At 41.9% G+C, this 63188-nt stretch overlaps 2 protein-coding genes across 3 annotated transcripts; one reads left to right on the top strand and one right to left on the bottom strand.

Moving 5' to 3' along the window:
- Positions 1-4240: 4240 nt before the first annotated feature.
- On the top strand, positions 4241-43388 carry LIN9 (lin-9 DREAM MuvB core complex component). 2 transcript variants are annotated; one of them, XM_076334677.1, is made up of 15 exons: positions 4241-4319; positions 13804-13836; positions 14868-14962; positions 19328-19432; positions 21369-21502; positions 24503-24628; positions 29541-29698; positions 30778-30911; positions 31930-32049; positions 32223-32324; positions 37545-37625; positions 41065-41190; positions 41568-41750; positions 41858-41955; positions 43283-43388. In XM_076334677.1, the coding sequence occupies exons 1-15, from the start codon at positions 4241-4243 to the stop codon at positions 43386-43388; spliced, it is 1680 nt and encodes a 559-aa protein (XP_076190792.1). The 2 variants fall into 2 exon arrangements, with proteins under 2 accessions (XP_076190792.1, XP_076190793.1); XM_076334678.1 differs by lacking the exon at positions 4241-4319 and adding an exon at positions 11875-11983.
- A 4170-nt stretch (positions 43389-47558) lies between these two features.
- MIXL1 (Mix paired-like homeobox) lies at positions 47559-48408 on the bottom strand. The gene is made up of 2 exons (XM_076334679.1): positions 48079-48408; positions 47559-48005 (listed from the first exon to the last, which is right to left on the bottom strand). Exons 1-2 carry the CDS (start codon positions 48406-48408, stop codon positions 47559-47561), a joined length of 777 nt encoding a protein of 258 aa, XP_076190794.1.
- Positions 48409-63188: the final 14780 nt, after the last annotated feature.

Genomic DNA, 63188 nt, shown 5'->3' with positions numbered 1-63188 from the left:
ACAACCACTGAAGGCATTACTTTTGGAGTATGTGCACGAAGCAGAGCTGGATGAATAGGTAGTCCCATTTCTGTCAAAACTACTTGAAAGGAACGAGTTGTCAAGACATTGGGTCTCATGACATCCTCTGCTTTTTTCAGAGGAGGGATGTTGAGGAACAACTTCTGATCTAAATGTTGAACTATAAAAAGCAGCAATGTATAAATATTTAACCATTTTATCCTTGTTCAGCGTGGCTGGAGGCTCTTGTTGTACAATGGCTCGCAAATGTTAAGCTAGTCCATGCAGTTTATATGAATTGGGTAAACTGAAGGAAGCCAGCCTAGGCTTACTGATTGGCAATCAGTGTAACTTGTTTGTGACTTGCCCAAGTTCATGCAGGAATGAAGTGGCTGAGAAAAAAGTACAGCACAGGTCACCCAACCCCATACTTTAGCCATAAAACAATCTGAAATCAGTTGGTACAGCCTTTCGTGCAACCCCCCCCTTCTGTTTCTAATCAGAGGAAAGGAAAAAAAGCCCAAAAAAGCCCAGACCTCTGGGCACATCAAACTTTCTCAATACCATAGAGTTGTACTCGGGTTCTAAAATGAGTCATGCAGTGTTTGTAACTACTGAGGTCCTTGCTTCAGCCTTCTTTCTGGAAGACTGTTCCAGACCTCCCTCTCTGAGTTCCGGGGACATAGTTTTCTGCTGAAGTGTTTTTGTGGCCAATTTATATCCCACTTAGTATTTTGCTTAGATTGCTTTTATATATGTGGGGAGGCCCCTAACTTAGTCCATTATACTCTCATTCCTTCTGTTAGGCCAAAAAAAAATAAGTTTCCACTGTTACAGAGTACATGCATCTGACCAGGAGCTTGTGTGTCCTTTTACTTTCAAATAAATGCCAGGCTACTTCTCCAGAAATGATCGTTTTGGAGATGCAGTGGCACCTATGAGAAGAAATGCAGTTGTAGATCCCTGTCAAGATGACTTGCTGGTTTTCATTTGTTCCAGTGTGAAGGTAGCATGCGAGCCAGCGGGCATTGCGGGTCGCTTCACAGAAAGCGAGGTATGCAAGTACAGTCTGAAGGCGAGAAGAAGGAATGGCTTCCCAACAACTGAAAAGGGAAGCTACTGCTTCCCCCGCCCCTTTGTTACAAATTCTAATTTCATAACATGATTAATGCAGCAGGACTCAGACTTTACAAGAACATGCTTCAGTGACTGCAGAGCACACTCTTCTGCCAGCTGTCTGTGCTTTTCTTCCTACTACCAGTGCCTGCCTAGGGGAGGTGAGAAAATGACATTCCTAGCTGTCTCCTGTCCCCGGGACGTAGCACTACCTGCACTGTGCTGACAAGACTGAATGCATCAATTAGTAGGTGGTGTAACCCATGTCTTAATATAATCTGCAGTAATTAAGGAGAAATGGGAGCACGGAAGTGCTTTCTGTAGCGTTTCAGCACACACCATTAAGAGCAGTTGCCTAACGTGACCCTCTGGAAAGTGAATGGCATGAGTGAAGCCAGTTTAAAGATCTCCCTCCACCTATGCAAGGCAGGTGAGTCAGCAGTACCTAATGGCAGGTTGTTAGCCATGAGCACAGCTGTTCTCGGTCACTGTCCCTGTCAGTCAGACTAGTTGTGTCATTTCCACGTCACCCAAGTGCAAACGCAAATTTGCCAGAATGGTAAAAGGACGCACTGAAAACTGTGTATTTGTCTGCATACTGCCAAATGGCACTGGCTACGGCTTTGTTAAACAGGGTTGCGTTTGTGTGACTTGGAAACAGCATGCACAGGAGAAATGAAAAACCGGCGCATAGAGACAGGCAGCATTCATAAAAGGGCAAGATGTAAAAGGTCTTTTATAGCAGGAATCCTCATAATACAGTGTTGATTCTTGCCCTTTCAGCACAGTGAATGGTAATAGCTTTCTAAATATTTTCCAAATGCGTCTGTTGGAATGAAACGAAGGAATACCCAGCGTCATGCTGTTGGGAGCTGAACTCTGCCTTCTGACCTGGCAGGAGGTGTTGGGGGTGGGGAGAAATCTCTCTTAGCTTTTTCATCTGCTTTCTAGTTTTATCACAATGTACAAAGAAGCCCTGAAAGGCATTGGGCTTTTTGCTTTCTTCTTTCCCTTCTAGAAATTCAGGCTCTGAGGACTGTTGCAAAGTGTGATTGTGTTGTAGAAAACTTTTCTTCCCTCCCCTGAAAATCCCTTGCCTCGGTGAAAGCTCTTGCATCAGGGTAGCATGGGGCAACCGCTGCTTTCAGCACAGCGAGACCTGATGACAAGGTTTACAATGCACAGCAGTAAGAATCTCGCTGGCGATCAGTGCCTCCTGTCAACTGTGGAAGTCTCAGTGTCGCCACGCTTAGTTGAGCATTAACATACAACCCGTGGAACAAGGGGAGCCTAGCTGAAATACAGAAAAAGTGTTAGTGTCATTCACACATTATTGTTTACCTGAGCCTGGAAGGTCTGGTCCCTGCCAGGCCTTTTGGGTAGTGGAAGTGTTTTATTAATGGGGAAACTGTACAGGGTTTAATGTTGTGTATTTTTTGCCTTTGAAATAGCAGAGATTACTATTTTGTTGCTTTTTGTTATTAGTTTATTTAGTGTTATGCCTACGCTGCTTTGCATCTCTCTACTGTAGTTGCTTTGTTTTGTGCTGTGCAGTATGGAAAGCTCTCGCTTAAGTGTCTTAGGCCCTTTGGGGGCTAAGGGGAAGAAAGGCTGTTTTAACAGCCTTCAAAATGACCTGAAAAAGGGGGTGGAAATGCATGCTAGGTTTTGTCTTTTCTTTTTACCATTTAAAAAAACAAACAAACAAAAAAACCAACCAAAAAAAACCCAAACCTCTGCTACAATGTACATAGAAAGCCCTGTGGCAATTTCTAAAGGATTTTTCTAAGAGAAGAAACAAACTGAGTAACTCACTTTTTTCCTCTTAAGCACAAGGGCAGCATTGATTTTTTTTTTTTAAATTGTTTAATAACATGACCTATATCCTGCCCCTCTCAATCTGCTAGAGCACCTAGTCATCTGAGTTCATTAGCAAATAAAGAACACAAGTTAAAAACTCTATTCCATGTCCCAAGATACAACTTTTCTGTGTTTTGCAGTGTCCTTAGTTTCACCTGAAGGAGATGCAAACAAACAGGCGTAGCGTCCATTTTGCATTGCGCCATGCTGCTGTTGGCAATATGTTTAAGATGTGACACTGACGTAGCCTTGGCTAAGATATACTATTAATTTATTTTGAACTTAAATTTGTATTAAAAAAAATAAATTTGGTTGGTATAAGTAGCAGTAGGTACTGTTGTCAAAGCCCAACACACACACACAGAGTCTGGTCCATAAGCATTTAAGGTGCTTGTGGTTTAGGGTAATATCACCATGCTTAGATTTCTTGATGCAGAAGCTTTAAAATTCACTGTGGTGCAGAGACGCAAGGGGGACTATACAAGGAAACCGTCTCTGCTGCTTGCAGAAAGCTTTCAGCTGTGATGGTTGGGGACTGCATTAGAGGGCAGACCAAGACAAGGAGTTTTTTGGGCAGCAACCATCCATTGTCAGTGGTATGTTGGCTCTCTCCCTCACACTGGGAGAGAGTAAGTGAAACCTTGACCTTCAGGACTTGGTGCGCATTTCAGTAGACTCTTAAGGAAGAGTGCCATAGACCATGACTACAGGGCCAGGACTGATTATGCTGGGTTTTTTACTCTTATCACTTACTCCTCCTGAAGTCTCACCTTTGCAATCATCTTGGTTAGGCATGGGGCAGCTAACAGTGAAAAGCGGAGACAAAGAAAGTAAGTACAGTTTAGCAAAAAATTATTTGATGAAGGAAGATGGATATAATATAGGGATTGTTTAAAGACACTATGCTGGGACGGCTACTTGCGGTGACCCTACCACCCCTGGACCCCCAGTTGCCCGTTCCCCCTCATCCTGCCAGGATCCAGGAGGCCCGCGGGTGGAGCGTACGGTTTCTGTCACAGGCACTGTCCCCCTCTCCCTCGCACCGAAGCGGATCGGGGCGAAGCCCCTTTCCTATCCACAAACGCCCCGGGAGTGCGGGATGATTAGCCCGCCGCCCCTTCCCCGCAGCCGGCGGCTCTGCAGGGCGGCGAACGCCCGTTGCCCCCCCCCCACCCCGCGCACGCGCCCGCCGCGCGCCTGGCCCGCGAGCGCCGTCCCCGCGCGGCAGCGCCGCCTCGCGCAAGGCCCCGTCTCCTCCCCCAGAATGCACCGCGCCAGGCAGCCTTTGAAAAAGCGGCGCGGCTCGTTCAAGATGGCGGAGCTCGATCAGCTGCCTGACGAGAGTGAGTAGCGACCCGTGCCCCCGCCGCCGCCGTCCTCCCGGCACTGCCGCCCCCTCGCCCCCTCCTCCCTCCCCTGGCGGGACACCCGCGCCGCGCCCCGCCGCCGGCCCGCCTCCCTCCCTCGTCGTGGGCGCTGTGCGGGGCCGGAGCCCGAGCCTCCTCCCTGGCAACCGGGCCGGCCCGCCCCCCCCCCCCCCCCGCCGCCGCCGCCGCCCCACCGCCGCCGCCCCTCCCGGGCGAGGCCCCGGCCCAGCCGGTGGCGCGGGGAGGGCAGCGGACGAGGAGCTCCCTCCCGAGGGTGCGATCCCCGTTGCCCTCGGGGGTGCTGGGGCTGCCCCCCCCCCCCCCCGCCCCGCCCGGGTGAGGCGGCGGGGCTGGCCGCGCGTTACCTGCCGGGCGGGCGGGCGGGGTGCGGGGCGGGGGCGCGGGAACGGGGAGCCGGGCGGGGAGGGGAGGGCGCGAGTGTGCGGGGCACACCTGACAGCCTGCCCTGCCTGTGGGGGTGAGGGCGGTGCGGTGGAAGGAGCGTCCTGCCCCGGGGAAGGGGTGAGTAGCCCAGTGCTCCTGTCCCTTCTGTCGTCCTAGGGGGGAAAGAGGGCTTATGTATTCATAGCATGTACAGCATACAGTGTGAGCACCTCTGAAGGACTGGGGGGGGTTAGGGCATGCACATTGCATCTAGGGGGCACTGATAAATGCAGAGGGAAGAGCTCAAAGACCCTGTATTGTGTGTCAGTAGATGAAAACAACTTGTAGAGGAAGACTATGAAAATATATGCTTGCATACATACAGACCTATACATCTGCATAGGGTTTGTGTGGATGTTGTTTTCAGTGCACAGGAGGATTAGATAAAAACTTAGGTATAGATTAAAAAGATACATGTGTTGCTATATATATGGATTCATGCACAAGGTACTTGAGTGTTACAGAAGTGGAAATTAATTCAATGTAAAATGTGTCTACATGCTATCTTGATATGTCTTCTTACAAACTGTAAATACACACCAAGCTAAAACGAGGGCATTTAGTAATTTCAATAAATGTGCACACAACAGGGTAGACATATTTTTGGTGACACTGTTTTGTGCATCACCATGCAAGTTCATGAACATACCAACTATTCCTATATCAGAAGATTCTCGGAGAGAGGTGACTTATAGTTGAAATCTTGCTTCTGACTACTCTGTGTGGGTCTTTCTTACAACTCCCAACAACTGTCAAGAGAAAAATTGGTTAATATGCCTATGTGGCCAGTGTCATTGTGTTAACCGAACAGATTTATGAAGGATCATCGTAAATTAAGGATAGAACTGACACTCTCAATTTGGTACAGCTCAGTCATGTACGCTGTACTGCATTAGAGTCTGATTAATACAAGTCATGGGCCAACTGAGACAACCGTAATTAATAATTAGCAACGTTTTATTGCTTATTGAATCAAATTTCCCTCTTCAGTAGAATGGACAGTGTTTAAGTTACTGTTCCTCCTTTTGCCTTACCCATCTTCTAGGGAAGGGACCATGTGTTTCAAGAAATTAATGTAAAGTATGAAAAATGAATTTTTCATCTCTGCCACCTTTATATTGCCTACAGTGGCATCAGAAAGATTTGACAGGTCTGTTGCTTCACCTGTAACAGATACTAGAATAGAGCGTGTGACTCAGTTTCACTTAGGATTGTGCTATACTGCAGACCCTTGCCAGCAGTATCATTGTTATGGTGTCTGCTTGGCAGGTGAAGCAGACACACAGTGTGTGTATTTGGGAAGGTAATAGGTTTCTGCTGTGCTGACCTTGCCCCCAAGGTTTGTATTTACCTAAGTTTGGTGCAAGTAGGGGATGTTTTGGTTTTTCATCAAATAGGGAGCTTCATGTTTTCTGTAGTGCTGGTGAACTGCTAGAAATGTGAAAGTTTCAAAGAGTGGTTGCCTCATGCTTCCATTCCTCTTCTTTCCAATTTTGCTGAACTGGTTGTTTTCAAATTGCACTGTAACTATCGCCGCCCATAGTTCTTTCATTTCCAGCCCTATACTTAAAATAAAGATGTAAACTTGCTCCTGACTGATTTAACACTGACTTCATGCAGCTTTCAGTCTGCAACTTAATTTATAAGGGATAATAACAGTAAACATTGCAAAATTGTTTTTGGAATCTTCCATAGTGGTGTAAAAATAAGTTCCTAAAAAAGTTAGAATAGTTCACGACTAACAGACTTTCAGATTTATGTATCATCCCTGTGAAATTTCTCCAGCATAGTTTATAGTAAAGTAGTAGACCATAACTGAGTTTTCACATAAAAAGAATTATAAGTGAACACAACATACTCGGTGACAAGAAAACTGAAATTTTGCAGGGTGGTAAGAACTATGCAGTTTCACTTTCAAATTGGAAACCTGGTTAAGTGGAATTTGTCCCAGAGTATTCTGATAGCACTTACTTGCCCTCTGGCAAGTTCTGTAATACAGCTGGGTAGTGAATATTCCTTAACCCAGGAGGGAGATTAATGTAATGCACGTAGTTTTCTCTCATAATATGTGCTTATTTTATCTGCTAAAGTTACTATTGTTCCATTCTTCTCTAAAGCTGACATTCTGTCCTTTTGAAACTGACAAGAGAGTTCACACTGACAACCTAAAAAATGAAGAAGATGGCAGTGCGTAAGTTTACATGCATTTCTTGTAGTTAAGGCCTTTTCTTACTAGTGGTGCTAGGGGAGAAGGATATAGTCATTTGGGATGGAGCAAAGTGCTGTGAAGAAAGAACAATTCTGTGGCAAATACTCTAGCTGAAAAATTCCAGAATATTAAAGGTCCCAATTGCAGAAGTACTTCCAATACTAAGAATTGGATTTATATTTTGGAGACAAAATTTGTTTTTGCAGACTGTTGGGTTGGTGCCTGATGAGTGACTAATTTTAGTCAATGCATTTTTTCCCTCCTCTTATCTCTTGGTGATTTTGCAGTGGAGGTAAACGGTGGGCAGTTTTACTTCTGCAAACCAGATGGCTATTTCTCTCTGTCTCAAAAGAGTAAAACAGTTGATTGTATTGGAGTGTACGTAACGTTGCCCTGTCTCTTGCTACTAGTAATAGCAATCTTATTTGTGGATTACTCGGTTATAAAGTACACGCAGTAAAGCTGAGGTGAGACTTTGATAACGTGCAAATGTGACTAGAGGACTGTCCTAGTCCCGGTAGAGGCAGAGTTCTGCAGACAACAGCACAGGCAAAGCTGTGTCTTGGTGTGTTCTTTTGCACAAGCGAGTCTGAATGAGGAGGACTCCTGGAATGAGCTCTGTAAGAGTGAGAGTGAGATGCCATTTTTGCTAGAAGTGAAAGCATGCTTAGCTAACTAAATGATCATCAGCGTGGGGCTGCCGCCAGGAGTAAACCACTGAGCTACTGTGGAGTGCAGTTTCTGTGTTGTATGTAGGCGAACATCAACAAGTGGCAGGTGAATCAGAGAAAGAAGCCATACTGTAGTAGTGATGGGTGTCAAAGTGTTCACCTTTTACAGTACAAATACTGAAAACAGTAGTATACTGCCAAATATCATATATTGATAGACATTGCTGGTACTGTTTCTAGGCGCTTGTGTTTTAGGATGGGCAGAAGAAGGGAAGGGGGACAAGGATCTTTCTGCATGGCTTTTTATCCCTTGGATGGAGGCTGCAGCATAAGGGCAGTACTTCATGCAGAAATTGTTGTCTTTACCCCCAGCGCATCCTTACGCTGTGGTTCACAGGCACCCTGCCCCTGCATAGCCAGTTGCTCTGCTCTGACGCTTTCCTGGATAGCTGGAAGAGGGATGTGGCCTCTTGCCACTTTCATTTTCCAGTCCCAGGGGGCCGTGAGCCTAGCACCACTGTGCTCTGGACATTTGAGGCAAAAAAATCAGCAGAACTATATGAGATTACAGCATTTGGGAGAAGGCTCAAGATTAGTTTCGTGGCTGCTAAATAGTACCCACAACTAATAATTTTGGGATCGTTTGTGCTGCATACCTTTAAAATTGTATGTTACCATGGTATCAGCATATTGTCCATCATGAGAATGCAGTGTTTCAAAAAGAGGGCTTTGGTATTGTCGTTATTGTCTGCACAAGTCCTGTAAAAGGGTTCACATGGCTGAAAAACTGACTTCCATCCAGTAGTTAAATTGACACAAATGTCAGTTTATTAGTGGATTCATAACATGAGGGAAATACTGATTCATGCTTGAAGCAAAAAGTTATTGTTCATTTTTTTATTTATTTACCTCTTCAACCAGCCCAAAGTTTTGGGGGACCTTAAAAGCTACCCAAAGCCACTTCTTCCTCATACGTGCTTTTTACTTTTTAAACTTTCCTGAGTAAGCTGTCCTTTTAGTGGCCAATCGTTTGAGATGCTTCCTCTGCTGAAACAACTTGTGCCATGCTTGTGTAGATGAATGATCTCTCGGAGGGTTAATGACTCAATCTATAATAAAGGCTCATGTTTTTCCCCTTCTTCTCCATGCGTTTCCTCTGTCACACCATTTTTAGTGCTGGCGATTTACATGTAGTTTAATTACATAGGGTTTTTGAGGTAGTCATGCAACCAATGTTAAAATAACTGCTCACCTGTACAGAATTTAGATAAAATAGTGTAATGATCTGGAAAGGAAAGGTTTTACGTTATGTAATTGCTTATCTGGATCCTAGAATTTTCTATATCGATTTAGATATGCCCCTTTGTGCCCACACATTAGTAAAATCAGTAGCTATGGAACATCCCTGTGGTTACTTGTAACCTTTATTTTCAAAATTGTAATCAGCTGTTACGAATTCATTATTAAAAAAAATCTGAAAACACTTTCACAAATGTAATGTGCTAGTCTGTGTTCCTGTTTAAATTTTAAGATCAGCTGTTGAGAAGCTGTATTTAAACTGCTTTGCTTCATGTTAGTACTGAAAATATACATCAGGGCATCCACAACTGCCCATACTGAATTGCAGTCATACTCCACCTCTTTTGTTCAGTTATGGTATTTTCAAATGCGGGGAGGCAATAGATGCTCAAAAAAGTATCAGAGTTCCTTTTTAAGTCTGTTCATACTGCTTGCAGAACAGTTAGAGAAGGTTTTTTAGATTCTTTTCATGGTAATCCTCTGTACGTGCTCCCTTGTCCTGGGAGAAGAAGGTTAGGGCTAGAGGAACGATTCCTGGCAGCCGTGCCGGTGCAGGCAGAGCGGCAGTTCAGGACTCGGGGAGCTGTCCATCCACTGGACCCCACACCGGCAGCCGCCAAAGCCGATCGGGTTTCTAGCTAGCCTATCATGAAAACATCAGGGTCGTTACTGTGCTAGGCTTGGTGGACTTGAGGTTATTTTAATGTTGATTTTTTTTTATTATTATTATTTATTTCGGTTTTACATGGGCTTCCTGAAAATCACTTCTTGTAAGTGTTATAAGACACATAAATACACTTATTCCTGACTCTTAGTTACTGATGAGCTTCCTGTTATCATACTATTAAATGCCTCATAATCTAGCACACACTTATTTTTACTGCACATCTGTGGTGCACATATTTTACAGATTTTTTTTTTTAGGGCTACAAAAGGCCGTTATAATCGTCTTACATTCTTCATTAAGCATGCTGGGATACTTGTGTTTGGAATTTCTGTGCATCAATTCCATGCTTCCTTTTTAGCTATAGTTTTCCCTTTAAAAATAGGTGTAAACTTGGTTTAAAGATTTTGAATGATAGGAAGCTCGACATGCCCTTTCTTAGTATAGTTACATAAAATCTGTTAAACTTTGCATTCATTGCTAACCTGAACTTACGCAACGTCAGTTTCTGACAAATAGATATAGTTATGCCTTTCCTTGTAAAAAAAGGCTGCAGAGCTATTTACTGTCTGAATTATCTTCCTTTGTAGATACTTGTGATCAGTGCAGATCTTGACCTTCTTTGGGAAGAACAAGATTGGAGTGTCTTGACTTTCTCGCAATAAGGCACGTTTTTAGATCTTCAAATCTTTCTCCTAGCTCTGTTCTGAATCCTTTCCTAATTTTTCAGACTTAGTCAAGTGTGAACACTGTGTTCAAGTAATTAATTTACGTAAACAACATACGCAAAGCAATACTCAATAGGCTACTAAGACAAGACTAAGCCAAACGTACAGTTTGCACTGGAATAGTATGCCAGTGTAGGCTACTGAAAGCAGGCCTTCTAATTCCTGAGCCACTGCTCTGGTGAGCTGGCTGTACTTCCTCCCTAGGTTGAGGTTTTTTTACTCTCAGTATTAAGTCACCTCCATGATCCTCTAAACCTGGAGGAGCTTGAAGCAGATTTTGGTCGTGATACCCTAAATGATGCATAGGCCTTATTTCTTCCTTTCCACCCATTTGTTTTTTAAGTGTTTGATGTTTGTAGAAATGAAATCTGTGTCATTGTCATAATAGGTATTTACATTCAAGCATGTGTGTATATTCTACTTTAATCTCTACGTTTATAATTAAAATGCTGGTCAAAAAGACTGCCTATGATTATATATTTGTTATTCAGAACAGGAGTGTACAAAATTACTGGCATTTAATGTGAGGCTGGGATATTATAAACCTAATAACTATTTTAACTAAAATTGTGGATAGTTTTAATAAACTTAATCTATCCCAAATCACTTTGCAATTTTTATAGTTTCTGAAATGCTTTTATCTGTACTAAATATTGGTTGTTTTTTATTGTAACACATTATTGCTTAGAAGATCATCCTAGTTACTGGTTTTGTGGCCCTGGTAGTATGTACAGTACTGCCAAACAAAATGGAAAAAGTAGGGAGATGTACCATATTCCTTGAAGTTTGGTGGTGTTGCAGGTAGCCCCTAAAATCAATATAGAAGAACTTAACAAGAAAACCCATGTATCATATTGTTGCCTTTCAGGTAAAATTAAGCTTATGGACATCTCCGTTGTCGTTTTGATACCCTACATGTATTCTAATGCTTTAAGCTACGGAAGTGTTAGTGTTAATAATTTTCTGCAACTTGTTACATTAAAATAGTTTAGTTTACCTTTGAACTTGCCTAGATCAGGAATTTCTTATTTGGACACTTTTATTCCTATATAAAGATGCCCTTTTCCAGTTACCTTACTTTAGTTGCAGGTTAAGTGAAAACAAATGAGCAACCTTATTCTGTCTTGCATCTGTTGAAGATTAACTATCCCATGTGGAAAAGTCCTTGGCAACTCATGCTGTTTTGGAGTGGTAATCTTATAAAGCTAGAAGGCAGTGCAGTAACGTTCTGCTGTCCCATCACTTCTCTACCTGTTGTTTCTGATGCCAGTCATCTAATGCCCTGCTCTGCTGACCCATCATCTGTCTCACAGGTGAAGCATCTGAGTTTGATGGTTAGCAAAGGATCTCAGGCACTTCAGCTGTGAGATTGACACCACCCCCCATCTAAAGCTTTGCTGCCTCTTGCTGAGTTGTTTCATTTCCACTGTTGACATGCTCGCCCTTGACTGAACTTGATTCATATGAGCAAGATGGTCAGAAAAAGAGGAGAATGATTGTATGTTTGGTCTTATAGATGAAGTTCCTCAGATCTTTCAGAATAGTGATCCATTCTGAAAAGCCAGCATCTCCTCCATTTGACAATCCTGCTGACCCTGCTTCTGCCTCTCCATCCCCAATGACGTGTACTTTCCCCATGTTCTTAAACAGCGTGTACTTATTAATCCCTGCACACGTTCCGCACCGTATCTTCTGTTAATTTGGGGGGGATGCTAGTTCTTCACTGTTCTTACTGTTACTGTTCAGGACTGCATTCTTGGTTGATAGCAGGGTACCCATGTATTTATGCAAGCATGGTGTACAGTATCTGATTATTAGTATGAAATGTAAAAAAAAAAAAAAAAAAAAAGGCTTTAATCCTGTGATACCTTTAACATGCAGCTTAGTTACAAGAGCTAAATTCACTGTGAATCAGATCATCATAGAAGCATGTTCCTGTACCAGTCACTGTTAGGTCTCCAACCTGACAAAGGTGATATGTCAGAAAAGAAATGTGCAAGAAGGGCAACAGTATAGCCCAAGTTTGTCACCTTGTTTTTGATATGTAATCCCATATGTGTTAGCTGTTGTAGATTTGAACAGCTTGGGAGATACGGGGGTGGAGGCCCTCTAAACCACCAGTGAGTCAAAACTAGTTCCATTTCATATCTTAAACATTTCTTTAAATTTTTTGAAAAGAATAGAAACTTTCTTTCCTTTTTTTTTTTATTGAACTTTTTTCAACACGTGGCATAATAAGATGGCAGCAAATGAAATAATATCATGAAAAAATAAGGAATGTAGGGATTTTTTTGCCATTGCTGCACCTGTATTCTCTTCAGCAGTCTACCCCATACCAAAATGCTCTGTTCCCCTGGAAGGGGACAATAATTCATTTTTTGGCTTGGTGATATTCCCTGGAATGTATCCTCTTAGAGGCAAGGATCTCTGGCACTGTGAAGTTAGTGGGGTTAGGACCTAGGTACAGGGCAGTCACAAGAAAAGGAATTTCCAGACCTTTGGAGTCAGAAATGTACTTGGAACATTTCCAAAGAGAAGCTGAAGGAGGGAGTAGGGAAAGTGAGGGGGAGAAGAGGATGCAATGCAAGAAGGAGTGGTTGCAACACTGGAACATAACTGGAAGGATAAAGTTGATTTGAGAGCAAAGCATGAATCTGTGGAAGCATTGTCATGCGGAAATATTTTTCCCCTCTGCTAATGTAGTTGCTTCAAACAGCTCATTCTTAGAGAGACATTTGAAAATTCCAGAGCATGAAGGCTGTAGTCAGGCCCAGTTTTGTCCTTCCTGGCCCAGAAGTACTGCAGAAGTCTTACGGATGCAGTGGAAGGGGAGCAGTGAAATTTTGATGGATGCGTTATGCAGTTTGAACAGTTCAAGCAAACTAAGGGTCCCGTCTGCATTTATATCTGAATCTGCTGCCTTTCTGAATAAGGAGGTTCCACCAGGGGCGACTATCCGTCTCCCTACTTGTGAACCAAACTTAGAGAGCATAAACTACTGCTTTCGTGGAAATTTTTGGCATTGAAGAATTTTGAATTGGTAGGAAAAATAAAAAGTGTTCATTACTGTTTCCTTGTCAGTTGTATAATATATTTGCAACTGCATCAAACAAGCAGCCGCACGGAAGTATGTAGTTTGGACATAAGGCTTGTTCAGAATTTGCTGTGTTAAACAAAAGTGCTCAGCATCTGAAGCTGTTTTGTAGATGCGAAGCTAAAGGAAAAAACAAAACATGAATATGCTTTCAAGATTTATTGGGCAATAAACGTATAATGCTATACTTAGTGTCATGGAGAGCGCGCTGGGTTCACTCATTCAGCTGTGAAAGATTTAATATTAAATTCCACTTTCTGCCTAAGAATTAATTAAGAATGAGTAGGCTCTGCATAGGTTGTATGGTTTGAAATAACTTATGATTTATGTGGACTTTTTGATATATTGCAGGTTCTTCAGCAAAAGCCCTTGTAAGCTTGAAAGGTAAGAAATTAATGTGTTATTTACTTGTACCCAATCTGACTTTCAGGTGCACTTAGTTTCCGGCTTCAAAGAGTTCAAGAAAATAACACTGAACAAGGTTTTTTGTTGAAATATGATTGGTTTTATTGTGGATATTTGTTAGTTCTATAGACTAATAATCCTTGGTGGTTGAAACTACATATGTTGTGGTGTATTTAGACGCTGTTCTTCGGGTGAAATTCCTGAAATTTGTTTTTTCTTCCTAAGTAGTGCCTAGGCGTCAGGTTTGATGAGAAGATTAAGGTAATCCTTCCTCTCTCGAGGATGAGATAGGAGAAGAATTCTTAGCGAGACCTGTACATGTGACAAAATTTACATTAGGAAGGAATTTCACGATCTCTTTGTGTTTTCTGTCAGCAAGTTGTGGGCTAAATAAAATCTGTTTCTTACATCTTTTTCTTTGAAATTGTCTTCATGAACATTCATACAAATTTTGAATACTTATAATCTGCCCAACAATAAAAGTTTCTTTATATATTACAAGGCTTCTATTACACAAGGAAGAAGACATGGTCTGTTGAATATGTTGTAACTAATATAGGTTTGTTTCAATAAAATTTTATTTACTTGTTGGTGTGCACCTGCTTAATCATTTTTTAGAACCAGAAGGCGGCCAGATCTTGTAGGGCTTTACCTTCTCCAGGTTCCAGTTACAGCCACAGTACAGCTGTCTAATAGTGTGTCAACCTAGCAGTGGAAGTAACTGATTCCAGCAAAGGAGGTTTCAAGAAATCTAAAAGTTGTCAGGAGTAAAAAATGTTTTGTTCGTGTTTCTCCTTGTACTGAAAATCTCTTTCAATTTTTTTTAATTAGTGTTCAGAGCAACTTAATAAAAATATTGAAATCTAAAATCCATTTGTAGTTGAATCCAAAGAAGATGTTGCAAGTAACAAAAATATGTTAGTAGCTGATGATGTTATACTAGCTTTGCAATAGTAGTTATGTTAAAACATACGTATATGTATATTAATGACATGATTTCTTCACAACAGAGGGAAGTTTATCCAGTTCGTGGAATGAAAAGTATAATTCACTGCAGAAAACACCCATTTGGAAAAGCAAGAATGCAAGTTCTGCAGTGGAAATGGTAAGAAGCAATAAAAAGACAACTTCAGGATTGGTAAAATACCATAAAGTGAATCAAATTTAAGGATCAGAAAACTTGGCTGAGATTTATAGTTTCATAATTTCCGAATGTTAAACTATGTCCTTCACAAGCAGTCTACACAGTTTGAATATGAGATGAAAACATATTTTATAAATGAATAATCAAACAAATTAAATTGCTGACCTTGTTCAAGATAGCTCGTAATCATTTTCTCTGTTTTTTGGAAAGCAAGTGCTGTGTGAAATGTTTGTACTGTATCTACCACCTTGAACTTAGGAATCGCCATTTCTGATCAACCATTTGTTTTATCTCATGAAATATCTCACTTCTAATTATGGCTGAGAACTGATGCATAAAGAAAAGGAAGGGAAAATGTCATAATGCACTTCCATCATTGTGCCTTCTGGGGCGCAGATTTTAATAAAAATAAAGGAATGTCAGTGAAATGTCATGTAGTATTCTGAGAGGTCTCATAGGAGACCTTACATTAAAGAACAACCTTGGGGTGGGGGGATGAGCCTGCAGCCTCCAAGGGCATGTCTGGTGTTTGGATTGACCATTTCCCTCTATCTCTTTGAAATATTCCATTGTTGTTTCTTTCCCTGTTGTATCACATTCAAGCTTTTCTTGACTATTCTCAACCTCTTCTACCTTACTGAATTATGTGATTTCTGGTTTGGTTTTGCCACCAGCTATATTGGACCCAGTGCCTCATTCGTCTCATCTGTAATACTGTGTGCTCTTTTAACTACATCCTGGAGGGTATATGAAATACTGTCTCAATCACTAGGCAGATCTTTCTCCCATACTCTTCTGGTGCCCCCGCCTTCTACAGTAATTGCGACCAACTTGCCAACTATCACCTGTTTTTTATTCAAATCATTATTTTTTGTGAACTGTTTTTTTATTGGAAGGAAAACATTATGTTTGAAAACTGTCGCACTTGCCTGCTCTGCACATGATCAAAATATCGGAGCAGCATCTAGTTGTGCATTAAGCAATGTGACTAACATCTGTCATATGTAACTTGTTCTGTGATCTTCTCCCTGTAGAGAGAAACTTCCGCAGAGAAGGTATTTATTTTGGTAGGATTCATGCAGATATATATATACACATGTTGCTATGTGTTTATGCTAGACAATGTAAGTTCTACAAAATGCAGTTCCAGGCAATGATCAGAACTTTGTGATGGCCCTTAGTTCCTGCAGGAGTTCATGTCACAGTTTCTAGCTGTTCCCCAGGAATGCTCATCTCACAGAAACAAGCCTTACCGGTAACTTAGAGAATTGCATGTAGTAAAGAACCGAAGTCACTAGCCATAACATTTGTATGAAAACTTTGTCAATCTTTAGGTATGCTGGCTGTAGGTATTAAAAATAAGGAGTCAAACTTTGAATGTAGCTCAGTATTCTGTAGAAAGCTGGGAGAAGGATCAGAGGATAGTTTGATGTGTTAGCAGTGGCCCATGTTGCTGAGATGTGATATAGCCTTCTGTACTAGTTTGAGTTCCCTCAACACTGGAAGTTTTGCAGATATGTTGTACTGTTGGTTGAAAAATCTTTCCAAAAATGCCTGACATATTTAGCTAACGTGGATGATACCTCTTTGCGATGCTTGCTTATTTTATTTTTGTGTGAGGCACCGGCAATCCAGACTGATGGATTCTCTCATCATTTTGGATAGTTCCTTGGAATAGAATTTGGCAGCCTCTGTTGAGGGTTGTGAAACAGTTCTCTTGATCTGGATCATAGCCTTAGCATAAGGTTGAAGGAACTCTTAGTTTTGTCTGGATTGTTTTAGCATTTGTGTTCCTGTGTTGGCACGTGCTTTTCATCTGGCATAGTGTCAAAAAATCAAGAAGAACTATAGAGACATTTGGGAGAAAAATCTTGTTCTGGAACCAGCATCTCAAATGTCAAGACTAAAATATAATTGCAAATATTTAATAGGAACCTGGGTCATCATCCTGTGGGCAGAATGCTGTGATTAAAAAGTCCCAGAGTTCTGCGATGTAAGAGTTTTTATTGTTGGAACAGGATTGTGGATTTGTTTTCTTGCTCAAAAGTTCGTATAGTTCTGACCTTTCTTTTTTAGGGCGATGGCTTGTCAAGGATGGCAGAGATGTTATAAAAGAACATAAAGACATTGTAATTGAAATTTAAGATTGTTCTTAAGGTTTAGTGAATTGGAGGATATGAAGAAAAGAACTCGATGTATCTAGGTGAAGAGAGAAAAATAACATCCATAACAATTAATATGATAAACTAATTACTATGTTGCTGTGGTTTAACCCAGCAGGCAGCTGAACACCACACAGCCATTCACTCACTCCCTGTCCCCCCCAGTGGGATGGAGGAGAAAATCAGGAAAAACAAAAAGTAAAATTTGTGGGTTGAGATAAAGACAGTTTAATAGGACAGAAAAGGAAGGGAAAATAATAATAATGATAAAAGAATATACAAAATAAGTGATGCACAATGCAATTGCTCACCACCTGCCGACCGATGCCCAGCCAGTTCCTAAGCAGTGTTCACTGCCCCCCAGCCAGCTCCCCCCAGTTTATATACTGAGCGTGACGTCACATGGTATGGAATATCCCCTTGGCCAGTTTGGGTCAGCTGTCCTGGCTGTGCCCCCTCCCAGCTTCTTGCTGGCAGGGCGTGAGAAACTGAAAATTCCTTGACTAGTGTAAGCACTACTTAGCAACAACTAAAACATTGGTGTGTTATCAACATTATTCTCATCCTAACTCCAAAACACAGCACTGCACCAGCTACTAGGAAGGAAATTAACTCTATCCCTGCAGAAACCAGGACATCTGTTAGTATGATGTAGGCACCATTTGATTACCTTGCCGATAGATAGTTCTTCTGTTCAATGTGTGTGTCTTTCCTGGTTTGTAACATCTACAAGGAATGGATGTGTTCTTCTGTGTGCTGAATGTGCTTAGGGGTCTAGCACATACAGGGCACTACTGTTACCTAAATACATTTGTGTAGTTATATTTGTAAAATATATATAGTTTAGAGTAAGAAAGGCACATTTCCCTGGGAAAGCTCCAGCTGTTCTCATGGCATGGGACAGACAGATTTTTTGCTACCACTAATTAATTTATTAGAGAATCTCTCTTTGCAAACAGATACTTTAATCAGTCACAAACTTATTAAATGTCTTTCTTAAGTGTAAATGCTTATTAGTGAAGTTTTATTTCACTTTGATTTATTTTATTTCTGACTCCTATTAAGGGCTTATCTTTGTCATCAGTATTCTTCACATTGTCGGTGTTATAGATTTCATACCCATATCAATTTGTAGCACTTTAACCACCTGTACTGAAAGAAGTGAAATCTGCATTTGTTCTGCCTTTACATCACATTTGTAAATAGTTTGAAATACAAGGAACGCTACAGGGTGCAGTCTTGGGGTTCTGCAAAGGAGACACATTTCAGTTGTGGCTGGCTCCTGTGCTGGGCCACAAAGTCTTCATGGAAGGAAAAGCTGCTTGCTCTCAGTACTAACAGCCAGTCATAGGTTACTCTTTTGTCCTCATTGAAAGCACAAGTTTTTTGTCATAGGGTAAAATGTTGAGGAATAACTAAATGGAAGTATTTTTTTCATGACACGTATTTGCAATATGGTTTCTTGTTTTCAGTCAGCCTTCTAGTTCTCTTTGAGCTATAACATCTTAGCACACAAGTAAATTTTAGTTAGCGTAAATTCTAAATTCTTCTCTTTTCTGATATTTTCACATAACTTATTCAAGCTTTAGTTTCTTCAGACTTCAGCTTCTTAGCATTTTGCAGTGTAGGCGCTTTCAATGAGTTAAAAAAACAACAAACCCACAACACTTTGTTAGACTCATAAGAAATCCTTGCAAAAAAAACTATATCCAGCTAATGTTTTTACTGAGAACATACCAAAACAAATGCGCTGTTTGAATAAACCTTTTTTGACCCAAAATTCAGAACAAACTGTTTAACAGATGTGCTTATAACCAAAGCAAGGACTATTTTAAGCTTAGATACACAAGTGTTTAGACACCTAACTCCTCTGGAAACAAGTGGGAGTTAGGTTCTAAATACTTCCCGTGGAACTGGGCCAGCAGTATAGTAATGGGTTATAGTTAGCATTGGAAAGCCTGGTATCTTAAATTCCTTCTTCTCTTCTCTCAGCCCTTAGATCTCTAACTGCTAGGAGGCACTATTTATTGTGTACCATGTGCCTTAAAATCAATAGGTGGCAAGAGAAAAGGCATTCCTTTTCTCTCACTGTGAATTCTGTGCATGAACAGAGAAATCAAAATTTTTTTTTCTTGTAATTCATTCTTAATTTTGATACATGCAGCCCTTCAGAAATTCAAAACGGAGTCGACTCTTCTGTGAAGAAGATGACAGACAAATAAACACAAGGTCACCCAAAAGAAATCAGAAGGTTGCGATGGTTCCACAGGTACCTACATGTATGCAGATATTTTTTACCAAAAAGGGGAACAAGCCTATCTGTGTTAGCTGAAAACTAGAATACATTTGCTTTTCAAGTTGCATTATCAGTTTATGAATATTCTTGTGAGGAAAGCTTGTTGCTAGGAGTAAGCCACAATTCAAAGCAGGTTTATATCTTTCTTCCACACAACTGGGTTCCTCAATTTGTTTATGGGAGTACCTGTTCTTTTTGATCCTGGACATAAGCATGCAGAGCTAGAAGGGATTCCAGACTAATTGCCCATCTTGCTCCCGCAAACAGTCGTATCCTCTAGTCTGCATAAATTTATTCAGCTTCAGTTAAAAACTGACTAGGTTTCTTGCACTGACTACATCATTTAGAAGGCTGCTATAGAACTTAATGTATTCCAACAGTTAGGAACTTGCTCTAGATTTGTAGCCTAAATGTATTCATGGCCATCTATACCTTCTTGATCCTGTAATGATAATGTCCTCCAATTCAAACAGCTTGTTTTTCTACTCCTCCACTTGACTGTCTACTCCTTGATATAGCATGAAAGAGCAGCTGTAATTTCCCTCAGCCTTTATTTGCTATGTTAGACAGGGCAACATCTCTTAGTCTCAAAGAATTGTCGCTCTAGTACCTTTGTCGTCCAAATCACTTCTCTGTACCATCACCTTATGAGCCTGAATTTGCCACACTGAAAAAGTGCTATTTGAATACTGGTCGTACTTGCCTTCTGAACTGTACTGAGCAGTGTCGAATGGGGAGGACTTGGCAGTTGCCATTTTGCTGGGACCATTTTGTCAGAGATGAAGACCATGACATTTCTCTCTATTCATTACCATGATTTCTTAACAGTAGAAAGGCCTGGATAACATTCTAAGCTCGGTTGGTTTGTACTTAAATGTCTAGTTCAGGAGGTCCAGTGATTGCTAGATAAACATTTGTGGGGGACTGCAGCTGCCATAGCTCACAGATCTTGCTGGCCTGCTAGGCTTTGTTTCCTGGAGTTCCAGTGGGAGAAAGGGGACCTGTATCTAGAAGGTAGTGGTTAAGCGCAGTAGGAGCCAGCAAGGTGCCTACCTTATGCTTTATCCTATTATTGCTGCTACTAAAGGTCAAAATACTTTTGAGCGTTTGGGGAAGGATAACAACTGATTATGGCATGGGGACCCAGTTAAACTAATATTCTTAAAAAGTTGTTATTTTTTGCAAATAAGTTTTTTCTTTCTGTCAGTTAAGACAGCCATCCCTGGAACAAAATTACGGAATTATTTTTCTACAGTCTTGTTTAAATGCAGGTCTATGTATTATGCATGCAATCTAAGACAGTGTCTTTTCTGCAATTTATAAAATAGCTTTTAAATGTAGTTAAAACTTGATTGCTTATGTCCATGCTAGTTACTCTTGCAGTTTTCTAAAAAGCAGACACTCTGCTCAAAGTTTTGGCTGTATTACGTTCCTGTGCTAGCTTCATCCCCAGTTTAAGAAGAGTTAGCAAGAGTAGAGGCACTAGTGCAAATGAGGCAGTTAGTGTTGCTGGCATCTGAGCCGCAACATCACATATGCTCACTCGGGACAATGTTCAGTGGTACCTCAAACTTTTGAAGTCTGTGTGTACATTAGTGCCATGCTATTGTTACCGATAATGTAGTTTCAGTGTTGGAAAATGTTTCTGTTAGAAAAGCTTTGTATGGAGGTAATTTGTTGTATTGATCCTGCTAAAGTTTGCCATCTGTTATGTTTGATTGCATTGCTGATATAATGCAGTAAGGATTATTATAGATCTGCAACAAAAAAATTGTCATGAAACAGTATGTGCAATTAAAATCTAATAATTATTAATGTGCAAACTTTTATCAAGAAAATCTAGTTTAATTATTTGAATACTGAAGAATGTTAGACTGTGTTTAACTGTTTCCTTTATTTTACTACATAGAAGTTTAATACAACAATGCCAACACCAGACAAGAAAGCATCACAGAAGATTGGTTTAAGGCTTCGTAACCTGCTCAAACTTCCCAAAGCTCACAAGTGGTGCATATACGAATGGTTCTATTCAAATATAGATAAGTATGTTTGTTTTATATAATTATCTCTTATTAGTATAGAAACAAGTAATTTTCTGAAATCGAGCTGCACATTTCCATATATTGGTTAGATACTCCAAAGTTTATTCTTAAATTATTAGTTATTGAAAATTATTTCATTGGTTCCCCCCCCCCCCTTCTTTTTTAAAATAAGCAACCTACTTGGGTAGTTCCTTGGATAGTCTTCTATGGAAAGCCTTCCTTCATGGAAATAATTTTCTTTTTATCACCTCTGCCTCTACCAGATACAAGATTTTATTCATGATGTTTTTAGCATCTTAAGCATGAAGTTATCAGAACACTTAGACTTTTTTGAACCCTTGGATCAGTGTTACACACGGGGGATGGGAAGGGGACTGCTTCTTCATATGGTGCTGCTTCCCTAAAAGGTGTAAATGTTGATTTCAGATATTTCTTCCCCATCATCCTGTTTTTATTGTGATCACTAACAGAGCTCCAGGTTGTGACTATTCAGCTATATCAACGTCCTTCTTGGATCTCCTAATCTGTCTCGTAGACTGTTTCTGCAATTTGTGCCTCAGAGTCTTTGGCACTTGTTCTCTTAACACCACTAGCAAGGTGGTGTGAATTGTTTAAAAGAACTATTTTAATTTAGTCCCTAATCATGAAAAACTAAAAATTCTAAAATGTAAAAATCATTATTGATGAATGGAATCTTAAAATCTACACTGATTGGCTAATATATGAAACACTAGTATTTAATATTCTAAAGAATGGCTTCAGAGTTAACAAGCATTCTTTTCCAGAATTTATTCATAACAAAATAATTACTGGTTTTCCTTCCTATTTTAATCACCATTGCTGTGGCTGTTTTCCTTAACTGAGAAGGCAGTCATAGCAACAGAAAAACATTTTAGGATCTGCTCATCACAAGTAGAAAAAGTACATCTTTTTCCATCTTCATTAGTTTTAAATTCATCATCTGTAGGATTTAATTCCTTTGAAGAAGTAGTCTTTACATGCTTCCCCCCCTCCTTATTTGGAAAAAAACCCCACCAAACAAAGAACCCAAACCCTACTTATTCCTAATAGTAATTTTAATACGTGACATTTATAATTATGATTTTTACAGCAGTCCAAGAACTTTTAGTTTATTCTCAAATAATTGTCTGTGGAACTTTAAGTCTATCAGTAGACTAGAATTTGAGTTTAGCAGGTAATTCTGAAAACCTCTTTCATAGTTATCAATGTATGCTTGTAATGCTAGTAAGATATGATCATGTTAAGATATTATAACATAGTTTACTAAGAAACTACATACCTTTGGAAGAAAAACTTTGTATGTTGTTTTGAGTGATATGATCTAGACTTAATAAGAAGCTTAAAAACGTTTAAAGCATAGAGCCAACTGACAAAACAGGGCTCACTGTACAAGTCTCAAAATATTTTAATCTAATTGTCTCATCCAAAATTGAAATCATCAATTTAAATGCCATGTTGTCTGTAAGTTTTTGAAATATTTTAATCTCTACAACTACCATCTGTGGTTATTAGATTATTGAAGCTGTTTCAGTTGGATTCTCTCTACGCTGCTGCAGTGGACTGTTTTCTGTAAAATCGCATTGACTTCTGACACGCAGAGACTTCTAAAGAGCTACTTACTACCACAGTGATCATAGGTCCTCAGAACCAGATGCAGCTATAGCTTGCCTACATCATTTCCCAGAGCTTCCAATCTTGTGGATGCTGTGGGTTTACAGTTTGCCTGTAAACAAGTCTACAAGTATGACTTGTAGACAAGTCATAGTAAAAACAATCAAATACAGATTCTCTTTCTCCAAAAAAACCAAACCAGTTGTTCTTTACACAGATATCTTACGTCAGCGACAGTAAATCTGGATAAACTAAAACTCTTTTATACGCTTCCTTGTCTGTTTCCTGAGCCTCATTGATCATCCTTTGTGGTTTCCTTTTCATGCCACAGCTGCTGATCTTCTACTGCAATAATATTGTCTTCCATTCTTGCCCGAGTCTCCTTATCTCTATGCACATTCCCTCTCTCCTGCCACCCCACACACTCACTTGAAAGGGGTGTTGCTTCCAAGATCCTTTTTGTTCTGTGCTTTGGGATATTCCCCTCTAAACCCCAGCGCCCTGCAGAGAGTGGAGAAAAGTGGCTTATCTAGGATGCAGTTATTCTTTTGTTCTCACCAGGTGAGATCTATTTCAGTTGCACATAGTCTTTAATGATTAACCTGCTATTAGACGGGCATATCCATTGCTGCTCCCTTGTCTCTTTAGCCCAAGAAGGATGTGGTACTACAAAGTAAAAGGCAGTTATAAAACATAGAGATACAGACAGGTCACAGCATCAAAGAGAAATTCATAACTTGTGTAGGTAGGTTCTCTGAACTGTCACTTCTATAATAAGGATCCTCTGCTTCATCATGGAGTCATGGTATGGTATAATAAAAGTCTCACTTGTATAGCTGTAGAGAATGACAAGCTGGCTCAATTTCCTGTATTTTGGAACCCTCTGTTGAGAATCTGGGTTATAATTGAATGAATTTATGAAAAAGGTACTGTCTCTTTCTGTTTCTCAGTATCACATTGTCCCTTCCTTTATTCTCAATACCTCACCATATCTTTACAGTTTCTTTCAGTGTGTTGCAGTATCCTCATGACACTGCATTGGCTTTGCTGAAGTTTTATTTGGTGCCTTTATATACATTACAAAGCAGGGTGAATACGTATGTTTCCCTGTAGTAACAAGAGAGAAGAACATTTTTAAACATCACTGATAGTAAGACTCAAACAGAACAACAGTCCTGGAAACTTTCTGTCTTTGTTTTCAGTTGAATTTATTTCAGGTTAAATTTGTCCTTTGAATAGGAGTGTCTTGTTTATATGACTAATTTATACTTTTTGTTTTCAATGTATTTCTTGTGATGGATGTTTTTTGGAATCTCGTTACAAAAGTTTACTAAGTGTAGTTAACAGAGAACCAATTATGTTTCAACAGACCACTATTTGAAGGAGATAATGACTTCTGCGTATGCCTGAAAGAATCTTTTCCAAATCTGAAAACCAGAAAATTGACAAGAGTAGAATGGGGGAAAATCAGACGATTAATGGGAAAACCACGGAGGTAATTTTTTTTCTTCCTTTCTTTTCAACTGATAACTACATGTAGTTTTGATGTTACTGGAATAGTTCTAAAATAATTTTGCATGCAGGTAGTAAAGCAAAATAATAGCTGAGAATAGAAAAACATTTTACTGAAAAGACGTTCTCTGAGCACACACCCCGCTCCCCCCCACACCCTGTTCCTTATATGCGTGTGTCCAGTCCATGTAGTTCTCATGAGCCTATACTTGAAATGTTCTCTTCCCACTCTAGATAACTGAGTGTCCGAGCTAGGATATGTTGAAATTATTATTGTATCTTCTATGCTGTAGTGCTTCCTGGCATGGAAGACAGGCCAATTGTTTCACTAAGTTTTCTTCTGGCTATAATTAAGCTCCTCATGGGGAAAACAAGTGCACATTTTCATCTCATTTATTTTATTATTTTTTAAACCATTTTATAGATCCTCAACTTTTCCTGGCTTGGCTGCCAAAACAGAGAGAGGAGAAAGTCACCCATAAAATATTAGACATTGTAGAGAAGAATCCGAATTTAACAAAGGGCATAGTTTTTTTTCTAATTTAGAATACTTAATTCTTAAATCTACTGATTCAGTTCAGCCTTTTCACAGAACCTATACAATTTAGCCTAGAGAAAGCTCAGGGAGGATCTCATCTCTGTGTATAAATGTCTGAAAGGAAGGTATAGAGAACACAGGGCCAGGCTCTTTTCAGTGTTGTCTGGAGATAGGACAAGAGGCAATGGGCACAAACTGAAACACAGGAGGTTCAGTCTTAACATAAGAAAACACTTTTCTACTGTGAAGGGTGACTGAGCTCTGGCAAAGGTTGCCCAGGGAGGTGGTAGAATCTCCATCCTTAGGCCTTACTCAAAGGCCGTCTGGAAATAGTATTGGGCAGCCTCCTGTAGGTGACCCTGCTTGGAGGGATTGGAGCAGATGACCTCCAGAGATCGCTCCCAAACTCAACCATTCTGTGATTCTGTAAGATCAGGAGAAAAATATATAAGTAGTATTGCAGAAATAAAAGACTGATTTATTTACAAAAATATAAATACTAAAGCACCGAATCCATTTCATAGATCACTGTACTGAGTCAGATTATATTTTGGCCGATGGAGGCTATTTCATCTTCTGTACCTGTAAACAACTTTACATAACTAAAAAGTGCCAGTCCAGGGAAGGCAGCAGAGCCTCCTTAAAAATAGTTCCTTTTGGAAAGGTGTTCATATCATTTGAGCTTAACTGTGAGATAGCTTTTAGTTCCTCTATAATCATGTTTCCCGCTGAGAGGGAATTGGTGTGTTTGGTGGTGGTGTTTGTTTTGGTTTGGGTTTTTTCATTAAGCTACCATATACTTAGTTTTTTAAAGAGACACACATGCCTAAGGAACCACAGGTCTAAAATGGGCAGTAAGTTGTTTTATCTGAATTTTGAAGGACAAGTATTTGACTGGGTATAGAGTCTGGTTTTGTTTGTTGACCAAAAGTTTATGATATCTTGCTTTTTATCAACCTAAAATAAGCATTCCTGTTTGCTTTCCATTTCTTTAATAATTTAAAAAAAAAAAATTATTGGTAGTCTTTTTCAAGATCTCCAGAGTGGTCTTTGGGCTCAGTTCTAAAAGATTTTGAATTACTGTAAATAATTTGAATGCTTTTTCAGGATAGTTTTCAAGATAATTTTCATCTACCTCTAGAGCAAAGCTTTTTGACATTACTATTCTGTTAGAAATTTCTTGTCTGTCCTCATCATATGCAAGTAAGCTAAATACCATGTCAATACCAATATCTCCCCGTGAGGGGGGAGAAAAAATAAGACATTTTGCATCCACAGTGTTGATGGCAGAGGATAATAGTGTCTCTGTGTGATAGCTGTGCACGTGGTTGTCGTCTTTTTTTTTTTTTTTAATTTTGTTTTAAATATATTGTAATATTTTCTTATGTCTGCTGCTACTTTAAATGTCCTATCACACCATCAACAGTGTGGTTGATTGGCACAACAGTATCCTTCATGGGAACCTGCAAAGCTTGTAAGATTCCAGTAGACTGTGGGGAAAGATATGCTCCAAGAAAAGGAAGAGGTAATAGTTAGTCTTGTATACTCTGTATAAACTTCATTGGGGTTGTGAAATAGCAACAGATATGAATTAAGCTCAGATATGCTTGTTCTGCAACTATATGATGGTGATGATTCCTCTGTTAGTTCAAATTCTCATGACCGAGGTAGAAACTGAGAATACTACTCAGCCTCTTAAAAAGCCTCTATGGAAAAGTAATGAGGTTGCAATATGATGTGTACCATAGTTTTTATCTTCATTTTTTCATAGGAATGGCACAAAGATGGGATAACCTTTATTAAATACATTTGGGGGGCATGGGGTTGGAGATTTCCTGTACCAGAAGCCAGAAATACATTGCAAATACTTTCTACCTCCATGACCTACAGCATTTGGAACAGAGACTTCTTAAGGACATCTGAGCTAGTAGCAAAACAGTAGTTGCTGTTGTAGGGACCTCCAAGGTCAGTGATTAGTATGTTAGCATTTGAATTTGTTTTTCTAAGAGCACAGGTCAAAGAACACCAGGCAATATCTGATGTTCCTGATGCAAGACCCTGGACATGATCAGAAGGACTATTATTAAAGTCTATATTGCCTTTTTCTTAATTTCTTTTTTTTGTCTTGCTGTGATTAGTCAGTTCTCAATAAATTGAAAAGCTCTGACCTGCACTTTGCTACTTCATATTCACAGCCCATGGCAAGCATTAGTTCACACTTGTTCCTCGCCAGTAGTAAATATGAAGCAAATAGCATCTTTAAATGAGAATGGCCTCAAGTTGCGCCAGGGGAGGTTTAGATTGGACATGAGGAAAAATTTCTTTACTGAAAGAGTGGTTAAACATTGGAAGAGGCTGCCCAGGGAAGTGGTTGAGTCCCCATCCCTGGAAATATTTAAAAGACGTGTAGATGAGGTGCTTAGGGACATGGTTTAGTGGGCATGGTGGTGTTGGGTCGATGGTTGGACTCGATGATCTTAGAGGTCTTTTCCAACCTTAATGATTCTATGATTCTCTATCCAAATAAGCTTTGCATAAGTCTCCCAACCACCATCTCTCTCTCTCTGTGCCATATCCCTTTCCAGATATTTTGAATTTCTAATGAGGATCATTAGGCAATACACAACTCCAGGTAAACACATTCTGCTCTTCAGTGGTAAACTGGTGAATGGGACACAGTTGCTTGATCTACAGTACAGTTTCTGACTATACAAAGAATAGTGACAACTTTTGCGGTGATAGAGATTGGAAAGCCTCCTAAAGAAACCTTCAGCACAGTGCATTACTGCACATACCTGACAGAAGTACATCACAGCTTCAGTTCATTCCTGTTCATTCTTTTTTTTTTTTTTAATGTCTTGCTTAGGACTAAGATCTCATTGTGTTAACACTGTACACACTGGACAAAACAGATGGTCTATGCCCCATATAACTTAGAAACCATGTATAAGATAAAAGGCAAATGATGTATGCATATAGACAAGTGAGTGTGAAACTGCTGGTAAGTATGAAAGAAAGTGGTCTCAGCACCCTGGCAGCTTAGTTCTTAATGATCTTCTCATACACATTGCCAGGAAGAGAAATTTTGGAGAATAGTGAAATGGCTTTGTGGAACTCTCCGAGTGAGGGGTATACAGAAGAAAACATAAGAATGTTTATTTCAGCATATAAGAAGAGAGTAGTAGAAGCAGACTTGGAAATAGGAGCTGACTGCTCAGTACTGAGTGAGAGCGAAATAACTGAGGAAGGTGTTGAAGGGATTTAAAACAGAAAATAAATTGCAGTATAGAAGGGGGAACCGGCGGAGGAGTTGTCGGTGTCTTCTAAAATAACCTTGTAAAATAGGACTTTTTATTGATCAGTAATCAATATATAACTGTATGAGTTCCACAGAAAATGTTTAAATTGCATTTGACTGCAGTAAAGCAATTAACAAAGGTAGTAAATTATTTGATAAATAACTGCTTCTGCAATTAAGCAGACCTACAATAGCATCTGTACTCCTTTTTTAAATGACTTCTTTCATTGACACAAGAATGATAAAACTTTTTTTTTAAGAAGGAATGAGAGATAGGATCGAGTCCTTAATGTCTTTATGCTTTCAGTATCTCCCTCATGCATCATGCCTATTCAGTAGGTTAAAAGTGAAAAATTAATAAAAGCAAGTAAGGACCTTAGGAGTAAGTCTTTCATCTTTTAGATTACATTTTAAGACACCCCCGAAAATGGGGGAGGGGACTGCTAGAGATTATCTGGTTTTACACAAATAGCCCAAGTTCAAATAAATTTGTACTTTTACTATGATCAATCTCAGAACAAGTCATCTGTAGAATAGATGTTTTGTGGCTGAGTTTTGCTTGCATCTGTGCAGAGTACAAGAGACAGAGAAGTGCCCTTTTGTACTAAGTTAGTTTAATTGAGCTAACGAGCACATGTGAAAGGGATCTACTATGTATCAGTAAGTGATGGCAGCCAGGGACCTCACAGTAAGTCCTCCTTATGTGCATTGAACTGGTATTCAGAGTAGACTGGATGTGGGACATCCATTAGCTTTGTTGTGACACCAGGTAGATCCCTATAAGCAGAAAAAGTCCTAAAAAGTTGTTGTACTCTTCTGATATACTAATGCAAACAGCTAGCATTCCCGAGTATTAATTTTAAATAAACTGTTGTTTTAGGAGTGATAATTGTGGGGAGTAAGACTGTCTAAATCCGTTCAACAAAATCCTTTCCTCTTGAACACTTCATCCCAAGCTTTTTCATTTTCCCTCACTGATTGGTAAACTATGCCTATTTATTTGATGTGTCTTCGCGTATGTATGTTTTCAGTGCTGAATTTAAGTTAATTGTATTATAGGTGTTCCTCTGCATTCTTTGAGGAAGAGAGATCAGCATTAAAACAGAAACGGCAGAAAATAAGACTTTTGCAGCAGCGGAAGGTTGCAGACATTTCACAGTTCAAAGATCTTCCAGAAGAAATTCCATTACCGCTTGTAATAGGAACAAAAGTTACAGGTAATTTCTTAAAAACAAACAAAAAAACAGCCAAGTGTTTTGCAAAGATTTTAGTAAACCATAATATACTTAGTGCACATAGTTAAAATAAATTTAAAACATCACAAATTGTATGTTTGTATTGTTAGCTCATTGAGAAGGTGCTTGTGAGGATTAGCTAGTATTTTTAAAACAATGATACGGTTTTGGGGTACAAACTTAGTATGGTTTAGTATTTCTGCTGTTGAGATTGTGGTGGTTTTTTTTTTTATGTCTAGTATATCTAATAAATCTTGGAGAGAGAGATGCTTAAATGCAAAGAGCTGAGTGCTGTCTGAAAGTTTAAAATCTAACCTAATAAAAAACTTGAGCTTTATTTTTCCATAAATGTATCTGTTTTGAAACAGGTATACAATTGATATTGCAGTGTAGTTGGACATGTATACTAAACATGACATTGCCTTGCTGAAAAAACTTACACATAGGAAAACTTCCGTGGGAAGGAATATTGTTAAAAACATTCCACAAGCTAATTCCTCCATCCTGTCTGTTTGTCATCCAGATGCTTTTCACTTAAGCGTGGTATCTCCCGCTCAAGCCACTACTGTTCATTGCTTTTTGTGTTCTTCAGCAACACTGCCCTTAATTCTTGCTGAAGAGCAGGCATGCACAACACTGCCTCTCCTCACTCTCCTAGAGCTGTATCCTTGAGCTGCGCTCCTCATTGTCTTTTGCTAAATATGCAGTCATCAGTGGAAGTGATCAAAGAGAAATGGTATGCAAAATCATCTGGAAATTGACTTTTGCCTGCAAAATCTGTCTGTCAGAAGGTATTGGGTATTAAATGGTGTTTTATTTAGACATAAGTGTAGTGCTAAGGATTAGATTTGGGAAATACTTGACTTGCAAAGATAAATTTGACAAAAATTTCAGTAGTATTTTTATTGTATACAATTCTTCTGGGTTTACTTTTTTTTTCATTTAATATGTGGGTTTTAAATATACATATAAAGGGTTACTTGCAAAAGGTGTATTAAGTCTATTTTTCTCAGTGGTATCAGAACATTATAATGTTTGGTTTGTTGTTCTTCTTTTTTAAGCACGTTTGCGAGGTGTCCATGATGGACTATTCACTGGACAAATAGATGCTGTAGACACTCTTAACGCTACATACAGAGTGACTTTTGACAGGGCAGGTCTTGGAACACACACAGTCCCAGATTATGAAGTTCTTGTAAGTATTAATGACACATTCTTAAAATAGCTGTAATAAAAAATAAAATAAATAAAAAAAAATCTACAATTGTATGCTTTAATCGAAAAGAAGAAAATTCAAAATATTACATCCAGGTGGTATTGTCATAAAGTAGAAACAAGCATAACAGATGCATGGGAAATTCCAGGGGAATGAGCTTCTACTGTTCATGGTTTTCTAGAACAGGATGACCCTCTATGATAAAAACATAATGGCTCAGGCTGGAATAATTTACTAGACCTACTATTATAGGCTATTATAATAGCCTGAGTTTAATATGAAGAAATAATGAGTAGCATAAGATCTCAAAAAAAGTTCTGCTATGGGACCCTGGCAAGATTTGCAGAAAATGTTCAAGAAAACCTGGCCCTTTGTAATTTGCCAAAGCCTGGAAAGGCCTCTGGTAGTCGCAAGCGAGTATTACGAGTTGATTGCACCTCATTTTGAAACTTCTTATGGTAATGAAGCTACCTGTGGGGATGTTGCTTTGGTCAAACAATTTGAGATTATTTCCTAGCTCATAGGCTTTTGTACCAATTTATGAGCTCCAGGAGTTGTTCCTGCCGAACAGTCTGACCCTAGACTGCAAGCTTTTCAGAGGACCTCACGTTCTTTTGTATCTTCTGTAGTGTTGAATCTACTAAGGGCCCATAATTTGTCGAAGAACTAGTCTCTGTCATGATCTGAGTTTGGAGCCTCTGCTGAACTCGTATTTAGTTATGATTTGTCTGCAGCTTGCCAACAGAATTTTTGGAAATTGTCTTGCAGGCTTTATTTGATGTGAAGCCATAACACTTTGAAAACTCCAGCAATGGAATATGATTTTGAAGCTCCTGCTAGCCCAAAAGCAAAATGTTAATCTTCTAACGTTGTTGGGTTTGGGGTGTGGATGGGCATGGCTAGTCCAGGTTCCAGAAATAAATTATGTATTCCAACAGGTGTGTAAAATTAATTAATCTGACAGCTGAAGTATATCCTTCCTTTTCCTGTCTTGCAGAGTAACGAGCCTCACGAAACCATGCCAATTGCTGCCTTTGGACAGAAACAACGGCCTTCAAGGTTCTTTATGACCCCTCCCCGATTGCATTATACACCTTCACTCCAGTCTCCAATTACAGTAAGTTACTTTTTTCATGTAATATTAATCATTGAAATATTTTCTGATACATGTTGAAGCTGTTACCTTAAAGAGTTTTTGAGATTAATTTTCTGAGGTTATTTGGCAAGATAAAAATTTTAGCAAATCCCTCTAAAAATAAGCTATTAAATTAAATGTTCTTTCTTGTACAGGACAGTGATCCTTTATTAGGACAATCTTCGTGGAAAAACAAAATTTCAGGCACAGATAGTGAAACACTAGGAGGCTTTCCAGTAGAATTCCTCATTCAAGTGGTAAGTGTTAACTACAACTCTTAATTTTGTGTTGTCCTTTTGTATGTATTCTGCCAATTCTTCTGCAGTTAAATGACGTTCTGTTGATTTATGACAGATATGGTGATATCCAAATTAACTTTTGAAAAGATGTTAATAATATTTGGTTTTATTCCCACCCCTTCTTAATTTTCTCACTGGTCTGTAAATTTTGAAATACGCTGCTTTTCAGACCGCAGGAGGGGCTTATGTCTCCAAAAGTGTGTCTGTTTTTTAGACCAAGTGGTAGAGCTGGGAAAAATAAGATATTATTTCTACCTGCAAACTTTGTACTGTGCTAAGACTTTTTTGTAATTTAAAATATACTTGCAGTATGCAAAGAACATTTGCCCATGTGCATTATCGTATATTGTATAATATTGTATTTTATGTGCTCCCTTCTTGAAGAAGAAAAGCAGCACTCTCTTCCCTGAAAGCAAACATACATGTTCTAGATAAGAAAACCGGTTTTTGTCTCATCTTTATGAAATAATTCCTCAGTGATTTTTGTACACAAGTTCAGAAGAGCACAGACAAGTAGTGTTAGGAAGCTGAGATTCATTGAAGATCAAAACTTATCGAAGGAAGCTACTCTTCAGGATGATGGAAGAATGTGATTGCTCATGTTGGCTCAGCTTAAGATCTGTGATCGAATTCTTTAACAATGAAAGCTGTTTTGAACATGCTAAAGGAGATTGGAATGATCTGTGTTTAAAATATTAAGAACTGAGAAATAATGTTGCTAAATGCTTCTCAAATTTTAAAGTGTATGTAATTGGTCAAAAGAATCAAGTTGTGTCTGTAGCTCACATGAGACACTATTTTGGCCATTCAACATAATGAATTTTATTTGACAGAATAATCTATGCAGTTTTTTAGGGGAAACTTAATGTGTGAAGCTAATTTTGAAAAAGGTGGCTTGGCATCTAGCTTAGCTAAGAAAATTCAAAATAGATGTAGTTGCTGTAAGATTAATGATGTTAAAAATTAAAATACACAAAAGATATGGTCTTTGTTTATGCTGCTAAATTATCTGCAGCTACCCTCCTTGAGTCACTGAGTATGATCAATGATACTGGGTAACTAAGGTGTATTGAGCTTTGCAACTATTTAGTGTGTCAGGTTGATCTGTTTATGATATTGCTTCTGTATTTTATATCTGAAAATGTGTGATTTCTCAGTCATGTTTGGAGGTATATTATTACTTGTTATAAGGAAATCTGAGTTTTAAAAGTATAGGCCTCTTGCTTGTGTTACAAATGGTGGCATTTTACAAAGATACTGCATTAATACATATTTTTGCTTGAAGATTGTCAAAAGATTTTGAACAAAATCAAGTCACAGATTTTTGGCATTTGTTTATATGAGCATCTTAATACTTTATCTGGGTTTTTGATAAAGAATCATAGAATAGTTTGGGTTGGAAGGGACCTCTAAAGGTCATCTAGTCCAACCCCCCTGCCGTGGGCAGGGACATCTTCAACTAGATCAGGTTGCTCAGAGCCCCGTCCAACCTGACCTTGAATGTTTCCAGGGATGGGGCAGCCACCACCTCTCTGGGCAACCTGGGCCAGTGTTTCACCGCCCCCAGTGTAAAAAATTTCTTCCTTGTATCTAGTCTCAATCTACCCCCCTTTGGTTTAAAGCCATTCCCCCTTGTCCTGTCGCAACAGGCCCTGCTAAAAAGTCTGCTGCCAAATAAAGAATCATAAAGAATCGCGAGGCTTAAAAAAACATTTATTGAAGGGCCATGCATTATTTTTAAGCCTAGCATCTTAAGCATTTTAAGTATCAACTTTTTTATTAGAAGTTTAAGGATGGTACTGAAATTTGGTGGTGTGAAATACGTGAGACTGGTGAATACTGATTATTGATTGCACTGCTTTCACCAGTCCAGAGGTATTTTTATGTTAAAGGTGACGACTAAAGATGTTCTAGCCTTTCTTATACACTGGTACAGTAAAAAGGTCAAAGCCCTCATTCTGATTTAATGGTGATTCAGGAAGTAAAAGATCAGAAAAAGTTTGATTCAGAGAGAACTTTCTGGAGAACTGTTGCCAGGCAATTATTTATGATACCATGAATAAACAATTTCACGGGAAAACTTTATTTTGGACAAAACAGAAAAAATGCAGCACACCTTGAATAAGGTTTCAACCCAGCCCCTTAGTTCTCTTTTACGGGTTCTGAAATTAATTTGGAACAAAAGGAAGTGTAGCCAAAATCATGTGCAGACACTGACAAATAAATGTTAGGGATATTCTCTTTACATATAACTTGCAGTTGTAAGCAAACATTGGGGCTTGTAACAACTATTTTAATCATAGTTCTATACTGGTGAGTCTTAGTTTTTCTAAATCTTTATATTAATTTCTACATGTTTACCTTTTGGCATCAGAGACTGCTATTCTTCCTGGTTTTTACGGTGGACAAACATATGCGTATTAGGAGAAGAATGGCTCAAAAATTAGCATTATGATATTAAGAACAAAGTCAACAAGAAACAAGTCTTTCATGCTTACATGCAATATGTAATGTATCCTTAAATATTTCATAGGCTATAATGCAGGTCAAAATTGATAGATTACATTCTTGCATTCTAGTCAGTATTAAAATTTGGAGGATGTTTTTCCAAGTGCTCAGCTACAGCTTCCCCCCCCCCCTTCTTGTGTTGTTTTGGGAAAAAAAAATTAGATTGGGAAGGAAACAATCTAGGACAGAACAGATTGTTTGCAGGGTTGCTGCATGTCCAGTAGAGGGAGTATGTTAATGCAGCACATTCGGAAAAGTGAATTGGTGTCTTCCTGATTGCTGTGGAAAAAGGAGTTATCTTTTCAAACTAAATGCATGAGGAAAAAATCTAAAAATGGATACTGGATTTTTGACAATTTTGTGCTTATGAAAATTTTGAAAATATTCCACAGTAAGTTATGGCACACTTTACTTTGAAATGCTTGTGTTCTTATAAATACTCTTTTGACTAAAAATGAAATCTAAAGTACAAATCTAAACGTACTGGTTGGGTTGTTCCTTCATCTCTTTTAATGTGGAAAAAGTTTGTACTAAAACCTCATTTCCAGTTTAATGAGAACTATAACGGTAAACAGGATGAGTTATGCTGAAAATAGAGCTGTTAGGCAAGAATTTCTCAAGGAAAATAGGGCTGAACTGATTTAAAGCAGTCACTGATGATACTGGCAAATGAAAATGGAAGTCTATTCAATAAAATGTACCAATGAGAGAAAGTTGGTAGCTATCATAGATACAGTGAAAGGTCAGAGTTTCTTGTAGAAAGAGTCCAATTATCTTGATCACTGGAGTATATCTGGGAATAGGATGAATATCATATAAGTCCAAGCTCATGAACTGGAGAACTAGGGCCCTGCATCCTCAAATATGTCTGGACATCAAAGTAGAAGTTAAGCACCAAATACCTTGCAAGGTTTGGGGACAAATAATATATTCTGCATTAAGTTGGGGACTCACCAGCTTCATCAAGGAGGAGGACTTAGACGTGTTAGGCAGTTGCCGGATGGTGACAACAGCAGAGCTTGACGAGTAACTTGTTGGCGGCAGTGGCAGATGGTGTACAGTGCTTTCCTTCCTCCCAGGTGTTTTTTTGCCAACATGAGCATTTGTGTGGTGTGTTAGAAGCTAGATCAGAGAGAGAATCCAGCTCACAAGTAACAATTTTAAAACCTTTTTTTTCTTGCCTTTCCTGAATTTATTGTTTGTCATTATCGGTTCCCTGATTGGCATCTTCACGTAGCTGCAGAAATGCAAGTGCTGACTCAGCACAGGCGTTGGGGGACAGCACAAGGACAGAAATGAGCAGCTAGAATTGGAAGAGTGATAACCTATGCAGTATTGCCTCTGTGCATCTGACCATGGCTTGCCATCCGTTCACAAGATGCATCTGGGAAAGTATTTGTGGTAGAAAGAAGTATTGATGCCATTTTACAGGTTTACAGGTCTGTCATTTGGAACACTGGTACAGGCTTCCTGTTGCTCACATTCAGGAAAGATGACAGTGAGTGGACAAAAGATACAGAAAGGGCCACAAAAGTTTAGGAGATCAAGAGCCTTTTATGGGAGAGGAAACTGGAAAGGCTTGGGTTGTGATTAGTCTAGTGAAAGAACGATGGAGAAGAAATGCTTTACTGTCTGTGAATAAACAGGGATAAATACAAGGAGGGAGAGCCTATATGTAGCCAAAAAACAGCCTTGGCAGAACAAATTGCTATGAAGTGAACAAGGATGCATTTAACATGGAAATTCCAAGAAGATTCATAATTAGCTGAAAGAGGTCCTGGAACAATTTTCCATTAGGATTTGTGAGGGCAAGAAACCTGGCTGCTTTAAGACTGAGCTTGAAAATCAACAAAGGAGATTATATATAAGCAGATGTATGTTGAACTAGGAGTTCCTATTTCTCCCAGTCCCATGTTCCACTAATAGGATGCAGTTAACCCCTTTGCAATTTACAAAACCTGAAATCTTGGCTCTGTTTACATCAGTAATAAAACTGGCGCTGGTTGTAGCGGAGCTAGGATTTCTCTCGGGGCCCTAGAGAGTATGAACAGTTTTAGGAGTGATGCGTGTGTTGAGAGCACTCCCAGTGATTTCCACTTCAGCCTGCTAGGTCCCAAGGGCAGCAGAAACGGGGTATTCCCATTATGAAAGAGGGAAGTGGAAAGCCCAGAGTTGTTCTGTATAAAATAGATCCAGTCTCTGTACCAGGTTTTACTGCAGGAGTGTACACAAAGGGCTGGTGCTCGGTTGAGGGCACAGCTGAGAACAGGCTGAGAACTGTGTGAAAAAAGGTATGGTAAGGTGGGTGATACTAATTGTAGTACATCATGGCAACACGCTTTGCTTTCCTTCAGGCTGCAAAAAAAGAAGATTCTTGATTCCTCAGCCTCTAGCTGGCCATAAATTATATTAGTCATCCTATAGGGAATTTCACCTGATGGATTTTTAGCATTCTCCAATCTAGGGGACTTGTAAATGCTTTAAAAAATCTCTGGAAAATCCATCATTTAATTTTAATTATTTTTTATTTCTGCCTCTTAACTTGATGAACAACTGAGAAATGTATTTTAAAATGATGAAAGAAACACACATTTTATTATCTTGAATTTCTGTGGCGTTTCAAAACTGCTTAAGGATCTGTTCATTCTAAAAATAGTTCCTTTGTTTTAGACCAGGTTATCGAAAATCCTTATGATCAAGAAGGAACACATCAAACAATTGAGAGAGATGAATACAGAAGCAGAAAAGCTGGTGAGAATGTTCTCTTTTCAGTTCTTAAAACAGGATATGCTTTAACAGCTAATGCAAATAGATACAATTAAAACGAGAGTCTAGGTAAATTCTGTATTTTATTGCTTTCTATAATGTGAAATTTTTTTATTATTTTTTAAAGACAAGTCAGAGAGGTCAGTTGTTTCAAATATGGTTCTCCTTTGAAAGCATTATGCTTTGGAAACTGATTAATGTTAACATCGGAATAGCATATGTCAGTTGACACGTAAAGTAAGGAAATGCTATGTACTTTGAGAATCTTGGGTACAAGTTTATATGGTAAGACATTCATCATAATTTTATTTTGTGGATGGTAGGTACTTATTTATTTAGCTTTCTGGCTAAAACAATAACTCAGTTAAGAGATTTTCTATATAAATCTCTGAGTGCCCTTGACGGGCATTTAAAATTACAATACCAGAGCAGCTACAGCATAATTAGCAGCAGCAGAATAGTTTTTCTTGCCTGGCTTTATCTAATCATCAGTCAGTAAATCAAAATGATAAGAATGCCTCTTCTACCACCCATGGCTATCAATCAACTTGAAAGTGGAAAGCTATCAGTCTCAACCTTTTGCTAGCGTCCATTCAGACAGTTGTTTCTACAATGTACAGATAGAAGGCTAAAGGTTTGTGGAGAGGAAGAAGAGTCCTTTTTAGTTCTTGAAACAAAAAATGCTGATTTTTTTTTCATGTAAAATATTTGAATGTTGAAGGATTTGATTTACTGTGGTAAGATTTCCCTCTTTGTCCCTTCAGTGATCATGTGCACATGTATATTCTGTTATTCTGCTTTCTACTGCCCCATCCCTGTGTCTCTGTAATTTTCTTCTTTTGTGCTGTGATGCTGCTCTTCAAAACCTTGTTATCATTTCAGTTACTACATTATTTTTTCCTGTGCATCAAATGTTTTGTCTTTTAATTTTGCATATTAATAATTAAAACAGATGCAAAAAGAAGCAAGATTAAAACATACCATTGCAACCTGTAACTCTGATACTGAAAGATTACCAACCCTTCTTAAAACAAACTAAAAAAACTTTTTATTTTTACTGAGATATTAGTACTTTTGCATAGATAAGGAAATCCATAGGAATTACAGTAGCCTTCCTCTGACAAGAATCCAGCTATTAACATGTCACTCAGCTACTAAGTCATAAATTAACTGTATTGTGGAATAAGAATATCAAGGAAAATAACAAAATTGAGAGAGCAAAGAAGCAACAGGGAAGAAGGGAATCTAGAAATAAATTAAATTTGCTATATTGTAGCTCAGTTGTAGCCTAGATAAGGACTTTGAGATACTTTTGAAATTCTTCCCTTGTGCTGTTGTCTTTGTATATCAGCAAACATAAAGTAACCTCTGTTACTATTCAAGGCTGTCCTGATAAAAATAGAGGACATGATACCTTTCTATTGGGCCATATTCTTAGCCTGTCTTCTAATCCTCTTTGTCCCTTGGCAATCTCATCTACGTTTGTGCTGCTGAGTATATGTTGTTTCTCCTTTAAAATGTGTTTTCTTTGAACAAGAGTCTTTTTCTGGCACCAGTCCACTTGAACATCAATAACATATCTGAACATGAATAAAATAGAATCCTTTGAGTTCATTCAGGTATAGTTTAATTGTCAGACTTTGATAATAATTCATACAATTGTGATTGGATAATTGTTAGAGTAACACCACTGTTTGGTTTAAAGCAATCCTTTTATAGAGAAACTTTTTTTAATGACTGATCCAATATAGAAATAAACGGAACTGACTAAAATCAGAAGTGGTACTGAATGTAGTCCATTATTATCTGGCAATAATAATAAATTTACGTGAGGCAGGGGATGCCTTCGGAGGAGCTATTAATACATACAACTTCACATTGTCTATTCCATTTTTCTGAAAGGACAGCGTATTAATAGTTAAGCATCTTGACATCACTATACTAGCCTTGGTTGCAGGCTATAAACAAGTTACCGTGTACGTAAAACAGTAAAAGCTTTTCTGATAGCTATTTGGATAAACAAATCTAAATAAAAAGGATGGCTAGTTCATTTTTTCGCTTGACCTGCGATAAAGACAAGGTAAAGGTGATGCTGGTCATTCCAGAGAGCATGTAGATGCTCAGTGACAGAGAAGTTATCTCCTTCCATCTACTGAAAGCCATCCGTCTTATGTCTGCCAGTTCAGCTGTTTGTCAGTGTTTCCAGATCTTGGATTGCTCCCGGATCAGAAATAGTGCTGGTGCTGAGAAATATTTCTTTCGCCGTCACTAGCATAGAATGCCCTTAGCCGTTCCTCTCTGATGGGGAATGCACAATTGTCTGCGGCTTTCGCAGCTAACCTGAATTAGTCTGCTCTAGAGGGGCTGGTCACTGAAGAAGGTCTGAAAGTTATAATTTTTTCCTTATGTTCCAGAGCTGCAGGAAGTCAATTTTATCCAGTTTGCTCTTAGGTGAATTCTGAAGTTATGGTGTTAGTTTAAAGCCGTATTAATTTGGTATTCAGACTTGTAAATCCCTGGACATAATTTCAGTGATTAAGTTTAATGGAGAACTTTGAACTGAACTGATAACTGAAACCTTGATTTTGAAGTTTTGACCTGGATCCTCCTGATGAAGGCTCTTGATTTTGCAATTTGCTTTGTTTCGTGGTGTAAAATCTATTGCCACAGGTTTGAGTGTATGAGGTACCTGTATCTCAGACTTGTGGCTGAGAAGCAGTGGAAATACATCCAGCTTATCTTGCAAGAGGCCATTTGTAGAGGAAATTTTATAATATGTTGTATGTTTTGTTTCAATTTCGTAAATATCACCCAAACAGTGTCGAGACACATTCTGAAAACAGTGTAAGAAAAAAGTACTGTATTCTGGGATTTATTTTTTGTGGAAAATTGTGCTTACCCAAAATACTTACGTTACCAAATATAAGCTCTAGTAACTTTCTTTTTTGGCAGAACTGTTAGCTGTAACAGAAGGTATGTAGCACTGAGTCATCCTCAAGTGACCACTAACTTACTAGACAACTGTGCCTCCCATCCTGCAGCAGAGGTGGTCGTGGCCATATTGTCCTATACTGTTCTCCTACCGACAGGATAGTTTTCTGTTCATACAGTAGAGAAGCCATACCCAGCTACTGGAGAAATAAGCAGGTCAGACCACAGTCGTCTTCTGCAGCATTTACCACCACAGATTATCGTAGCACTTTATGAAGAGAATAAAAGCATGGTAGTTACTACGCAGTTGTCACTTGGAGTTTTAAATAGTGATACTGCATTTTAATATTTTGTATGTTAACATTTTTCTATTTAAACATTGGGGTTTCAAATATCTCAGTATTATTTTCAAGTGAAAATTCCTTTTGATGAGTTCAATAGATATAAATGTACAGTATTGCTTTAACTTTAATATGCTTTGTCTTTTCTGCAGAAATCCTATTCTATGCCAATAGGCATTGAGTTTCAGAGGAGATACGCAACTATTGTTCTAGATCTAGAACAACTAAACAAAGACTTAAATAAAGTTTTGCATAAAGTTCAACAGTATTGTTATGAGGTAAGATTTTGCTGGAACCTGTATGAACTTGTTGGTTTTCCTTAACCTAAGTACAAAAAAAAAAAATTTAGAATTTCCTGGGAATAGGGCGTAGGTGGGGGTCACTTTGAAATGAAACTAGTGGTAGCTGTATTGGATTTCTTCTCTCTCTCCCTCTGCCTTTGTCTGTCTGTCTCTCTGGTTCTTTTACCAGAACACAGACACTTTTGCTGATGCCAGTGGCCAGTTTTGAAATAGATGTACGTGTACATAAATGAAGAAAAGATACCGTGTGCTATATACCTGTGAACTCTCTTTGAAATCATTTGTCATTTCACACGTACACCAAATGCAAAGGAGATCTTTTTTCTTAATTTCTCTTCACTGTATCTATGCAGCTTGCTCCTGACCAAGGCCTCCAGCCTGCTGACCAACCGACAGATCTGAGGCGTAGGTGTGAAGAGGAGGCTCAGGAGATCGTCAGGCAAGCAAATTCCTCGACAACAGGACAGCTTTGTGTTGAGAGTGAAAATTTAACTGATCTTATCTCTAGACTTACAGCAATATTACTGCAAATTAAGGTAAAATGTTTGCAAAAAATAGTTTCTCCCATAAAATACGTAGTATTAAAGCTCTGTCAGTTTCTTTGTGCCGAACTGTGAGAACATTTTTTTTTCTTCTCCTACAGTGTCTAGCAGAAGGAGGTGATCTGAATTCCTTTGAATTTAAATCACTAACAGATTCATTAAATGACATTAAGAATTCAATAGACTCCTCAAATATCAGGTATTACTTTTTGAATATTTAATTCTTACTTACACATTTTGTGCCAGCAAGCAATTCTTACTGTGTTTTAGAGGTGAACATTGACTATAATTAAGGGTTTTAATCTGGGAATTTTTACTTATAGGAATGGTCCCATTTAAAAGGGGGCTTCTTAAAGAGAGTGTGAAATTAGCAGTTTTCTGTTTGAACCTATCAGTGAAGTAACCTGATTTAACAAAAAAAAAAGGGGGGGGGGGGGAGTGCTAAATTGATGCAGCAACAACTAGACTTTCTTGGTCTTCAGTCATTTGTGACAGCTAATAAGTTATTTCAGAACATTTTCAGACTTTGAAATCCCACTAGTAAATATAAGTTCTCTAAACCACAGAACAGTACAATTTCAGTATTCTTTTTGCATAGCTACTCAACCTCTTGTCTGTAAATATCAAAAGCTGGCATATGAGACAATTATAGCTTCTGACCAGCTTCCATTAGCAATATTTTAAACCAAGAAACAGAAGAACGGCCCATCTAGTCTAGATGGGCCATTTTTCAGCAGTTGTCACAAGCAGGTGCCTGAGGAAGCATTACAAAAATAGCAAGAATGTGGTGATAGCAAGAATGTGCTGATACTTGTCTGGAGTACGCTGCAGCCTCCAGCAGTTTGTGACCAGGATTTTTTTTTTTTTTTATAATTATAATGCTGCTAAATTACATAATTTAGAAAATACATCTAAATGCTAAGTATTTCTTTCTACCCTCCATACTCACACTGCTACATAATAATGGGAGGCTGCACACACGAATTTCTTTTTTTTTTTTTTATTCTTTTTTTATTTTTGGCAAGGATAGCAGGATGGCCTTTTGATTTAAAAATAATTATTGAGAAATGCAGTTTTATGGCATTTTTTCATTAGTAAAAACAAAAATAAACCTCAAACATTAGTGAAACTTCTCTATAATCAACACTGCGAATTGCATGTTGGAATAGATTCAACTAAAGGTTGATGTACACTGCGAGGAAGGCGATGATGTTTCCATTTCACCGTACTTATTTTGGGCATTTTAGCATCTCTTCATAATATTTTTATTTCATTAACTCTGGTCATCTTAAAGTCTTCTTTAAAGTACCCAAGTCAGTAACTCTTGATTTCATGCAGCTGTTTGTGCAAATGCTATTTTCACATATGTCTCTATGAAGTTGCATTAGTATGTACCACTCTGATTCATCGGAGTTTTTGTATTGGCTATGTTCATACCTTGACTTTCACTGTAGAAATATTCAGACACAACTCTTAAATATGGGGCTTAACACTTTTTTTTTCTTCTTCTTCTTTTCTTCCTGTAGTTGTTTTCAGAATAACGTCGAGATCCATGTTGCACATATTCAGAGTGGTCTGAGCCAGATGGGAAATTTACATGCTTTTGCAGCTAATAACACCAACAGAGACTGAAAATTTTCTTTCAAGTGTACGCAAGTAGTTCTGGAAAATCCTCTTCCTTTATATAGGCTTCACCAAATATCCTAACTGCCAGAAGATAAGGGAAAAGAAAACCTCTCAGAAAGGACCCTTTTAAAGATACTTTCTCTGCTTCTTAAGAAAACCAGCATTACTGGCCAGCGTTGCATTAGATTTCTCCATTTGTTATTCACATACAGTAGTTTTGCTAACCGGTAATCTCTTAGTAATTGCATTTATTGTAATAAACTTGAAAACGTACTTTCCTGTAATTTGAACTTAGTTTTTAAAAGTTCAGAGGAATTCTGCACACCTCTTGCTGTTGGCTCTCCTGGTATGTTAGACGTGATGAAGAGGAAATGGCTCAAAATAGTGGCCACGTGGCAGGTCTTTGTTATGGAAAGCTACGCTCCCGTGTAGGTATCGAGAGTTGCCATTTCAGCCTTCAGGTAGCCTGGTGCCAGCGCAGGCTGAGTGTTCCTGAGCTAGAGAAGCAGCAGCAGGATACGGACAGCAAACAGAAGCTGTAAACTTGAGGATGGTTGGGCAGGTCTATCGATCGGTCAGTGTCTTGCTGGAACTTATAATTTATCGTAACTTATAGAAGGAGTCTAATGAAGGAATATAAAAATGTAACTGGTAACTTTCCAGAAAGAGATTGGTTATGGCTTTTTCCCTTCACACGGGGCAAAAGAAGTGCTTTAGTTGGTATTTTATATAAATGACTGGTTAAACATATTGTTTTTCCAAATTTTTGTTTGTTTTGCACAACTTTTAAATTAGATTACTGGTTATCCAACAATACCCAACGTATATAAATATGAAGATTTTTATAATTCAAGATAACCAGTGAGGTAAACTGCAAAAACAAAAAGTGACAACCTGCCTACGAGTACCTTTTGGAATGTTAATCTTGTAAAAAAAGTGTGTATTGGTTTGTTTAAATAGTCTTGTAAAGCTTCTGTGTAATGAATTGTTTCCAGATATGAATTTTCAGATAGCTGTAGAGAAGTTTTTGATTCTTTTAGATGCCTCATTAAATGAGGTCTTTTATATGTTAATGTATAAAGAATATGTAAACAGGATTATTTTCAATTTTAAAATTTTGTATAGTTTAAAGATGCTTCTGTATTCTGTGTTGGTATTGTGCCACTGCAAAACTTTAGTGCAGAGTTTATATTTAGCTAAACTTGTTCTGTTAATTAAGAGAAATGCATAAATCTTTTATTCTCAATGAAATTTGTAACTGAATAAATTGATCTATGAGAGTTGATATATTTCACAAAAACACAAACTTTTTTGCAGATGGTCTCAGGTCATTTTTTTAAGAGAAGCTGATTTAATTGCCGAAAATGAAATGTTATGACGACAAGGCGAGTAGCTGTTTTAAAAGGTATTTAGAAACTTTACAAGGGGTATTACAAAATAATGCTAAACGCCAATTTTGCTGAGTTACCCATGGAAACTTACCTCTCATAACACAATAGAACATTGTAGCGGTCCCTGCGGTTACTTTTGTAATTACGTTACCCATTATTTTGTGGCGTTACCATCTGTTTGGTAAAGAAGACGGAAAGGTCCTCTCCCACCACCCTTTTCATTTAAACAGAGAAAGGTGCCAAAGCCGAACTTACGGCACGTAGGTGTAGTCTGACAGTAACTAACGTGATCCACAGCTAACTCGGGGAAAAGGAACCGTCCCCTTGCTGTTTACTTACACCCCTATCCTTGTCGTCTGCTGCTCATGAAACCCGCCGGCGTGCCGGTTCAGGGACCTATGCTGCTGAAGAAGAGCTCGCCTTTCTCGTAGAGTTTTCTGCCTGTGTAGTGCACTGAACTCCCCCGCTGCCAGAGGCGATGGGCGCCGGTGCTAGCACAAGGAAACAGCAAGGACTACCTTTTCCAGCAGCAGCTCGCTGGCTTACTGTACGAATGTCTGTCATCCCTTACCGCTCTGTCAGGATTCCGCTTGCTTGCTTACAAGCGTAAGCATGAATGCTTTTGTGGACTAGGACTGCCCAATGGGAAACATCAGGCAGTCACGGAGGCCGACTTTGCCCTGTTGATAGCAAGCACCCCGAACTGAGGGAGAGGGAAGTTGTAGACGCTGGTAGATACCGCTGCCAAGAACGGCATTCAGCAAAGAGGCTTTGGGAACCTGCTTTTCGTGACAAACTCATGTCTTACTGGATACAGAACGCATTGTAATAACCACCACACTCCAATCTTGACTCCGATTCCGTAGGTATGTTTTTTACATGTGGATTCTTAAGTGTCCTCTTTCCAACGTGTTTTGTGTTGAAGTGGGTTTTTTAATCGTTGCAGGGTAATGTAACTTAACAGGAAGACACACAATTTGTGATGAAAGCATCCATGTACTTTCACATGTCATTTGGCCAACACACGTTGGCAATGTGAATAGGCACGCTGCTTCTCTTCAAGAGGCTGCATTTCCCCTCAGTTACTGGTATGTTGGGTCAGAGTTAATGTTGTTGAGTTTTGGTGAAATACAGTAACAAATATGACTGTTTCTGCTGAATGTGGCCTAAGCGTAGTAGGAATCTCAAGAACTCGCTACAACTACTGTAACTGAAGTCTACGGAGTAGAAGTTCATTTGGTTTCTTACAGTCAGTAAACTTGAATTCACCCTGCCACCCCAAGAAGCGATTGTCTCATTTTCTGTCTCCTCCTGTAAGTTCTTCTCTTCTGGGGTCTTCCTGACCCCTAACGTTAACAGCTTCTCAGGCACCCAAGTCCACTCGGGGCGGATGGCGTCTGATGTTGCTTGGTTGGGTTTTGCTTCATGGTTTTTTTTCAAGGACAGCTCTGTTTTTTGGAGGGACGATACTAATCGGCAACCCTGCTGTGCCACTTAGCCTTACAAGGTTGCAGTTCAGCCACGATTCAGCTGTCCCAGATCTTGCAAGCACAGGTAAGTTATGGGGCGACACCGGGGGATTTTGTGCATTGGTAACCTTATTCTCTGGGGCGCATGACTCCTGCTACAGGGTATTTCTGCCACCAGTACACGGGTCACTTTTTCTGTGCTTCCAAACCACCAGAGCCTCATGGCATTCAGGTGCTCTTCCACAACTGGAGTCTTACAACTCGCTCGACAAGGCTCTGAAGCACAGCTTTGTAGGCAGGAAGAATGGCCTTATCCTCAAAATACATATATAGTAATATATCCTTCCTTAATAAATTGACTGAATTACAGGAGAGGCTTTGTTACTACTAATTTTGGTGTTCAGAAGTGTTCCCGGTGCAGAGCCGTTCAGCCCACTACCCATCATGTAAACAGCTTCTGTGTAGTCCCTAGTATTCAAATGCAAAGCTAAAACACCTTTACTGTGTTCACAAAATACTCCTACTTTTCTGTAGTTTAACCTTGGATTAAGCGGCAGAGTTGAGGCTTTTGTCCGAGTAAAGACAATGATTTGAGGGTTTGGGGTTTATATTACTTAGGCTATAAATTTGCATTTTCCTTCAGGGATCGGGGTGGTGGTTTAGAGCAGATCTAAAGCACGCGCTGACAGATGGTTTAAGGCAGTTTTTGTAACCTGTCCTTCAGGCCCCTTAGGTCTCATTCACACCTGAACTGCAGCGGTGGCTCTCCAGGACCTGGACAGAGAACCTGCAGCTGGGACATCTACCTACCCACCTCTGTTCTCTACCCCACGCCGGCCAAGGTAAGAAACCCTGTCCCTGCCCCAGGTACGCACAAAAGTAGAGCAAAACTTGTAAACCTTTTATTTTTTTTCCCCCCCCCCTCAGTCAAATAATCCTGACAGACCATCCCCCTCTTCTACTTTTCTAAGACCAGCCCCCGCCCCCACAACACAGTGGATTTGGTTAGCTTTTTGGCTAAAGGAGGTTAAATAGAAATACAAAACATGCTAATGGAACTCTTTAAATACCGTGTAAAAAGATGCCTTCAGCTGATGGAGCCGACCCGTATCTTTCTTAAATAAATAGGTAAAATCAGTTACTACCAGATAAAGTGCAACAGTCGCAGAGCAGGGGTGAGGTAGCGCGGTATGACTGCTCCCCGCCTGAGCAGCGTACCCCCAGGACTGGGTTCGGCAGGGGAGGACGTCGCATCACGGCCAGGGGATGCAGTTTTACCCCTCCCCCCCAGGGCCGGGTCCCGCCCGGGGCGGCGCTCAGAGGGCTCGGAAGGCGCCGAGGGCGTTCTCCTCCCACTCCGAGCCCGACTCCGAGTAGCCGCTGGTGTCCTCGGCGTCCGACACGGGCGAGTACTGCCCGCAGAAGGGGCGGGCCGGCGGGTAGGGGCCGGCCGGCGGCGGCCCCGCGAAGGAGGCGGCCTCGGGCCCGCCGGGCTGGCTGGGCGGGAAGCCCTCGAAGCCGGGGCCGGGGGGGAAGGTGGCGGCCGGCGGCCACTCGTAGGGGGCCGAGCCCTCCTCCTTGATCTGGACGATCTGGGCCAGGCCGGAGAGGGCGTAGCGGGGCCGCTCCGGGGCGCGCAGGGCGGCGAAGCGGGGCGGCCGCGGGTAGCCCGGCGGCGGCTCGACGGCCGGCGGCGCGGCGGGGCCGGGCCGGGGCGGTCCCCGCTGGCGGCGGGACTTGGCGCGCCGGTTCTGGAACCAGACCTGGGGAGAGAGGGCGGCGGTGAGGGCGGCCGGGGGCGGCCCCGGGCGGTGCGGCGCGGCCGGCGCCCCTCACCTGGATGCGGGATTCGGGGATCTGCGTGGCGTCGGCCAGCTTCTCCCGCAGGTAGATGTCGGGGTACATGGTGTCCTGGAAGACCAGCTCCAGCGTCTCCAGCTGCGCCGCAGTGAAGCTGGTCCGCTTCCGACGCTGCGAGGCCGCCGGCGCCCCCTCCGACGGCTCCGCCGCCCCCCCGGCCCGGCCCGCCGGCGGCCGGCCCCGCTCCGCCGAGGGAAGCGCCCTGAGGGCGGGCGAGGCCGGGCCGGGCCCGCCGCCCCCCGCCCACCCGCCTGCGGGGAAGGCGGGCGGCTCCGCCGGGGGCTCCCCGAAGCGCAGCGCGGCCATGGCAGCGGGCGAGGAGGGGGCCCGGGCCGTCCCGCCGCCCTTTATAGCCGGGGAGGGGGCTCGGCAGGGGCGGGGGTTCGAAGGGAGGCGGCACGGCGCCGTGGGGAAGGTGGGCGCGGAGGTCCGGGCACCCCGCCGAGCCGCCTGGCCCCGCACCCCAGGCTTGCTGGTGGGGTGCCCGCTTGGGGCGTCCCCTGCCTTCGGCCTCGGCGCCGGCCGGGGCACCGCAGCCCCACGCGTGCCCGACGTGGGTGATGGCTGGCGGCCCTCGACCCCCCTGTACGAAACACGGGCAGCAAAAGGGAGAGCGGAGCGGGGTTTGCATCTGCCTTCTGTGAGCGAAACAACTTGGTGTTGGGAGGTTGGCATCCCGGATAGGGCCCAGTCCCACAGCTGGGTTATTTCCGATACAACATCTGGGCTGATACAGTTACAGAGTTTGCTCCCTCCAGCTGCTGCTGTGGAGGTGGGTATTTTCCAGCAGCTATCCGCTTTGGCAAGCGAGGGATCTTACATGGTGCGAGACTCAAAGTAAACAAAAGTTATCTCTTCCCGAGGCCGCGGCTGCTCTCTTTGCAGTGCTTTGCTGCAAGCTGTGCGGCTGGCGTACGGCCTCCTGCCGTGCCTGCTGCTGCAAAAACATCTCTTTCTTTTTAAGATGCAAGTTAAACGCACCTGGAGAGCCCCAGCAGCTCGGACGGGGCAGAGACAGACGCTGGTGTCATCACCTTTTCCACCCGCTTGCTAATGCCTGCGTACTCCCGCTCGCACAGCCCAGGCACTTCCGCAATAACCGCTTCCCAGCTGGAGAGGTCTCTCGCTGGAACGTGGCCCACGCGCTCCAACAGGCTCCAACGGTGCCTGACCGTCACCAAGGTGCTTTAAAAAGGGTTTGTCCTTACAGGACCGTCTCCTATGAAAAGTTATTTTATATGAAAGAATGGTGTTTTGATTGTTAAAAGCCATTTTTGAAAGTTTTATTCCTAAAGCATTTGTACCTTTGTGCTTTTACATGTGCAGTGATCCGGGTGCTTTTGTTAATGAAGTTTCTAGGTCGTTTGTTCCCGAAATCATGGCCTGTAGTCTGCAAGCGGCAGTCAGAAACATGAGACTTGTACAGCGTTCTCAATTAGCGGTGTAACGAGAGGGCACGGCGGTAAGAAAGGGCACAGATGAGCGGTGATCCAGAAAGCATGGACGGCATTATTTTAGGTTTTTAACAAAAGACTCGGGGAGGGTTGAATTACTCCGCAGATTCTGTGCAGATTTAGAAGATGCCACAGGTGGCACCAAAAGGGAATTGCTCCGTATTACATTTACATGATGAACATTTTACTCTATTTTACATCAAATAACATTTGCTGAAAAACAGAAGCAGAGGTTTCTTGCCTGTGTAATGCAGAATAGAGATGTGACATCCTTTAGGCTTCAGAAGGATTTAATCCTGCTTTGAATTATACCCTTATATAGGGATATTGACTTTAGTTTCTAGGATTTGGCTAAGATGGATTAAGTATGCCAGACAGAGCAGCTTTTTCAGGGAAATGTGTTTTTTTCACACATGTACATGTGTTTTTCTTTCAGCAGCAGCAGCCCAGGCTCAAGTAGCTGCTGGCACCCCAGGCCCCCCAGTGTTCACCCCCATCCTGCTGCTTTCCCTTTAGCTGAGTGGGTTGCTAAGCTGTATGCGGGTCCACACAGCGTGATCAGGGAACTAATCCGAGTTAAATTAACTGTACAGTAACAGCAGGGTTTTTTTTCTTATCCAGATCTGGGATTCCCCGCCTGTGGGTCACCAGCAGCCCCTGAGACAGCTGTACAAGCGAGAGGGTGCTGCCAGGTGGAGCAGGAGGGAAATGAGGGGGTCCCATCTGGGGGTGCTTCTAGGACTGCCGCCACCTGGATCTGCTGCTGAGCTAGAAGAGGACAAAACTGAGACAGAGTGCCCAGGAGCGTGGTGGTTTTCAGTGTCAGACTTCCCATTAAGACGACTACTTTATCAATGTATATTGAATACATACTTAGGAAAGAGCGAGTACTGGGAGCTAATAGACCTATTCCCAACTCATAAATCTGGAAATGGGCTGACTCTTTGATCTCTGACTGCTGTGACATCCTTCAGGCCAAAAGCCTTCTCGGTTCCCTTGCACTTTACGGTACCAGAGGTTTTCCAATAGCTATCTTGTAACAGCAGCTAATATGCTTCCCCTGATAGGTTTACGGTTGGACTCGATGATCTTAAAGGTCTGTTCCAACCTAAATGATTCTATGATTCTATGAGGAAACTAATGGAGACGTTTCCCAGGCTTGAAAGCTTTCATTAAAAGACACGGGTATAACGTTCATAGACCATAAAAAACGAAAAGTCCACTTTGTTACAGTGGAAGAAAAATAACTTCTACATACTAAATTTTGTTGAAATAGATCGTGTATATGAGTGCAGTTTGACCGCTAGTTCTGCGATACGGAATAGGAAGCCTGTGTTTTGCAGCTCTGTAAAACAGGCTAGGTACAACACCTGTGCTACTGTGACTGAATCATGTGGGCAAAATGGTCGGTGCCCTTAATGCAGCCCAGAATTACACACAGAGGCTCCAGGGTACGGGGTTCACGCTCAGTCACTGAATTACCCGCCTGCAGACGACTGCATTTTCCAGCAGACGTTCCCGCAGTTTACCCGTGAGTGGCTGAGGCAGCTGTAGGCAGGCCTGGCTGCGCTGCCTGGCTGCAGAACTTTGGTGCTGACCTCTGTTTACTTCTAGTCTCTCTCCCTCAGTTTCCTTTTCTGGGCTGGCTGGCTAATACCAACATGTTAATATGTCTTGGTGACGAGTCCTCTTCTGCATACCAGCGATATGTGCTGGACGCGAAAGCAGAGCAATTCTGGGGCAAGACCAGAGCCCAGGAAGCGTATTTTCCCTTTCCCGTTGCTCAAAGCATTACACATTAATTTCGTCTGTGGGATCCTGGTGGCCACCCTTCTGTATTGGCTTGGTTTGAAAGGGATCTAAGATTGAAGAAAGGCAAGGGGGCCGGTGCTCTAATGGTAAAGGAGTGTGCTGTTAGGTAGAGATCAGAGTAGGAGGCTTTTGCCTCCTCCTAGGCAAGCAGGACGGCATGAAAGACAGCTCTTTGCTTTCTTCTGCCAGTTCTCTCCCCTCCCAACGCTGGCACACCTCTCCGCAGCTCCCAGAGCGTCATCCCACCGATGTGCTAAAAGCGATGCCTGTGAGGTACTGCAGTGTGCCTCCTGCAGCAAGAAAAAAGCACTCTGTCTGGATTCAGCAGAGTTTCCTTTCCTCGACAAGAAGTTTTGCATCCTGATGTGCCCCTTGTAGTCTGACGAGGTTTCCAATGCCTTGTAGGTGCCAGCATCTGCGTGGAGTTATACCTAGGTAGGGGCTGGAAGCATTTAGGAAGACGTTCAGACTTTTATCCCTTCCTGTTCCGCATACTTGCTTTTATTTGTGTCTTTTCTAGGCACAAAGGGGGATTTTACTTCTTTCCTTGAGACGCAGAAGCTATGACATAAGTCCAGAAGTGGCTTGCTTTTTGAAATTAAGACAGCTAAAATTGAGATAGCTATCTCTAAGGGAAGAGCAGACTACCTTGTGTAGATAAGAGAGATTACAGCCTGCTTCAGAGGCTGATTACATGGATCTTCACTATATTTGTCAAGAAACTCCTTATGCTTTTGTCCGTGCTGGGTGTACCTCTGCATTGAGGTGCCTGTGCCGAGGGGACTCTCACAATATGAAATGCGCCTGTACCTGCAATGAAAACACAGTTTTAAGCTTCAGGAGGAGAAGACGTTATCACGTCAGTGCTGCCAGCTCCAAGCATCCAGCAAGGATAAGACAGCCTCTGAAACACTGAGATTTTGGAGAAGAAGGGGGAGATGGGCCCTGTGCAGGGTTTGCGGGCCTGCTGGCTTTTCAGCCTTTTGCGTATCAAGATGGGGAGGTTCTCTCAGGCTGTTGAGGGCCACGAGGTCATCTCTTAAACGTGCAGATTAAGATCCTGCCTTATGTGACTTGAGGAGCTGGGGCTTGGGAAGCAGCCCAGAGCGCGTGGCAAGAGTAGGCGGCAGTGTGACGCTCAGTCGTGTCTTTGCTGCCAAAACAAACGCGCCCCTTTAGATAACTAACACACGTGAGCAGTTCTGCTGCTCGGTCCTGGAGGGGATGAGGCACGATGGGTTTTGCCCTGCAGTGGTTGGTAAGCACTAGTACAGCCTTCGCTGTGTTCAAACTCCTCTGGCTTGTCACATCACTTCGTTCCTTCTGGGACTCTGCAGGGAGACAGCTCTTGCATGGTATTTTTTCATTCCAGCAAACCTTATTATTTTTTTCTTTTTGGTGGCTGTCTTTAATGTGAATTCTCTGGTGTCTAAACCCGAGATTGAAGCTTTTAGTAGTGCAAATTTAGCGGTCTCTTGTCTCCCTGACTAAACTTGCAAAGACTTGGTATCTTGGAGATCTCCATTTCTACATCAGTTTTAGTTGAAACTGGCCAACAGGTTCAGAAGCTTGTGTTAGGAGACTGAGCAAAAAAGGAACAGCGGTCACACAAACCTGACCTCTTTAACTTAGAGAAAGTTTAAGAAAAAACAAAACCACATTTTTGCTGTTAAGACTTAGCTTAAGTTTAAGCTATATTGAAGAAGCAATGCCTGTATAACTATCTCACTAATAAAATTAGTTGTAGGCCACACACATTTTTATGGTTGCATACATAACTACATTTGCTCCAGAGCTTCTGCTGGCATGAAAATGCTGTATAATTTCCAGCTTCTCTAGCAGGGCCCCTATAGCAAAAATCATTAATGCATGCTAGGCTTAGGTTTTGAGGGTTTTCTCATTCTGCCTAAGAGGAAATCTTTAGATGAATGCTTAATTCCCCTCCGATTGCTTCTCGTCACTGTGACAAAGCTCTTTACGGCCTCCGAATGCTTTTAGAGGTTTATCAGGTCTTCCCAATGTACATACACTGAGATCTATATATTGAGGCACATCCGGGCTTTTAGGTAGAGTTCTGAGATCTCACAGTGATGTCATGTTTTTAAGTTAAAGTTGTCACTTTGTAGTGTTTGTGGTTTTAGCCCTCATGGCTATAACAAGGAAGAGCTTGAGAAGGTGGGCTGCGTATAGTCCTCACTTTGGCATAGTTTGCAGATGTCTTGAAGCGTATTCTTGGGAGACCTGAGCTGCCTGTCCATCTTGGATGTTCAGCTGTGTCCCTGAGAGCTCCTCGTCGCCAGAGCCCCAGCGGGTTGCTGAGGAGGTCCTCGCTGCCTCACCCTGCACATTATCCTCTGCTCCTAGGGGAGTCCCAGAACAGATCCCAGCCTCCCTGAAGGCAGGGACCAGCACTCTACAGAGAAGAGAAGAGGGGGCTTGCCTTCCTGGTCAGCCCAGGAAGCGTATTTGATGTAGAGGGCTCCTTCTGCCTCTCAGAAGGATGAACGATGACCCCCTCGCGCTTAGGGCTGTGCCGTTCCCGTTGCACATGTGTGGTGGGTGACTTGTTTGAAAAGCGCCGCAGGCTGGGGATGCCGCTATTGCGTTCACAGCTCCATCTCTGGTCTCTTGTGTGGCCCCAGGCAACATGCTGACTTCTGTGTCTCGGCTTCACCATCTGTAAAACCGAACTAGCTGTATTTGTCTCTGACCCTCAGGCTCACCTCCACCTGTGAGACAGTGAGGTGGATCCAGTGTCTTACTACAAGGTCAGAAGCATGACTCGGCCACGCGCCAGGCTGTCCCCAAGCTGTCCCCAGGCTGTCCTGGTTGGCAGCAGGCGCCTGGGCACTGGGGCCGGGGAGTGAAAAGGAGAGCAGTGCTGTCCCTGTTGCGTGGCTGACAGTGTGACCCATGGCGGCGCGGCCGCAGTATCCTGAATAGTGAGTGACCTGTGACCAAGGGGCTGGGCTGAACCCCTTTCAGGGCTTTTGTACCTACAGGTAAGAAATATGTGATGGAGTCCATCACACTGGAGAACCACAACGATGTCAGAGCCTGGTGACATCAATCCCCAACGCAGGACACTGCTTGTGCAGCCCAGCCACCAGTTATTTCAGATCACACAGTAAAGGGCCAGTCTTGCGCAACAGCTCTATGCACAGATCTTCCACGGGGTTAAAGTAAATGCGATGTGACAAGCGGTTGTGTTCTCTCTGAAAGACGACTCTCTTGCTTGGCTAGAATCTGATTACATCTATATATGCATGATCTGTTTTCCTTTGGAAATTAAGCTACTGTCTCGCTCTGGTTTTGGCAATGAGGAACTAATAGTATCTTGTGACTTTAGCCCTGTGCTTAGGAGGGGGATGTGACTTGGTGGGGTAAGCCATTTCCTGAGAGGTGTGAGACATGACTTCAAGACCTGGTGGTGCCATTCGTGTATTCTGTTCCGAGGAGTTGATAAGAGCTTCAGACACACAGAAAGCCTTGAAGAAAGCGGCCGTGGGGGAGGCGTAAGAACCTAGCAAATGCATATGAAAAGATCAAGGGGCTGCATTTGCTAAATCCCAACAGGAACAGATTTGGGGCGAGATGCCCAGGTTCAGAGGGGACCCAGACGTAGCAAAGGGGCAAGAGCAGAGTATGTCTGATGGCTGGCAGCTGGCTCCCTACCTTGGGAGGGAGAGGAAGATCAAGGATTTGGGAGTGGGAGGGAGATAAGAGCAAATGGTGGGGGTGGGGAGAGGGAAAGGAAAGGGCAATAGGGAGGAAGCTAGGAGATAGGAGAGGCTGGTTGAAAGGACGAGGGATATTTAGGGTTGAATTTAGACACTGTTAAACCTCAGCCTGCCTTTGAGTTTTGAGATACCCTGAGAAAGGCAGGATGCGCATACCTGACTCTCACTGTTGCTTCTGCAGTGAGCGGGCAGTCCCACAGCGACTGCTGTGGCAGCAAGCCCTAGGCTTAAACAGTTCCTTCCTGCAATTTATCTCTGTGCCCTCTCTGATTTTACAGCATGTGGTACTGTGAGACAACCTAAAGCCGCTATTTAATAGAGCTCATTGTGTTGCTTTGCTTACTCACATGCTCTGAACAAGGTTCATACCCCATTCTTAGAGATATTTTCCTTAATTAAGAATTTTATAACAACTGTTGATGCAGGTGGTTGTATATATAAAATTACTGGATTATCTGAACTCCCAGTAATTAATTTACTGTACAAGCAAAGGAAAAAACTCTTATCTCTGCAGATGAACAAAATGAAAAAAAAAAAAAAGAAGATAAGAATGGAAGAGCTAAGGAAAAAGGCAGGACCCTGTTTACCTCCTTTTCATACAGCACCTACTTAGGAGAGGCAGCCTTCCAGGGGGCAGCCAGAGTACACACACAGAGCAGGGCTGGCAGGGGAAGGCAGGGTGATACGTAGCAGAGAGGCCACATCCTCTTTTAATAGCAGTGAATAACAGAAAGAAAAGCTCCCAACAGTCCCCCCCTCTTCCTTTTTCAGGCTCCTTGGCCTTAGCAAGCAGTGTTCAGGCATTGTTTTGTATCTTTTCTTGGCAGACTCCTAAACCCTTATCATCATCCCCTGCACATGGTGAGGTCTTCCTTCTACCCCAACTTAGCAAATGACAGTCACGAGATTCTCTGTTTCTGTCTTGCAGTGTTTGGTATCTGTCTGAGCGTGTGAGCTGCTGAAATTAATAGATTTTAATGAGAATTTCACTTCTTTCTTCTTTTTTTTGTTAAAGCTTACGTCTCATGGTTATTGACAAAAGGCTCCAAATGTGAAGTAAATGTTGCTCCAATGGTTCAAAACCAGAAGGCAATACATAGAACTAGAACTTTCCCGGTAAGGTCGGATGCCTGTTACAATACGAACACGGATCCACTGTCTTTCCCTGCCCCTGGCTGCTCTGGTGCTATTAAACCCCACAAGTCTTCCCTCTCTGAGTGGTGTTGACTGGAGATTTCTTCAGCTGACTTCCCTGCGCTTCCCTGCTGCTGCTCAGGCACGTGCCAAGGCCGGTGCTCTGGCTTCAGTCTTACCGCTCATTCTAAATGTTTCCCATCTTCTTTTCTGGTTAGTTTTGGAGACAAGGGACAGTTGGTCTCTCGGGTATCGTGGCATTTGCAACAAAACCATTTTGGTTTGCTCTAGCATTTTTTTCTGGGGTGTTTCATTTCAAAGATATTCAGGCCTCTGTTCAGTTTGGAAGATTTTCATCTTTAACATGGAGATGGAAGGTGGGAAGTTCCACCTGAGTTGGGGATTTGCAGTTGATCATTAAATCAGCAGTTTCGGGTGATCGTAGCTGGGGATTGCAGCGGTTACTATGCCATTTGATGAAGTAATTCTCTTCCATGCATGAATTGACTCATATTTCTTTGCTATTTAAAATCACACTGAAGAAAACAAAAAGAAAATAGCATGCAGCAAACCCAGTAGGCATTATTCCTATGGGTTATCCTGATTTTTGTAAACCCATGGCACAATTTTCCGGTGTCTGACTCACACAGAAGCTCCACGCATTTGCATAGAAAAGTATCTGCGTCTTCCTCCCCCACTATCCTGTCCTCCTGCCTCAAACATCCCAGATAAGCCGTCCGATACCATCCCGCATGTTGCCTCAGTCCTCTCTGCAAACGCGCTCTCTAGGGCATGTCCCTGCCCTCCACCTGGGGCCGGTGCCCCCCGGGCTGCCCTGCTCAGGCAGCCCTTGCACCAGACTTTCAAAATGCCTCTTGTTCTCTGGTCCCCATTTTATATGACAGCTGTTTTTTCTTCCCCTATTGTTCAAGCTCAGCTCCTCTGCTTTTATTTCTGGCAAGGCTATTTTTCTATTTGACTTTGGCCCTGTTTGTCAAGGGTGCACCCTTGCCACCTCCTTGGTCTAATCCTCTCCTTTGTTGTCTAAAGGTCTTCCTCTCTTTCCTTTTATTGGTACTTTTATCTCTTTCTCATTATCTTTTAGTCCCCTCGATTCTTTCCCCTCTCTTTTGCATTTGACCAAGCTTGTCTTACACATATTACTTGGGGGTTTTAAGAATTTTCTCCTTGACAGCTTTTCTTCCCCGCCCCCTGGAAGTTTCTCCGTGCCGCTGGACACATGCCAAAGAGCAAATACATTTATTACTCCAAATGAGACAACTGCAATCCCAGATCAAGAGTGACTCCAGGCGGCAGTGATCGCAGCAGCTCTCTACTGCCATCTTAGCCATCCCCCATACCCTTACCAGACCACGTTTTTCCTCTTTTGCTGTCGTATCTTCATATCTGGGAGGCTGTCTTAAGGTCTTTGAGGTAAGAGAAGGTACAAAGGAGTGACGAAGAGCTTGCTGCAAGGCTGAGTGACCAGAAAAGGGCGCAGCAGCATCGTGGTATACGTTTCTATTTGCAGTTCCACCGCTGCTATCCTCTTTTGTCACCACCCTCGGGCTCACTGTCAGTGCCTGAAGCATGACTGTAGACTAAAGTCTTTATGACGGTGGCTGCAAATTGCAAAACTGGGCACGATATCACGTCAATCACAGCATCACCGGGGTGCTTTACATCATGTGTGTCTTGGTCAGTGCCAGCGTAGTAGCATTCATGGTTTCCTAGCATTTCAAAAAGGCTGCATTTCTCTCAAATCTTGCCAGGATAGAAAAAGTTGGAGTCTTCAAAAGGCAGAAGTGAGAAGATAAGGAGTTTCCTTTGATTAATCTCTCTTGGATGAACTGTCCTTCCTCTGTGTTTTGTATTTCTTATCAGATAAGGCAGCAGGAGTCCTGGCATGTACAGAGCAGTCCAGGAGAAACAGGGAACCTGCTGACACTGAAAATCCTGACAGACTGAATACTGATCCTCCCTGCCTGAAGAGCTTGATTTTGCATCTCTTCAGACAAATGGTGATCTTTCCACAGGCTGCATGGAGCAGGCTCCTGCTTGAGGGACCAGGATAATTTCTAGCTGTGAGATGCGAAGAGCCACACAGGTGCCCACATAAGCAAACTGCTGTATGTTGAGCTCTTTCCTCATCCTAACGAAGCGTCCAGAATGTGTGTGAGCACTGACCTCCTCCATCTCAAACAGGTCTTTGCATTTCAGCTTTCCACAGCAGCAGGCTGCCATTAACAGTGTATAGCCAAGTCTGGGCTGTCCCCAAACGTATACATCAAATGCCACTGTAACTTGCCTGTGGCCCCGTTGCTGAAGGGAAGGTGCATGGCACACTGGCAGAGACACACAGTGTTGTTCCTAGAAGATCCCTGTTCCAGAGCAGGATCGGTGCCTGCTTCCTGCTCTCCAGGCCTTTATCTAATCTTGCAGCAATGCAGCTTCACCAGATTCCTTTGGCTAACCAAAGTGGAAAAGCTGGTTTCAAATGGGAATTTTACTTAGAACCATGTAAAATGCGTATGCAGAAAGAGCTGCAGAAGACCGGGTCATTGCAGGTCTGCCTGACCTCTTTTCTCTGTCCACATTTCCCAAGGTCAGTTCTCAAACTCTTGCCAGTGTTTTCAGCAGATGCAGAAACCGTGGACCACATCACACAATAGGAAAGACTTAATTCACTTTTTCTTCACAACAAAAGGAGAGCCACTCCTGTGAAATCCTCTCTGTATCTGTGGGTCCGGGTTGCTGGTTTTCTCCATGTAGGCATGTAGAAATCATGAAAAAAAGGAGTCATGAAGTGCTCTTCGGAGCACTTGCAGAAGAGCCATAGTTTAGATAATTGCAATTTTTTTGCAATTTTTGGGCCATGTGGGAATTGACCATTGAGCATGGTATGAATAGGAAGGGGAAAGCTAAGTGGAAAATATCTTTGCCAGCAGTGCCTCAGGTAGGCTCAGCAGAAATAAGCAAGGGATGTACCTGCTTCAGCTGGCACTTTTTTGGTGAGGAAATGCCTCCATTAGACCTATTTATTGGTGGACTACGTCAGCAAAATACTCCTAGTGTGGCTGTTGCTATATAGCAAAGTGTTATTTTCCACCTCCTTCCTGAAGAAAATAATCAGTGCTTGTTAAAACAGAGATTTTGCTGTAAGAACTGTGTTTTTATTACAGCACAGAAGAGCGGAGGGCAGCACTGGTAATGTTGTGGGGACGCTGGAGGGCACCGGTCTCAGGTGCCCTGCACGAAGTACACAGGCTACGTGTGCCTTGGTGAGGAGACGGTGTGACGCTCTCCGCTAGTCCCCTCGTGTAGTGCCAGGTGGGAGCACAGCATAAAGAGGGCAGCAACAACCTTGGGGTGAGGCTGGAGAGGACTTCTGTGGTTGCTGGTGTCACGTGTTTAAGCAGAAATTCATTTGACATTTTGGACAGGGGAAGGCAGTGCTGATCATTCCTGGCTGCTGCGCTGGGTACGTGCCGATGCACTTGGCTACGAGGATGATGCATTTTCCAGCATAGAGAAGGCTTGTGTCCATGCAGTTTTAAGGTCGAATTGTGCCATCACATCCTCAAGACAGTAAACAGTGGCAGATTGTGAAAGGGGCTGTACCAGTAACTCTTACCTGTGACATTTTTGGCACGCCATCTAACCAACGCCCAGGGAAGGCTCTCAGACTGTGGTGATGCACCGTCTCCTCACATTTCACAGCCTTTCCTCATGAAGGTAGGCTAGACGTTCCCGGCCTTGCCTTTTAAATGGACTTCTTGCCAGGACGGTCGGTCCCTGCAAGATGAAACAGAGCAGGTCAGGGAAAGAGTAAGACACTGACATTTTCCCGTGAGGTCTTTTAGGATCTCAGAAGAAACCATAGCTGAAAACCAAGTGGTCTTCAGTCACAGACTTAGAGGGGAGGTGCAGCGTGTGCTAAGCTGTGAAAGGTAGCTCAGGAAACCTGGGCCATTCACATGGAGTGTGTCCAGCAATACAGTAGTATAGATATTCAGACACCTGCAAACACAGGGTGGATTTAGAAGTTTCGGGGGCTAGAGCTCATACAGTCAGCACTGGCGAAACCGCTGCACTAAAGTTTTATTCGGCAGCGTTTCAGCCTCTGCTATTTTATCATATCCTAGTTTGCATGTCTTGTATCACACAGGCAGTCCCCTGAGCAGCACCCTTGAAAGAAAGTGAACCAAAAGCATCTTCTGAATATCCCACGTGGAAGAGAATCAGTTACATAAAGAAGTCACAGCAGCTGCTCCTATTCTTGTATCATCGTGTCTGTTATCAGTCAACAGATGTGATGATGGAAAGAGAAAAGGGAGCCTGGAAGGAACCCGGGCAACAATTTGGATACTTTGGGGAAAATACTTGATTAGTATGTGTGATTTCAGCTCCACAGGCTGGCATCATTGATAGCTGGACAGAAGTGCCAGGCAGGCATAGGGAAGAAGCACATCATGTGTCTCACCCCATATCTCTCTAGCAGGCAGGGGAAGTATGTGGCTTTTTACGTGCTATAGTAGCCCAGGTGAGTTCATGCAGCACTGCAGTGTGAAGGGCCATCCTGGCCCAAACACTTCCCTTAGTCCCTAATCCCTTTGTGTTAGCTACAGAGATTGCAGAGTACAGGCAGGAGTTGCTCTGAATCAGTGTGCTGAGTCCCCATCTTCGGGTTTATGGGACTTGTTCCCAAACTGCGACCCCCTCGTGCTACTGCAGAAGGTCCTCAGGGCAGCGGTGTGCCAGGCTGCGAGGATTTAAAGCAACGCAGAGGTTTCATTCACAAGGTCTGTGCTGCAGCAGATGTCACTCTCAGGGATCGTTATCCCCAATACCCTCGAGTTCTGGATAAGCTTCCCCCAAACCCAGCTTCGTTATTTTCTTAATAGTGAGTGTGGTGGAGAGCACTCTCCCAAAAGCTCTGGAAGCTGCTGGTCCGGTCCATAAAGGGGCTTGGGTGTGTGATGCTCCTCACCAATGTTTTTTACTGCACAGCTGCTTTTACCTAGCTTCTAGCAGCATCACGATGGCACCAGTGGTAACAGTGTAAGATTTTAGCCTCTTTTGGTCTGGACAGTCATCTGTGAGGCACTAAAAGAGCTACCTACTCGCTAGGTCACTACAGCTGTCGGTCACTGCTGACCTGGGCCAGATTTGAATGCTGGGTCCCGAGATGAGAGGTTTCACCCTGTCGTTCCTCTCCAGAGGCAGCTGCTCTTCCTGAAGAAGTCTTTCAAGAGCATTTCTAATGGATGCAGGAAAAAGAAGAAAACACATCCCCGTGCTTTTACTTCCATGCTGGCATTGCATTGCTTCCTGTGACCCTCTCTCCTCCCAGCAATGCATGGCTTTAAGGTTGCATAGGCTGGGTGGAATATATTTTAGAGCGAGACTCTATTTAGCCATGATGTCAACTGCAGCCAACTATAAAAAGCTCAGTAATGCTCTTTGAAAGTGTAACAGCTGCTGCTTTACACAGTCTCTGATGTATTACCAGTTCGCCCTATTTCATGTGCACACAACCAAAATAAAATATTACAGCAATCATCTTATTATATAGTTCAAGGAATTTGGGACGTAAATTCCCCAGAAACCAGGAGGAATTCAAGGTTAGCCAAACTAGGTAATTTTACACAGTTTGTTAACAGAAAGGTAATTTTATCCAGCTTTGCAATGTAGCCTGACTCTTACCTAGCACTTGACTATGTGCTATTAGCGATCCCTACATAGCGACAACAGAGCAGCAAACTTTTCCTTCAGGCACTTTTGCTGGATGTTGTTCACATACAGTTACAAACTGAGCTCATCTGTACCGCATGGGACGCGTCCAGCAATGTACTACCCAACATATGAAACCTGTTTTTGTTCTTAACTGGATGTGGCCACATATATTTGAAAACACACTAACTAGGCCAAAATTTCCCATAAAAGCGGGACTGTTTAAGAAAATGTGATTTATTAATCTAGAGTGAACAGAGAGAAGTGAATGACTGTGGAATTGTGCTAGGACTACACACCATCACAGTACTGGAGATGGGGTCTCGGCTGGGTCTCTCTTAAGGACATGGATGCTGTAATAAAGCTGATTCTTTTCTAAAATCTGAACAATGAACATTTAGGAGTAATCCCCACATTTCACTCCGTGGACTTCTTTCTGTTGAGGACCTTGATATATTTTCCAGGGATGTGTCTCTGTATTACTAAAACATGGGAAGGTTGAGCGACCTGCCTGCAGTTATGCAAAAGCCAGCGAGTAGCAGAGCAAGAAGGGGAGCCTGGCTCTGCTTTCCCCCTTCCCTTCCCTTTCCTTTAGTCACTGGGACTGCTGTCTGGTGGGCTGACACTACCACCATCCCATTCAATTTTCTCCAACCGAATGAGACAGCTCGAACAATATGAGTCCAGGAAGCACCAGCGACATAAAAAGGACAAGGAAAAGTTTCAGGAAAAAATCACACGAGCACCCAGTTTGCTGTCGTCGTTGCTTGAAGTCCTGCTGGGCTGAGCCCTGGCTCAGCGGGGTCTGTTGCGGGGACCAGCCAGGCTGAGGGACAGCACCCTCCTGCCTCGCGGAGCCGAGCGGATCAGCCCGAGCTCCAGGTCCCTTCTGCATCCTCGACAAGACTCAGCAGTGCAAAGTGGTCGCAGTGTCGTAGGCAGGTTGATTTTGTTTGTTTTGTAGTGCAGATAGGGCCTTTGTAGCATGGGTGAAAAACAGCCTGTTCCTAAGGGATGTGTAAACTTCTCTGACACAGGTTTGAAGCGGCGGTGAGCTCACCAGTCTGTGAGGAAATGGTCGGCTGCCAAACACGGCTGTTACCAAAGGTGACAGGACAGTTAGGCAATGTGAGGAACGATTTGGCATCAGACAAAGCCGCTGGGATGGAAACATGCACACCGTGGGATGGGCTCGGCCGTGTCTCTGCGCGCT

The sequence above is a fragment of the Aptenodytes patagonicus genome, chromosome 3, assembly GCF_965638725.1.
Source record: "Aptenodytes patagonicus chromosome 3, bAptPat1.pri.cur, whole genome shotgun sequence".
NCBI lineage: Eukaryota > Metazoa > Chordata > Aves > Sphenisciformes > Spheniscidae > Aptenodytes > Aptenodytes patagonicus.
Note: the sequence above shows the minus strand (reverse complement) of the source record. Positions and strands in the feature narration are given on the sequence as shown.

Bases quoted from the DNA above. Each gene is read 5' to 3' on its own strand.
- LIN9 (XM_076334678.1), top strand. From the start codon at position 11,875: ATGAAGTTCCTCAGATCTTTCAGAATAGTGATCCATTCTGAAAAGCCA. The intron at 14,963-19,327 runs GTAAGAAGCAAT...TGATACATGCAG, and splicing joins CAAGTTCTGCAGTGGAAATG to CCCTTCAGAAATTCAAAACG. The intron at 41,191-41,567 runs GTAAGATTTTGC...GTATCTATGCAG, and splicing joins TTCAACAGTATTGTTATGAG to CTTGCTCCTGACCAAGGCCT.
- MIXL1 (XM_076334679.1), bottom strand. From the start codon at position 48,408: ATGGCCGCGCTGCGCTTCGGGGAGCCCCCGGCGGAGCCGCCCGCCTTC. The intron at 48,006-48,078 runs GTGAGGGGCGCC...CTCTCTCCCCAG, and splicing joins TCCCCGAATCCCGCATCCAG to GTCTGGTTCCAGAACCGGCG.